The sequence below is a fragment of the Pollicipes pollicipes genome, unplaced genomic scaffold (assembly GCF_011947565.3).
Source record: "Pollicipes pollicipes isolate AB1234 unplaced genomic scaffold, Ppol_2.1 Scaffold_4881;HRSCAF=5763_pilon_pilon_pilon, whole genome shotgun sequence".
Lineage (NCBI taxonomy): Eukaryota > Metazoa > Arthropoda > Thecostraca > Pollicipedomorpha > Pollicipedidae > Pollicipes > Pollicipes pollicipes.
Genome location: NW_023596576.1, coordinates 32,255,930 through 32,328,018, shown reverse-complemented (window position 1 = coordinate 32,328,018; position 72,089 = coordinate 32,255,930). Strand labels below are relative to the sequence as shown.

The 72,089-nt window shown below is 51.3% G+C and overlaps 1 protein-coding gene across 1 annotated transcript; it reads right to left on the bottom strand.

Moving 5' to 3' along the window:
* Positions 1-13,791: 13,791 nt before the first annotated feature.
* hop (tyrosine-protein kinase hopscotch) lies at positions 13,792-41,397 on the bottom strand. The gene is made up of 20 exons (XM_037223061.1): positions 41,302-41,397; positions 36,360-37,185; positions 34,807-34,923; positions 31,460-31,596; positions 30,620-30,739; positions 28,795-28,952; positions 27,956-28,084; positions 27,192-27,319; positions 26,332-26,493; positions 25,768-25,940; positions 25,256-25,409; positions 23,946-24,093; positions 21,875-22,000; positions 20,913-21,052; positions 20,466-20,621; positions 18,558-18,698; positions 18,129-18,296; positions 17,415-17,584; positions 16,437-16,613; positions 13,792-15,392 (listed from the first exon to the last, which is right to left on the bottom strand). Exons 2-20 carry the CDS (start codon positions 37,101-37,103, stop codon positions 15,275-15,277), a joined length of 3,366 nt encoding a protein of 1,121 aa, XP_037078956.1. The 5' UTR covers positions 37,104-37,185; positions 41,302-41,397; the 3' UTR covers positions 13,792-15,274.
* Between the last annotated feature and the right edge of the window lie 30,692 nt (positions 41,398-72,089).

Here is a 72,089-nt window from a genome sequence, read left to right as displayed (position 1 = left end):
AAATAACGGGCCTCATTAGAGGGACTGTTCCACATTTGAAGATATTGAGGTAGGCATATATCATGTCATGTCAGATATCATGGGAAAAGCTTACTTGTAACTACTGGTAAGCTTTCAAGGTTCAAAAACGACGCTAAGTAGCAAAATTTCAAAGTTTGTAAAAATGCGCCCCATTACAACATTGTGTGATGGCATCATGAAATGGTTTTGTGACGACAGCAGTACCTGGCAGCATCTGACAGCCAGACGTCAAAAGTACCTCGAAACACACGGAAGCTGACGCCAACCGGCCATTTTCGTCTCGCAATTTCCGCAGAGATTTTCTGTCAAAACACCGCATCTCACCCATAGGCGTAGGAACGTTTCAAAAAGTGTGGGGGGGAGCAAGCTCAGGGTGTACTTCAGGAAATTTTTCTGGAAAGCAAGTGCGATGACCGGGGGGGGGGGGCTAGAGAGGGAGACTGTTATTGTTCTTAATTTCAAGGTTACGGCTGCTGTGCTAGATGTGCATCTAGAGCTGTTTCTCACCTGATGCACAATTTTGCCTAATCGACTCATCTTTGCTATTCGGCAAATAAGACGATCCGGCTTCCCAAGATTATTCATTCGTCTATTTCAACATTGTCTTTCCTGGGGAGGCGAAATTGTACGAGCAGGTAGACATTTCATGCCATTGAAGAGGCATCTGTCTCCTCAGGGTAGATGCCAAAATACGACCTGAACCTAGGCTGGTGAGAATTTTGAAAGTGAATCGATGGCCCGAAGTACCACAGATTTTACATGCGCCTTCATTTTGCCCGCTGCTAATTAAGAGGTAAGCCTTCTCGCAACATTTTAGGCGGAAACAAAGTCGGAAGCTTGAAACTGCCAAAAACGATGTGGCGAAAGCCATAAAGCTGGAGTTCCTTCTTAAAAAACCAAGCCACAGAATGAAGGCCCTTCTGTCATATGTTCCTTACCTGAGCCCTGCTCCCGTCCGTCGTCGGCGGCCACTGCCCTGGCCCGGCTGTCTCTCGCATGACTGACTGCGAGCTGATCGTATGGCTGCTTTGTTGCATATTTCTGGATGCAGCATTCTTCTCATTGAGATGCAAAACATATGTTGGACACCTACAGCAGTACATTTTCCGAATTATCTTCCCTTACACCACATCACCCCAGAAAAAATAGGTTCCGGAAAGCCGCCTGGTTTAGGTATGAATTGCCCAACAGACATTTAATCGCCCATCATTCAACGCAGACGATTTGATTTGCTTTTATGTGTGACAGGGGCGTGGCCAGATCCTTGCTAAGAGGAACACAGGGTCGGCAAAAGCCCTTGTATAGTGATCCCATAAAATTTCCGGATATGGCTTACTTGTTGAAAAGAGATGCGGTTCCATTGTTATTTTTACGTTGTAACCAGAATAGAAACCAGAAGCTACCGTGAGATCAATTCTGCTTGCATTTCTAAGGACAATAAACTGCGGAAATCAGGCGTGAACTGTATGGAACAAATCACCGGGGCCCTTAATTTCGCAATGGTTTAGTGGGCTCCTCCTAAACCGGCAGAACTCAGAAGCTCTTCATAATTTTGTATCTGCTTTTTACAGATATTGGGGATATCGCGCTACGGTAGCTTGTAGACCGATATGTCTGATCGAAACTTGAAGATGAAAATTCTGATTGTAGATCGAGTGGTCAACGACGTGTATTAACATCGCTAAGCCATTTTTGCCTGGAAAAGTCAGAATCGGTTAGTAACACAATTTATGTAACGTGGTTTTTAACATGCGCGCTCGCAAATTTTAGCAACAAAAACCTCGACACTAGGCGTTGTAGTCTCCATTATCCGCTGAGGGTCAGCCCAGTGGTTAACTTTTCGCCGTGGCCCACCGGCGAATGAAAATGATGACGCTTCTAAAATAGGTACCTTTGAAAAGTTAAATCGATCAGTGATAAAAGTTATGTGACATAATTTTGAGCATACACATTTGCAAATCTTAGCAACAAAAAACTCGACGCCAGGTGTTACAGTCTCCGTAGGCCGCGCGGTGTCGGACCAGCAGCTAGTACTGAGCCGCGGTCAACGGGTGGACGAAAATGATGACGCTTATGAAAAAAGTGCCTTTGAACGCTTCAGGACACCAAATCTTACATGTACATGGCAGTCTGGGTGCGCATTTCACGCGTGCAAATTTTAGACTGATAATAAGATCGGATTTGCCCTTAAAGCACCGTGAAGTGGTGCAGAAATCTGGTGATGGAATTTGAAGAGTAAAGGTAGAATATCTATTTCCCGTGTTTCTGTGAGAATTAATTTGTACAGAAGACAGATTAACATGGCGCCCGCAGTCTGGTGGCACTTGCAGTGACCGACGCCGTTCGGTTTTACGAAATCTGCAACACACGCCATCGCTCTTGCTCTCGAGGTTGCGGGCGCGTATATTGAAACCTTTTGATGCATTTTTTTTCACTAATCCATTCTGAAAAATGACCGTTCTCAGGCAAACATAGGATCGTCTTGTTCGTTTTTTAAAGTTCATTTCGACACATTATATTCAACAATGATTAGACTCCCACTCTACTCAACAATAATGAGACCTCTTATTTCTTTCCTGGCAAGGGCACCCATTGGGTAAAACACCAGGGGCACATTATCGGTTCCAATCAAGGGCTGAAGGGCCACTGCGTCCCATCGCGAAGTGTCTTCTGGCTGTCATTCTAACGACACGGGGCGGGATCTCCTGGTCGATCCGGAGGCCATTGGAAGGATATATCATATCACGTTGTCCCCCTCCCTGACACGGGAGGCGTTCTAACCTGAGCAATTGGCTCAGGATCAGCACAGGAGCCCTCACGAACGCAACAGCATCTCTGATCGCCGCAGGTGTTCCAATAATTGTCATATAGACTCCAGTTTCATGCTTTTGGGTGCTCTTCAGAGATATTGCGGACCCCTGAGCGTATATTGTAGAATAAATGGGGTCCTAAATTTGTATTAATATGGCTAATCCATGTTCGTCCTAAAATGTTCAAGATTCAGTCAGAACTCATAACTGATACAAAACTATGTACTATGGTTTGGGGCATACGCACTCGCAAGTCATAACAACAACAGCCTGTACGTCAGACGTTGCAGTCTCCATAGGCCCCGCGGCGTCGGCCCGCGGCCATAGCATTTAGCGACAGCCAGTAAGTAAATGAAAAAGATGACGCATCTTGAGGAAGCTGGCTTGTGAACTAAGTGAATCGGCATGTTTGTTTAAATATGGTGCAAAAGTAAGCTAAACATAACGTTAATCTGACGAGTGGGGGCGGGGCCAGTTAACATTGCTGCCCCCCCCTCCCACCTCGAAAAGTGGGGGGGGCATGGCCCCCCTGACCCACCACCTGTTCCTAGACCCATGACTTCACCGTGACCTCCCTTCGGAACAAGGCCCCAACGGGGTTCATGGTAATGCGGCTCAAGAGGTTGTATTTGTATAACACAATTTTGTGTTCAAGTTTTGAATTTGTCGCACAATATGTGTGAAATATTTAGTAATATATATATATATATATATATATATATATATATATATATATATATATATATATATGTGTGTGTGTGTGTGTGTGTGTGTGTGTGTTTATATATATATATATATATATATAAATTACTGTAAAGCTTCCCTAATTTCATAATGCCTTGCTAACCCACAAGCCCGTGCAAAGTTCTGTGCTCCGGCACACAAGGCGCCAACCGAGCTGTCTGCAGGAAATACCCCAATAGAAGAAGAAAAAACGTCAGCAGGGGAAAAAAGACAGATTTGCTGTCGGGTCTTCTTTTTCATAGTTTTCGGAAGAGTGTCCGTTTTTCGGGTGCTGTAATTTTTTGCAGACAGTGGCGTTCTTTTTTTTTATAACATTGACCTATGGCCTAGAAAATAGGAAAAATGCCTCGTTCACGACGAGTGCCGTACAACCCAAAAGTGCTCACGCTTACGTTCGCGACACGCATTCAGCAGCGAAATCTTGCTAACAGCCAATCACCTTCCGTGCATTGTATCATACGTACCCCATCATCGCTTTTTCGAATGTATCAGGGGCCACGCTGTTTTGACCATAAGCAGAAAACAGCCTGTAGTATGACCGCGACCGTATGACGTTTCTATGGCGTCATTAATGCCAAGGTGACTTTGAAATAGGCTCTCAAATAGACGTCTTCGCACTTTTGCGGGCGTGTAATTCAGGAACTAGAGCGTTTTGTGTCTTAAAAAGGACATGACCGTAAACTGCATCAAAAGCTCCTCAAGATTGTTATTTCAGTTAAAAACCCCATACAGATGTGGAACATTTAAATGGAGCGGGTCGAAATGAGTTGAAAACGTGCAAGGCCATCCCCGTGCTTGCCTGTTCACGTTTAATGCTTTGTAGAATCGACTAGTGAAGCAAATACCACCGAAAGGTTTGAGCCTGCATGCCGCGTGCCGCTAGTGTAGCGGTTAACGCGCCTTTGTTAACCACTGTTCGTCTGGGAAACCACAGGCACGGGGTTCGGCTCCTCCCGGTGCTCGCCCTTCACGCTAGGGCGAGAGGCTGGCGACGCCACATAGCCTCAGCAGCTGAGTGCGTCATAAAACCCCAATGACACGCTCGTAATCTCGGGGAGCAGGGATAGCGATGGCCTGGGTTGCAGACTTTGTAAAACGAACGGCGTTGGACACTGCAAGTAACGCGAGGGCGTGGTCGCTGTGCGCGCAACAATGACTATCCTAAGATAATGTTTCTGACTGTTTTCAAAATGAGTCTGTACAGTTCAAAGACTACACTGGGTGAATCTTTCTAAAAAATTTGAGGCTGTCCTTCGGACAAATTAACAGCAACAGGAACACGGAAAATGGACAGTTTATCTTTACTCTTCCAGTTCCAACGTCAGATTCCAGCACGGCCGGGTGTTACCCATAGGGACGAAGGCCGACGCAGCGCGGCCTATGGAGACTGCAACGCCTAGCGTGGAGGTTTTGTTGTTAAGATGTGCGAGGGTGCATCCTCAATATACATATATATATATATATATATATATATATATATATATATATATATATATGTGTGTGTGTGTGTGTGTGTGTGTGTGTGTGTGTGTGTGTGTGTTATCTAGGAAAAACATGCCCTCATTAAAAATGGGCCATATCTGGTGATTTTTCCCGAGCCCTTTGTCAGCCCTGTGTTCCTCCTGCCAAGGCTCTGGCTACGCTCCTCGTTTCGCGCGCAGTGGTGTTGACCGGTGGCGATGGAGTTGACCGGTGGCGATGGACACGGCGGGGCGAGCACTGGCAGGCGCCGCCTACTCAGCCGCGGTTAAGGCGCCATTGCTCTCAGCGCCACGAGGAATGATGACGAACATCTCCGGCGAGCTTGGACGGGCCGGAACAGGTTGATGACGCTCCGGCGGCAGCAGTCATCACAAGCCTCGCTGTGAGCGTCTGAGCTCCATCATGGTAGAACCATGATGGACGTAGCCGTAGCCAGGACGAGCGTAGATGGCCAGATCGACGGGAGGTGTGAGTTCGAATTGGTGTAACGCATGTGCTACACCGCTGCCATCATTGTAAAGTTCTTCCGTTCCGGTGTGTCTCCTTCGGCTGACTAATGCACATGGCACGTCCCAAGTCACTTCTGTATTTGACACTTGTCACAGGCCCTCTCCACAGTGCATCCCGCTGGCACATCCGTCCTTGCGCCGGTGGCTCTCAGAATCTTCTTGTTACCGCCTTCTCTCCCGGTCCCCGTTGCCGCGTTCCTTACGCCTGGGGCAGGATGGGGAAAGCGAGCGCCTCTAACCGGCGCTGGCTAACCAAGCAAACATTCACTGACTAGCACTTGTTAACCTGCTCGGGCTCACTGGCTTGTTTGAGGCCCCTGCGCATTGATTATTTGAATGTAGAGTCCTACGCTGCTGTCGGGGCTATCTGATGGCCTGCTCGGGTACACTCGATTATTCGGGGGCCCTGCACACTGGGTCTCAGGCAGTTCTTATTTGAATGGAGAGCCTACGCTCTTGTCTGGGCCTTTCTGATAACCTGCTCGAGTACGCTCGATCATTTGGGGTCCCTCTACACTGCGTCTTCGGAACTCCTATGTGAATGGAGGAGCTTATGCTCTTGTCGTGGGCCCATCTGTTTATCTGCTCAGGCACATAAACACTTGATCGTTCGGGGGCCTTACACGTTGTGTCCTGCGTGCTTCCCATTTGAGTGGAGGGACATGCACACTTGTCGGGGGCCCTTTCTATTCGCCTCCTTGGCCACACTGGATTGTTCGGGGCTCTGCACATTAGATGTTGATGTTTTGAACTGGGGGTCCTACGCTCCTATCGGGGGCCATCTGATAACCTGCTCGGGTACACTCCATCTTTCAGGGGCCCTCCGCACTGGGTTTTGGGTACTTCTGATTTCAATGGGGGGCCTCACGCTCTTGTCGGGGCTCCTTCTGATAAGCTGATCGATCTCATTCGATCGCTCGGGGATCACTTACATTGGGTCTTGGGTGCTTCATATTTGCATTGCCCTATGTGCTAAACTGCTCTGGTGCAATCGATCGTTCAGGGGCCCTCTACATTGCGTTGCGGGTATTTGTTACTTGAATGGAGGGCTCTCTACTGTTGTCGGGAGTCCAATCTGCTAACCTGCTCGGACATACGTAATCATTCGGGCTCTCCATGGTGTCTTGGGTACTTCCTATTTAAATGGATGACCCAATGTTCTCGGCGGGAATCCATCTATTAAGCTGCTCGGGCTGGTGGCGGATACAGAGGAATTGGAGGGGGATGCACGGGACCATGCCACCTTGTGGCGCGGGGGGACCCATAGGCTCCGAACGGGCACATAACCGGCCGAAGGAACGAGTTTATCTAACATACACAATTGGATGTCTTTTGGGCCCACAGACGACCAAGAACAGTTTCAAGCAAAAACAAAGGGTCCATGAGCAGACAAAATTAATTCTTCGCTGACTGAGAAGGTGTTGATTCGGGGGAAGTTTTAGGACTCATTGCGCTGCCCAGAGCCCTTGCGCTGTTGCGCGTGCGCTGACCACGTGCCGGGTCAGTCTGATCGCCAAGAAGCCTTCCAAGCTACCCTTGATCTCTTTGCAGTTTCTCGTAGAGCCCTACGCTACTGTTAGGACACTATCTGGTTTCATGCCTGGGTGCTGTTGATCGATCATTTGCTCGAAAGGCTCTGTACACTTTTCCGGGGCTCCATATGCCAGGGTACACTCAGTTGATCATGTGTCCTTCACATTGGTACGCTCAGTTCATCACGTGCCCTTCACATTGGTGTCGGGCTCTTTCCCCTGTTCGTAAGGCCTCGTGCTGTTTTGGGGGTTCATATGAGGCAAGGTACCGAACTACGCGATGCTCAAGAACACTCTTCTTTGATCTAGGGCTCTTTCCTTTTTTACCGCACTTGCGGAAGACCCTTTACTCCTGTCGAGGCCCTTCCTGTTAACCTGCCCGGTCACTCTTGATGGCACACAGACATTAATTCCTTACATTGGTCTTCAGTGATTTTCATTTGTGTAGAGGGCACACTGTGGCCGAGGTCCCTACTTTTCAGCCTGCCGGGGCACTCCCGATCCTTCAGCGTCCTCGACAGTGGTCTCGGGTTCCGCTCGCTTGCTCTGAAGGCCCTATGCTTGTTGACGAGAGCCTTTTGTTGGCCTCCTAAGGCACCCATGGTCGCTCAAGTTCCGTCCCTATTGGCCTTGGTGGCTTAACCTTAAAGCAGCAGTCGGATATGCGACGATGAATCTTCACGCGCAATTGTCCAGCGTATCTTTACGTGCCGCCGACGCCGTGTGTGTCATTTCCCTGGGCTGTTGAATGCGTGACAATTAACATGCTTGCGCATCATGTTCTTAATACATTTTCAATGCTGGGATATTTTGCTCCTCTTTACAACAAAGTAAAAAATTCTGCATTGGTCATTAGTCATCAGGTGATCACATAGACCACCCAGCTGGACGTAAATAAGCTAGGAGTTCAGTTCGTACTTGATTTGGGTGTATTCTGGCACCCAACTTTATTTTGCCTCTTTTTTTCCTAAAAGCCTAGCCCTGAAATGAGAAGGTTTGCCATGATCCGGACGAAATGAATAAGCTCGATGCATGCGCATACGTAGCACACCTAGCTTTTTTGGGTTGTGCGCAGAAACATGGGCTCCCGGATTTCACATATATATATATATATATATATATATATATATATATGTATATATGTGTGTGTGCATACCTTTCGGTACCGAGAAGGCAAATTAAGCATGGCCAATTGAAGTAGGATCGAATCTTATCACTATTTGATACATATGAAATACATCCATAATGGGAACACTACAAAGACAAGGACACAATCACATCAATAGCGCACATCGTCCACCGCCTAACAATTCAATGATTACACCAGAATCTGTTTGTCTGTTTAAGGTTTAGTAGGTAAGGTAAGGCAAGGTAAGGTTAAGGTAGGGTGTCTGTTAATAAATGTTCTTCCCAAATTTGAAGGCGCCTTCTGCTATTGCGCGTCTGAAGAATATCAATATTGTCTGTCAGTTGTCTCCCATGTGTTCGGAATGTGCCCCGTCACGTAAGTGCATTGCCAGGCAGGAGTCGTGCGAGTGTCGTTGTGGTCACACCAATGTGGTGTATGGAACGAAGTGTGCAGCCTTCGATATTGTTTTTAGTTAATGCATGACGTTGGTACATTTTAGTTTGTCAGGCTTCTCCGGGCTGTTCCTCATAAGGACACTAAATATCTTCCTATTGAGACAATAAATGGCAATGTTTATTTTGTGATCATTCTTGCCTTGTACATGTCGAGAGATGATTTCACGTAGGTTTTTTCGTCTAGTTTGTGGGCAGATATCGTTTCATATAATACCATTGAACGGTTGATTGTTTGTCATATCTTGGTTTGTTGTGAAAGTGTCAAAGTTTCAAAACGTCCTGTCATATTTGGTTGTATTTCGTTTCCAACGTCAGAATTTGAAGATCCGTTGTTCACCACTATCTGCCTGATTCGTACTAATTCCGTACCACTCCTGTCCAATCAGAGCAATGCTTAAATGCACGTCAAGGAATTACCTCTTCATGCTACTTTTGTGGCGTCGAGGACACTCACTGTCAGCATTTGGGCGCCGTCCGTTGTTAGTCTTCTTTCGTTATACAATCGTTCTATATCTCTGTCGTTGTCCATCACTAGTCACGTCACGTCACGTCACGTATTATGTTTTGCAAGTTGTTTTGTAAGTTTTAAACCATTGTTAAACCAGAGTTTTAAAACTTCAAAACTGTTTTTGGGACATTTCCGTTGGTTAATGCTTCTAACCTCCACAAAAGATATCGTCTACACAGCGACAGTAAATGTCCGGTCTTATGTTGTCATTTCGTAGTGTGTCGGCTTCCACATGTCCCATACAGAAATTAGTGAATAAAGGTCCAAGAGGAGAGCCCATCGCAACACCCTCAATTTGGTAATACATTTGTGCATGAGACCCGCGGAGAGGGGCTTCCAGCATACAGGCTTTTAGTAACTGTTCAAGAGTGTGCTTTGATATTTCAAAGGGGAATTTCGGAATGATTGCACACGCGGTCAAGAATAATGGATATGGTTTTTCAATGGGCACGTTTGTTAAATGATTTTCAACACACAGAGAAGTTAGGAGACCCTTAGGTTGGCGAGGTCGCAGGATATCAATAACTTATCCGTTGACGATGAAAAACCAGGGGACGAAAGACCATTTGAAATTCAGAAGACGTTTTGAAATTATATAATTTTGTGAAGAGATCTGAGAAACTATTGGACGAATGGGTTTGCCATTTTTGTGAGTCTTTACAGATCCATGGGCATAACAAGGCGCAAAGTCACTCCGTTATCTTGGGCAGCGCATGCCACCAACAGCGGCATTTGTAGCAGTGATCATTTTGTTAAGCTTAGTTTTGGGTTTTCTGGATCTTTTCTGATGCGACGGACCTTCTCGTCAGCATTCAAGATGCAGATTACCATCTCACGACATTCCTTGATATCATGGAATCGTTGATACATATATATATATATATATATATATATATATATATATATATATATATATATATATGTGTGTGTGTGTGTGAGTGATGCGTGTGTGTGTGTGTGTGTGTGTGTGTGTGTGTGTGTGTGTGTGTGTGTGTGTGTGTGCATATATATATATATATATATATATATATATATATATATACGTATGTAGCTTTATGTTGGAATATTTTGGCAGAATCCTTTCTTTGATACATGTTTGATTAAAAACAACTGCTGACTCAGCATTGACGAGCTTTTTGATGCATCGTTCTAGTTTCCGGGTCTTTGACGGTGACACAACTTAATATATACGTATGTATATATTAAGTTGTGCAACTGTCATTGATACCTTGAATACAATGATATACATACATATATATATATATATATATATATACATACATGTGTGTGTGCGTGTGTGTGTGTGTGTGTGTGTGTGTTATACTGTTCATCTTAAATTCAAATAGCCGGAACGCGAGGATTTTTTGGGAGGGTTCCGTGAATGCTGCGTACCCCCTTGATGCAATCCGGGATCCGCCCCTGGTTGACCCACCTAAAAATCATCGATCAGTGCCATTTTTGACGCTACGGCATACTGCGAGCGACGTCACCGATAAAAGATCGTATTTGTCTTTTTTACGAGTATGATGATGCAATGCCACTGACTTCCGATACTGGTTGATATATTGAGGTCTAAAGAAGTTCTACACAGTCGTCTTAAAAAATTGCTATATTCTGAAAAGCGTCGTGAAATGGAGTGTTCCACATTTATATGGGGTTTTGAACTGAAACAACCACCTTGAAGTTCTGTGGGTGGTCTTCACAATCCTGCCCTTCCTGAGACCTAAGTCCTTTTAGCGTCTGAGCTACAAGCCCGCGAAAATGGGCAAAGGTGTATCGGGGAGAGCATCTTAAGGTTACCTTTCGCATTCATGACGTCATATTGGCGTCATTGAAATCCTGCAAATTCCATAAGCCAAAGGGCGATCACGGTCAAAAAATATATAGTCGTCGAGGCGTTCATATCTGGTGTTCGTTAGCGCGATTTCCAGATACAACGGCCGTCAATTGCCTCTCAGTCAATGTTTGGCAAGGTATGATGACGTAATCAAACTATGACGCATTGAGGAGCATATTTACCGAACAGATAATTATACTGTCTAAAGCAGTCTTTTCCACTTACAAAGATACCAATAATGATGAGTAAGCTTGTTCCATCATATCTGATGCCTGCTTCAATATCCTCAAATGTGAAACATTCCCTCTCATGCAGCGTTAATTCACTTCATGTGTGCGGGCCGACTGAAGGGGCCCTTTGCACAGATGCGGCGTCAAATTCGAAATACCCCCTCGTGAAAATACCCCCAAATTCGAAATACCGTAACGACGTTATTGTGGGAGCGCTATCAGCCGGCGATCTAAATTTTGCACCAGCAGACATAAAATTTGTTACTCAAATCACCCCTGACAGCGCAGGGTTGACATCGGACTTCCTGCACATAGAGTGATGGCTATAATACGGCGGCCCGGGAAATAACTTATAAACTAAAATATTTTGGCTTGGTGCATTCGATGGCGTTGGTACCCGGCTATCAGATGCCAGCGCGACAGCTGGTGCGATTGTTGTTTCAATTTTTGCGGACGGTTCTCCGACATCGTATCACTCAACGCTGGCAGGACGGCTGGAGGGGTGATTAGCACAGGAACGGCGCCCATCGGAAATACCTCTACTTGGGTCCGGGAAGTGCAGCTTTACCATAGCGATATCATTGCCGCGGCGCTATCAGCCGTCAATGTAAGCCTTGCATCGGCAGATATGAACTTGTTTGTTCAAATCCTTCCCTGACAGATCAGAGCCAACGGGGGCCTGCCTGCAGATCATCCCCTCCAGCCAGCCCGAGAGCGTTCAGTGGTAGGCTGCCGGGGGTCATCCCCAGAAATGGGGAAAAATCGGACGGGTTTGCTCTTCTTGCAGCTGACAGTTCGACATAAGTCCTATCGAATGCACAAAGTGATGATCTTCCAATTGAATCAAAAGGATATTTCCCGGGCCGCCGCACAATAGCTTCACTCTATGAGCAAGCAGGCCGCCGTCAGCCCTGCGCCGTCTGGGGGTGATTTGAACAAGGTCACGTCTGCCTATGCAGTTTACATTGAAGGCTGATAGTGCTCCGGTAATGATATCGTTACGTTACACTTACCACGCACAAGTAAAAATATTTGAAAATGGCCACCGTTTCTGTACAAATCACCCCTCCTTTCAGCCCGCCAACATTGAGTTTGCACTGTCGGAGATTGTCCGAAAAAGTCGAAATGAAAATCAGACCTCGTTGTTGTGCTGACGGCTGATAGTTCAAAACAAGCCGTATAAAATGCACCAAGAAGCAGTCTTTCAGTTATGATGGCATTTTTCCGGGCCGACATATTCAGGCCACCACTTTGTACAGGCACGCACCGTTAGATGTGTCGTCATGGGGGTAATTTAAACAAAAAAGGTCATGTCTGCTGACGCGAGATTCACACTGTCGGTCGATAGTGCTCCCACAAGAACATCGTTACGGCAAGGCTGCACCCACCGCCTACGAGCAATGCTCTTATAAATTGGATGTCATACCTCCTAAAATCACCGCTCCACTCGTCCCAGCATTGAGTGATACGCTGTCGGGGAACAATCGTAAAAAAATCGAAACAAAAATCGCACGGCTTTGTTCTACTGGTCGCTGATTGTCCGATGTCGTTGCTACAGAATGGTCCAAATGACAATCTCCGGCTTGATTTGTAGTGTTCTTCCTTGGCCGTCACTGTAGGTGCAGACAGCCCGACGTTAGACATGCGCATTTAAGGAGTGGTTGGAACTGAAAAGTCATGTATGCCCATGCAACATTTGCATTTTTGGCTGACAGTGCCTTACATACTACCATTGCGACAAGGTTGCACGCCCCGACCATGAGCAGAAGTTGTTTTTCTTTATTTGGACGCCGTGTCCTGCCAATGACCGCTGCAGGCCGCCGTTCCATGTGCAGGCGGACGGTGGATGAAGTGGGCTGTCCTGCCAATGACCCCTGCAGGCCGCCGTTCCATGTGCAGGCGGACGGTGGATGAAGTGGGCTGTCCTGCCAATGACCCCTGCAGGCCGCCGTTCCATGTGCAGGCGGACGGTGGATGAAGTGGGCTGTCACGGCGTGATCTGAACGAAAAATGTCACGCCCGCTGGTGCACAATCTTCATTGACAGCCGAAATCGCGCCCACAAGACCGTCGCTACGGCGAAACTGTACCTTCCGCACACGATTAAAAGTTCTTCGAATTTGACGCCGTATCGCAACCAGTCGCAGCTTCATCCGGTCTGTCAACACTAAGTGATACGCTGTCGGCGATCAACCGAAACATCAGGACAAAAACCGCACGAGTGTGTGGTACTGCCAGCTGGTAGCCCAATGCCGGTACCATCCAGCACAGTCCGATACTACTTCTGTACCAGTATAATACGAGTACTATCAAGCTGCCAATCAAAAACAGAAAACACGGATGAGTGACGCCGCACGCCGACTCCAGCCGACGTAAACACAGACTCGGAATGCTTCTGAGGCGTGTCCAGACTCCAGACATCCTAAAAACACGCAGAAACATACCGAGTTTGCTTCCATTTCCTTGTATCGCAGTGACCCCTACTTAAATGATCACAGTGATTTTTATCTACATTGCATTATACTCCATGGCAAAAATAGCTGTTTATTTATTCGCACAAACTCGAAGACGCATCCCCCGACATTGCAGCCAATCGACAAGCAATTACATGCACAAAATACAAACGATGAAAACACAAAGCTTCAATATTTGACGTCAAAACCACGCGGAAGTGTCGCAACTTTCCACGCATGGCCTCCAATGTCCAAATCGCTCGTTGATTATCTGATCACGAGCAACGTGCTTCTAAAACGCCCGTTGGCAGAAATGCCCCTTAATTTCGCACATGACAAAGATATGGGAACGACTAAACCATGCCATGAGACGGCAGACTGTCCCGGCTCAGCCAAGAGCGGCTCTGAACGGCGGATCAGGTCAGCGGCGAGCGCGACGCGTCCCGCACAGACAGCACACGCCAGAGCACCAGCCCAGCATCGTGGCCAGCACGGCCAGCGCCAGCAGGCGCGTGCACGTGAGCTCGTGCACCGCGTGTGTGGCGGTCACGACGCGCCACACGGCGGCGCCCGCAAAACGGCGCGACGAGATTTCCAACGGGAACATAATCGCAATCAACGGGGTGACTATGAAGACACGAGCTACATCGACGATAAATCGCACTGTGCTCAGCGGGCAAATGAATACAATGCAATGGGCGCTGGCTTCAAACATGGCACCGTCCGCAAGAATTCGTCCTGAATGGATGGGCCTTTCGAACAACTTCAACGGCCAGAGAATACCAAAAATGAAGCGCCCCAAGCCACTCGGATCACCAAGTACGCCAAGACATCGAAGTCACAGAGACAACACGGGTGTGTCCTTGCGACGTGTCACAGGACACACCAGAGCGGGCGACGAAGCGGCACGGCCAAGGGGAGCAAGACCAAGCCGAGCCTGCCCCCGAAGCGACCAAGGTCTCTGGGCGCCCGGCGACGGCTGCCACGCCGCGTCCGAAGCAAGCGCCGGACGCTCACCGTAGCGCGCGGCGCCGGCGGGGCTCGGCCGCCGACGGTATCACAGCACGCGCCGTGTCGACCAGGTGAGGAGGGACGCCTCACGCTCACATCGGCCATACGCGACAGTGAATACACCACCGCATACTCCTTAATAGAGGCACAGCGCGTGTCACCTGCCCCCACCCACACCGCACCCGAATGTAAAGGCCGAAGGCTTTGCATAAAGCTCTCAATAAAGCTTCTAGTCACGCCGCTCGAGGTGAACGCCGTCCACAAGACAAAACGCGACGGCCTACGTCGCAAAACGCGCAACATCCCAGGTGACACATGAGCCAGGCCTGCACGCCGCGCGACAGTGACAGCCCGAGCGCAATGGACCCGGCGGCATCGCGGACGGGCGGTGCAGGCAAGTCGGCGGAAGCGGCCTCGAGTGAGAGCGCGGCAGGGCCGGCGCACCCCGACGGGGAACCGCCGCAGGCGGGCACACGTCGCCGCTGAGCGCTTCACTGCCCGGGGTGTGCTCCCGTCTCGAACCGGTTCGCAGCGGCCCCAAGTCCGGTCGGCGGCTAGTACTCCTTCATGAGCGAGCCGACCTCCTGCACCAGGTGTGTGAAGCAGGGCCGCATGTGCGACTGCTCGTCCCAGCAAGGCCACATCAGCGTTGTGTAGATCCCCACCGGGCACCTGCAACCGGGCGCAGACACACGTGCAGCGTGAGGCAACCGGCCCAGCCCAGCCCGGCCCGGCCCAGCCCAGCCCAGCCCGGCCCGGCCCAGCCCAGCCCAGCCCAGCCCAGCCCGGCCCGGCCCGGCCCGGCCCGGCCCGGCCCGGCTCGGCTCGGCTCGGCTCGGCTCGGCTCGGCTCGGCTCGGCTCGGCTCGGCTCGGCTCGGCCCGGCCCGCCCCAGCCCCAGCCCCAGCCCCAGCCCCAGCCCCAGCCCCAGCCCCAGCCCCAGCCCCAGCCCCAGCCCCAGCCCCAGCCCCAGCCCCAGCCCCAGCCCCAGCCCCAGCTCAGCTCAGCCAATCCCAGCCCAGTCGCAGCCGCAGCCGGCAGTGAGGCTGCGGCGTATCACGCCTCCCGTATCCGCCGCACGGTATTAACGCGCCACCTGACGAGTGCAATAACGACTCGCCACCAATGACCAAACGTGTGCACCGAGAGCCAGAACACTGCACTGAAAACAGGGACTGAATAGCCCACATCATGTTAAACAATGGATTAGCCAATCATCACGCCGGTTTCTGGGCCCCCCATCCCGCAGGCAGGTCTGGTGCTGGACAGAACCACGGGGTGTCTCACCGCCCGCCCTGACTGGGCTGACACGGCGGCAGCGTCCACGGCCCACGGAGAGTTCAGCTGGCGGCGGCCAGTGAGTGGCAGCCGAGAGGGGCTCAGAGCTCTCATAGGAGTATAGACCGTGGACCGCCCTGCCCCCGGGACCCACCTGAGAATATCTTCCGTTCAGATTCGTCCCTTTGTCGCCCCTTTAGTTTTTAATAAGAAATTGTGCCTGGGTCGCGAGTCACATATTTGTAATGCTTATCACCCACACATGCCATCAGTATTATCAGTTTTACACTTAAAACGGACGCCTGACACATAACGAGCCACAGGAGATGACACTGCGGTGCGTTCTCTACCAGGCGAGAGGACAGGACGTTTGATCAGCCCGATTCGTCCCCAGCCGACCGAGCGCACGGCCGGCCGGCCTTCTTCGCGCACGCCCTACCTGGGCGGACAGCAGAGCCGCACGCCACGGTCCAGCGTCTCCAGCAGCTTTTGGTCATCGCAGTTGGGGATGCGGGGATCCTCGCCGCCCGAGAACATCTCGTAGAGCGTGATGCCGTAAGACCAGACGTCCGACAGGGAGGAGAACTTGCCGTACCGGATGCTCTCCGGAGCGTACCTGGTCGACGACCAAAATATACCACCCACTAGGAAAACACAGCCGATGGCGACCGAATATCGCGGCGCAACGCGGGATCAAGCTGCCTTTAATGGCAAAGAAAACGCGTTGATGCTAAACAAAGTAACGTAGCTGTACAAAGTAAAAGTAAACAAAGATGCAAAACAAAGTAATGTAGCTGTACAAGTATCCGCTACAGAAGTGGTGGGCACTAAGGTCGAACCAGAGTAATGACCACAGCACCGGTGTTTATCGCGATCACTGGCAAAACCACGTGCGGTACCCCGCATGCCATGGCACTATCTGCGCGCAACGCATGAAAAACGGAAAAATAGAAAACCGACCCGATCAGCAGGGCAGCTGGATGATCCTCTCGGCATCGCCTCTACTCCTCTCAACTTCGTCTAGTGTGTATGGGGGGAGGGGGGGGGGGGGGGGGTAACTGGAGGTGGGGCTTCTTCCTGGAAACGATACGCGCTGAATGGACACCAGTTGTCCTCAAAGCCCGCTGAGGAGTTAATGAAGTGCCGTCGTTCGGCGGAGGTGACGCTGCTTCGCCGCTGAGAAGCAGCAATAGTGCCGGCCAGTGCTGCCTGTCGCGCTGATTACCACATACAGACCTCCACGCTCTGGGGGAATTTCTATTGCCCCCGGACATTCTCAGCCCGCAGACCGCCTAAATTACCCGCCAAGAACCTGGACACGGACACGTTGCCCTGGGGTTGTGGCCAGAAGGCCGGCACCTCTCTTGGCCAACACACGGCTGCGTGCGGCCCCCGTCCGCCGCGTCACGTCACGCACCAGCGGAACGGCAGCTCGCGGTTGGTCTTCAGATAGTAGTACGTGTTGGAGCCGGTGACCTGTGCCAGGCCGAAGTCCGATATCTTGACCTGGGTCTCGGACGCCACCAGAATGTTGCGCGCGGCCAGGTCGCGGTGCACGATCTTCTTCTCACCCAGGTACTCCATGCCCTGCGGAGTGGCGAGCGGGACTGTTCTGACTGTTCTAGACTGTTGACTGTTCGAGGAGCCACCGGCGGCCGATCGGGGTGGACTGGCGCGCAGTCCGGGTCGACGACCAGGTCACGCGGGACAGCACAGCGCCGCGCGACACACGGAAAGGGGGCGGATCGGACGCGGCTGACGGCCCGATCAACGGCAGTGGAGTTACACCGTTCACGAGGCAAGCAAAATGTGAGTCATGAGTCAACATCCCGGGTGAGTGGCATTCCTGGCTACTGCCGGCTGCCGATTGCTTTAAAATTTGCTGCCTCGAACAAGGCTTGTCACAACATCCGTAGCGACGCGCACAGCGCGGGTCCGACAGACGACCCCATTCAATCGTGTCATGGCATGTACGGCAGTGCACAGCAGGCGTTGCTGGCCGCGCCGAATATAGCGCCGGGTTGAGCAGAGTCCACACGCCGCTGGTCCGCCAACATCGCCGCTGGCGCCCAGCCACGCGGCGGACAGCAGGCCTTCTCCGTCCCTCCCAACGGGACGCCGCCAGCCCTACCTTGGCCACGTCCAGCGCGAACTTGAGCAGCCGGTGCGTGCTGAGCTTGTCGGCGTACATCTTCAGGTAGGAGAGCAGCGCGCCCAGCGGCAGGTACTCCATCACCAGCATCAGCTCCGGCTCGTCCACGATGCCACGCAGCTTCACCACATTCTCGTGGTCCAGCTCCTGGCGGCGGCACCCGGTCAGTGGCGCCGCGGTGCGTTTTCCTGAGAGCTCAGCACGAACAACTGGACCGACGAGCAGCACAGAGCAGCACGTCCGCACGGGAGACCGATGGCAAGCACACACACGCTTAATTGCCAAACGATTGACGCAGTTCATCTCGCCCTCCTCAATAAAAAATCCGTACGCCTGCACCCTTCTGTCCCACCGAGCGGGCGGCCGGCTCGCTCCACGCGGCAGCCTGGAGCCAGTCCCGCCCCGCACCTTGAGTATGGCGATCTCGCGCTGCAGGTCCTGCAGGCCGGCCGTGCTGATGGCGCGCCGCTTCAGCCGCTTGGCCGCCACAGTTTCCCACGCGCCGTCCTGGTGCGTCAGCACGGCCTTGTACACCTCACCGTAGAAACCCTGCAGCGGCCGGCGAAACGGCCAGGTTAGCTGGGGTCGGGCCGCGTTGAGGGCAACGCCAGCGCGAGCCAGACGAGGCCGCCGGCGCAGGAGCGACCGCGTGCGCGCGCGGACGAGTCCGGGCTCACGGGTGCCACGACGTCGATAGACCGTGGATTTGGAGAGCGCAGCGCGAGGGACTGGGACTGTATTACCGAACAGTCGCTTACTTGAGACCACGTGCCTACACCTCTACGCGTAATCCCTGGTTACTGTCTGCATCAGCCCAAAACTGCAGCCCGCGCCGGCCCGCAATGCCCGGCCACCGTCGGTGCCCTGCACCATTCCAGTGGCCCGGGCTCGACGCCAGACGCGTGGCGCGGGTGATCCCACATCAGACGTTGCACGGCCTCGCCCAATGGCTCCAGTCCGCGAGCCCCGCCCAATCCTGATCGGCCTCCGGACGATGGAGCAGTCCTGCTGGACACTGTACAGCGAGACCCGCCCAGTCCTGATCGCCCTCCGGGCGATGGAGCAATCCTGCTGGACACAGTACATACCCCGCCCAGTCCTGATCGGCCTCCGGGCGATGGAGCAATCCTGCTGGACACAGTACATACCCCGCCCAGTCCTGATCGGCATCCGGACGATGGAGCAATCCTGCTGGACACAATACATACCCCGCCCAGTCCTGATCGGCCTCCGGACGATGGAGCAATCCTGCTGGACACTGTACAGCGAGACCCGCCCAGTCCTGATCGGCCCCCGGACGATGGAGCAATCCTGCTGGACACAATACATACCCCGCCCAGTCCTGATCGGCCCCCGGACGATGGAGCAATCCTGCTGGACACAGTACATACGCCGCCCAGTCCTGATCGGCCCCCGGACGATGGAGCAATCCTGCTGGACACAATACATACCCCGCCCAGTCCTGATCGGCCCCCGGACGATGAAGCAATCCTGCTGGACACAGTACATACGCTCTCCCCCTACTCTTCACTACCAGGTGCATCATGGTAAGACGTGGGTCTAAATTGGACCAACTCGGAAGTGATCCCGGAATCGGAATCACTCGCGCCTCGAACTAGGTGAATCAAAGCCATTAACGAGTGAAACAAGGCCGGACTAGTTCTTATCAAATTGAAGGAGAGAGCAAAAAGTCAAGCCGAAATTGACGGTAATGAGGTTAAGACTCAAATTTATTGCAGATCTTGCGCTGTAAACAAACCAAACTGAAATGATGCCCAGCTCACACTGATGCAAAATAAAAAACAATTCAGTATGGGCCCAATATAACCTTCAACGGACTTATAACCACATCCTTGTCAATACCCACCGCCCACACATAAACTAAGGTTTGACTAGATTTTATTGTCATTCAGGCACCACAACTTTAACAAGAAAGCCCGCTCTAAAAAAGGAAACTAGAGCTAACTGACTGAGAGCGAGGTTCGTGCCAAAACTGAGATCATAGGTTCTTGGAAGCAGACTCAGTGTTATGCAGTCAAACTAAATTAATTTTAACCTAGGTCCCAGAGCTTGCGGCTTGGACTCTGGCTCATGAGATGTGGAACACATGTTCTCAGGCTCGGACTGGGGATTCCAAAACATGAGCCAGAGCTCAAAGGTACATAGGTCATCAGACTAGGACCCACGTCTTCCCACCGCGCCGTGATCCAGCAGCAGCCCCGTCGCCACCGAACTCCGTACACCCATCCAGTCATCGCCAGAGATCCACAGCCAGGCTGTCCAGCCGCCGCGGCGGCCGGCACCGGTGTCACTCACCACGCCGAGTGTGTCTCCCAGCTGCACCTGCGCCTGATTGAGCTGCAGCACGCGGGGGAAGCTGGGACACGCCTCCTCGAACATGTCCAGCGGCGAGATCGGCGTGACCGGCTCGGCCGGGTCGCCCAGGCTGGAGCTGACACCCGGGATCAGCAGCTGGCGGGGCGAGAGACGGGCGCGCCGTCAGACACGCGCAGACGCCGCCGTCACAGCCGCTCGACGGTCACGCGTCGGCCGCAGACGGCGACGACGCCGGCTGCAGTCTGATGAGCCGGCCAGCAGCGCCGCAGGCACCGGCCGTCGGTCCGCAGTGAGAGTCGCGGCGCGGCGCGCTCATCAGTGTCCACCAACGCTGAGCCGTGGCGCCGTCCACACGTGGTGGGCCGGCCGTCCCGGCGGCGGCCGAGCGAGCGGCTCGGTGCCGGCGCACCGGCGGCTCCGCCTCACCTTGTGGCGGCCGATGCTGACCAGCCGGTCTCGGGTGCGCGGCTCCGGTTCGGCCCGCTGCGGTGACATGACGCGGCCGAGCTCGGCGCCGCCCGAGAACGGCTCCGACAACAGGTCGATCATCGAGGGCGAGGCAGACTCTGCAGCAGCCGGGAAAGCCAGCGGATCAGCCTCTGCCTGACGGCGGCCCCGGTCACAACCTGACAACATTAGCAGGCCCCACCAACGACGAATATGAGCAGTCGGGGTCCGACCGTGAGCTATAGTCTACAGTCATAGGCGGGGCCAGCCTAAAAATCAGGAACGGAGACCATGAAACACGAGCCAACCGGGTCACACTACAAAACATCTGAACCCCGGTACAACTCTGGAGCAGAATGAGCTTAGGTCAGATTTTAAATCACGCGCAGCCCGGGCCCAAATGTAAAACACTGGCGGTTCACGACCCAGCATTACAGCAAACGTGGTCAGGGCTCGCCAGGTCAGGTCGCGTCAGGGGAAGAGCCGGAACAGGAGCGGACCAAGTCAGATAATAAAAACACCGGCCCTGGTCAGGTCAGGTCAGGAGAAGGGAAGAGAGAGAGAGAGAGAGAGAGGGGGGGGGGGGAGGGACAGGAGTGGCCAGGCTCAAACTCGATGCAAGCTGCCCGAATCAGACTACAAACGGGAGCGGAAGGTCACGGCCGGAATCCAGGCATCCCAGGCCCAATACGCACGATGACGGGCACGATCCAGGCCAGACTTTACAACAGGAATTGCTAGGGCCAGAACACACAACACCAACCACACAGGTCAAACAAGCAGGAACGACTCGCCATATAACCAAGGCCCACACGCTCATGACTGGCCTCCAAATACCAGTCCCTCGGACAGGCAATGCCACCCACCCGCCCGGCTCTCGGCCCGGCAGCAGCTGGCCCTCCAGTGAGCCTCAGACCGGGGGCGGCGCCCGCCCCACTGACCGGTGACCGCGACGGTGGTGTCGGTGCCGAGCGTGGTGACCGTGCTGTCCAGCTGCGCCGTGCCGCTGCCGCCCGACCCGCTGTTGGAAAGCGTGGCGTACGTGTGCACCTGGCGGGCATTAAACACTGAAACCGACAGAGGTGTTCCGTCAGCGGCAGAGGCGCTCTCAGCGCAGCCGAAAGGGAGTGTGGGTCGCACAGTCCCTCCGCCCGAGGTCGACGCAGACGGTGGCCGCACGGACAAGTCACCGAACCCACCCCAGAACCGCGTGACCTGGCAACGCCACTGCTCACGGCGCTTTCCAAGAACGGCGATCAATACGACGATTCATTTCCAGGAAACGGCATTCCAAAAGCAACCAACGAGGCAACAAGCGGCCGGTGATTCACGGCCGGGGGGGGGGAGGGGGGGGGAGGGACGGGGGGGGGGGCGTCGCCGTGCCGCCCGCGCCGCGAGGATACTTGCAGGGCGGCAGCTACGCCGCCGGAATGACTAGACCACTGCAAACACATCCGCGTCACGTACACCCGCCTACAGCCCCGACCAATGCTGCCATCTGATCACAATGCGGCTTGGGCTCCAGCATCGTGTAGTGCCTACTCGGTCTGCCGGCGTACAATGAGCAAAATATCACTGTTGCTGATATTTTGGCTACGACGTAGTTTCACACTGATCACGCTTATTGATCACATCCACTTCGGTACGCTACATTCTGGAATAAACGTAACTGGTAGGGCCATATCTGCATAAAATTTCAGTGTAAACAAATATATTGGTTTGAAAACACGGACCGAAAGACGGCAGCTCCGAGACCGTAATAAGCACTTAACATTAACATATGTGTGCATGCTGCAATGTGCTGACGGAGCCGGCTTAAATACTTAAGCTTAGCATGTGACCTTAACAAGATATTCCGGAGGCAAAATTAAACCGCAAATTAACACCACCTGTTCCTTTCACTTTTTTAGAAAAACTACGTTCCCTGCGCATTTAAAATTGTAACATTTTGTATCCAATACACGCAAAACAATCGCAAAGAAGGCCAAGGTCATTAGCAGTTTGTTGCTACAATAACCAAGACCACGTTACCTCCACTGTACCGAATCCCCTCTCTGAGGTTTCTCAATGTTTAATGCCTGCTCGCGAATACGTGAGACTTACAGCCTGGAACCACGTGATCTTCTTTATCTCGACTGCAAGCTCATTAACGCGCATAATTTTCCCTCCGTACACCCCAAATCCACATCTGTCTGGAGTCCTTGGTGACTGCACCGGTCCTGAATGGAAGATCTGTTAAAACCGGGGCAATAAATGTTACAAATAGACGGAAACACGGGAGGAAAACACCCCTTTCTGTATTTGAAACCAAACCGCCGAAACTAGGGATACAAATGTTCGGCGGTCCTATCAGTACTCCCATCGAATCAGGCTTCGCACACTGTGCTGCAAGGTTTCGCATTTCCCACGTTGGGAGCAACCACTGGACAACCAATGGGTGTTATGGGCGCAGCTTGTTAGGTCCTGTCAGTGCACGTGATAGCTTTAAATGCTTGCTACTCTACCAGGTCAAGGCCGCGTACCTAGAGCAATTATTAAAAGGCACCTCTCATGGAATGAACTGAGTTTATCGTTATACCAATCGCTGTGGTAAGAACTGCACACTAGTACGAAAAGAGGTGCACGCAAAATTATGAAGTTGCCGAACACAGGTGATGCAGGTACATGGCCTTTATTATAATGTCCCGTTACAATAAATACAAGGAGATGCTGACAGCTCGCTGCGTTTCCAAATCAATGGGCTATCAATCCGGTTTCTGACGAGCCTGATGAGTTGAAGCCATCACGCAAAAGTACACACCGCATCCTCGGGGGAGAACACAACTTATATGGACGACCGGCCCGCCAGCCACCGATAGTGACGTGGTGGTGAGGGCAGCGAGAGCGCGGCGGCGTCCGCCGGCCACCGACAGTGAGGAGAGGGCGGCGAGAGCGAGGCGGCGTCCGCCGGCCACCGACAGTGAGGAGAGGGCGGCCACAGCGCGGCGGCGTCCGCCGGCTCGCGCTCCTCACCTTCGTACAGGATCTGGTTGATGTCACGCATGATGGCCTGTGGCGTCTTACAGTTGTGCGGCTGCTGCTGCCAGCAGTCGCACATCAGCCGGTAGATGTCGCGGTGGCAGCCGGCCGGCGGCGGCAGACGGCCGCCCCGCTGGTACAGCTGCAGCCGGCGGCAGACAGGCCCGGTCACCGTACCGCCTTACACGCGCCACCTGGCCAGCCCGCACACCACCGTCGGCAAGCCAAGGCGGGCAAAACGGCGGCGTGAAGAGACGTCCGAGCTGCGCACCAGCGACTCAGAAGCTCACGTCAACACCTCGAGCACTACCACCACATGACGTTGTGCGTCCGTGAGTGGTCAAGGGAGTGCTCCACATTTGCAAGGGGTTCGAACTGAGACATCCTTTCTGACGATCACTCAGTGCAGTTCACGGTCCTACCCTTTCTGAGACTGAAAGTCCTCTGGTTCTGAGCGAGACTCTGTGCTGGTACAGACTATTTCGAGGTCACCCAGGCATATTTGACACAATATAAACGTCACGTGAATGCTGGCATCTCATGGGCGATGCAATGCTCAAGGCAAACGCAAACATGATAATCGAGCTTTTCGTGTATGGCGTACAACAGCATGATTTCATGCATTAATGGACTTATTACAAGTTAGCTCTCAACCGACGTACGGCGTTTAGGGAAAGTTTCGAACACTAACCACGTTTTGTGCTGTTTCAAACCGGCATTTGGCAGTGGTGCGAGTCGTGACGAAAATAAAACTGGGAATCAACTAAAATAAAAAAATGCCACAACCCAGAACGTGAATGCATATAAACGTCATAGTCACGACAAAATACACAAGAAGACGTGAGTCAGCCCGTCCGCTACGGTGGTGATACAGCACGGCCAGTCTGGCAGCCACTCAGACGTCATACCAATGTTCCAGAACGCAATCAAACGATGACGTGTTGAGAACATATTTACCAAGCGATGACATTGTGTTATCCAGAGCAGTCTTTAACACTTGAAAGCGAAGCAACAGTTACAAGTGAGCTTACCTCATCATACCTGGTGCTTGCTTCAATATCTTAAAAGTGGGACCTTTCCTTTAACGCGAATTAGTGCTACGAAAGCATGTACGGGCGCGCAGGGATAAATGTGAGCGCGAGCGCATGTGGGAACAGGGCCTCGTGCGCTGCTGCGCGCTCCACCAGACACACGAGACTCAATATACAAATGGGACCAAGCGAAGATGGCATTAAAAGCAGAGAGCAGAATGACACCCTAAAGTAAAACCTCGCGCTGCGGGCCCCGTCCAGTGGGCGAAATACCTGCTTGGCCATCTCCAGATCCTCGCCGTCCAGCGGCTTCTGGCCGTACGAGAATATCTCCCAGAGGGTGGTGCCGTACGCCCAGACGTCGGCCGCGCCCGAGTACGCCGCCGACTGCAGCTGGTCGAAAAACTCCGCCGGGATCCAGTGGATGCTGCCGGGCAGGGGGCGGTCACACTGGGGAGCAGCGGCAGGCTGCGACGGTGGACAGGTCAAACGGGAGCGCGGTCGTGCCACGCACCGGCGGCCCGCAGCCGGCGGCGCGGCCGTGCCACGCACCGGAGACCGCAGGGCAGGTACTCCTGACAGTCGTGCCGCAGATCAGCCACGGACGACTGATCGCCCCCGCGCCACTGACCGCCACTGCTGACACGGACGTCACTGACGCCGGCTGAGACTGCGAGACCGGGATCTACGCTTCCCGCCCCCGCTCCGTCACAGGCGCCGGGCCACGAGCTGCTGACGTCTATCAGCCAGAGCACTGACGCCGCAGCTCCAGTCCCGGCGCTCACTCGTTCTGCGAGTAGACACGCAGGCCGGGGTCCGCCAGCCGCACGTGGAACTTGTTCTCGGCGCGCGACGAGACGAGCACGTTGCGACAGCGCAAGTTGCCGTGGGTCACCCCCTGCTCGTCCAGGTACCAGAGAGCCTTGGCCAGATACGTGCCAGCCTCCACAAGATCCACCTGTGAAGCGGACCAACAAGTCACGCTCGAACAGAGCTAAGTCCAGCGCGCCGCGCCGCCTCCCCTGCAAGCAAGACGAGGTGCAACCACGCCAATGCCTCTCCATTCTCTCCAGACGGGATTCCCAGGTAAAAACCCGAAGAACGTGGGAGGGACGGAAGAGCATCACCGCTTAAATGCGACGCATCCGCGTGCGATTAGAGAACCCGGCGGGGATGGCACATGGGTTGGGGGGTCTTGACATGGCGCACAGGTCAGAGGTCACTACGAGGCGCGTAGGTCGGATCCCTGCAGCGCGGGTCGCTCCAGTGGCCGAGTGAAGAGCGACCGGACCGTTCGTCGGCGACGCTCCTCTGGCCCGGCCACCGCCGCCTCTGCGGCGAGCACGCACCTCCATCATGAGCTGCCTGTTCTCGGCCAGGTAGAGGTCGAGCGGACCGAGCGGGTACCAGTCCATGACGAGAGACACGGCCTGCGTCAGGCACACGCCGCGGAACTGCACCACCGCGTCGCACGTCCACTGCAGCGCCACGCTCACGGAGTCGATGAACTCCTGCCGGCCGGCCGCGGGCACGGTCAGTGGGCTCGGCCCGGGCCAGCTGGCGAGCGCCCCAGCCACTTCCGGACGGGGCGACTGGGGCGATCCCCAGCCAAGTGCCGGGACTGCCAGCAATGGAGGCTGAGTTGTGTGAACTCGAAAAAGGCACAACGAAGGGCAGGAAAGGGGAGGGGAGGGGAGGGGAGAAGAGGAGAGGGGAAGGGAAAAGGAGGGGGCGAGGGCAAAGAGTGGAAACGAAAGTGGACTTGAACTCAGAGTTCTACAGCCATGACATGGAACATTCAGAAGCAGCTTCGAAGGGAGTCAGGGATAAAGACATGCAACATTAGGTTTGCAATGTGCCAGTGAACACATTATACAACAGCTTCATTTTTCCCTACAGCAACGAATTTGGACCTAAGCCTTCGAACTAAGAGCACTGCAATTTTCGATCCGATCTTCGGGTTAGTGACGGTTAGTTCGCGACCCTTGAACCAATGACGCATGAAACCGCCATTAGGACATGCGTGGCGCCAAAATCCGACGGGATCCAGTAAATGCCATGAAAAGTAGCTACCTTTCCAAATTTAAGCTGAAATGTTTTCACCTGCCCCAGAACTGTAAAGTCACCACTGGCCAGCCAGATTCGTCACTGAAGAAGTTGTGACACAAAGTTACGATGCAGCCAGTTAAGCGGTGCCGCCGGGTCTTACCTGCAGCCGCTCCTTGGTCAGGTGCTGTTTGAGTCGCTTGACGGCCACCTGGCGGCTGGTGCCCGCGCTCGTGTGCCACTGAGCGCGCTGCACCACCGTGTACCGGCCGTACACCTCGGCCGCGCGACCTGCCGGCACGAGCACGTCCGCGGTCAGACTCCAGCACAGACCGGCTGACGGCGAGGACAAGACCACGTCCGCGGTCAGACTCCAGTACAGACCGGCTGACGGCGAGGACAAGACCACATCCGCGGTCAGACTCCAGCACAGACCAGCTGACGGCGGGGACAAGACCACTTCCGCGGTCAGACTCCAGCACAGACCAGCTGACGGCGGGGACAAGACCACGTCCGCGGTCAGACTCCAGCACAGACCGGCTGACGGCGAGGACAAGACCACGTCCGCGGTCAGACTCCAGCACAGACCGGCTGACGGCGGGGACAAGATCACGTCCGCGGTCAGACTCCAGCACAGACCAGCTGATGGCGGGGACAGGACCACGTCCGCGGTCAGACTCCAGCACAGACCAGCCGACGGCGGGGACAAGACCGCGTCCGCGGTCAGACTCCAGCACAGACAAATCGTCTGACAACGAAGCCCAGATGGCAAGTCGACCAGTCTGGCCCAGAGGCCGGACAGGTCTGCTGGCCAGCCGAGCGTGACTGAGCACGGCCAGCCGCGCGGCACCGCGGCCGTCTCGCGCCGCGGTGCGGACGGCACTCGAGGGTTGGCGCCCGGCGTCGACCCCGGCGGTCAGCACTGACCGGTGTACAGCTTGAGCGCGTGTGCGGGGATGCAGAGCGGCTGGTCGTTGACCATCATCTGCTTGCTCTTCAGCTTGGCAGACTCCATGTCGGTGGCCGGGTCCCGACAAAGCCGCAGAGGGCTCTCATCTGCCGAAAGACGACACCGGGCCGTGAACGCGCATCCCGTCCACAGGTACGCTGGTAAGAGCATGTTTCACAAACTAAAAATACCACATGCAACCTTCCAGGTCACCCAAGAACAGAGGGAAATGGTCAGCACGTTCCTTGGGTACCTTACTGGGCCTTTATCATTATCGTTACAAGAACCACAAAAATCAGAAATACTACAAAAACCTCCTCCACCAGTCTTCCGAACCAGTCGTAAGGGATCAGCGGTGATAAATTACAGATGGCGTACGGTACCCACGACACAAAAGCAAAAAAAAAACAACAACAACAACAACAAACAAATGCAGACACCCCTGCAATGTTGCCTTCGTGCATCCGCCCCCTGCAGGCCCGAGCGACAACTTTCTACATCACTCGATACCAAAAATTCGGTGGATGCTTTTGGTAGACTGCTTTGGAGGCAGGACCTTTTGCTGATAGTCAATGCCAAACACTGCTGTTAGAGTGTCACAGCCATGCGCCTGGAGCCTCAAGTGGACCAAAGCATTGTGATGGATGTAGCCGAATGATGTATCTCTGTACAGCCGCACCGCATCGGCGCAGTCCCGGCATCACACCCTTGCCACAGTCTGCACCCCTCCCCTGCATCGCTACCGCGCGCCGTCCCAGGCCCCGAGCTCCGGAGGCAAGCTCTCAGCGTCCGCGTCCCGCTGAGCCGCCGCGCCTACCGTGCTCCGAAGGCGGCAGACACTCCTTGAATTGGAGCAAGTGGTCCACTGAGAACTGGGCGAGCAGGTTCTGCACCGAGTCGTGCTGCTCCTCCTCGCCCCGGCAGCGGAACGTGCCAGTGCTCGTCTCTTCGATGGCCAGAGTCAGCGGCACCACACTGCCGACACAGACCAGCGGTCACCGACACACCCGGAGGGAGCGGGACAGACAGGCAGCAGCGGCACCACACTGCCGACACAGACCAGCGGTCACCGACACATCCGGAGGGAGCGGGGCAGACAGGCAGCAGCGGCACCACACTGCCGATACAGACCAGCGGTCACCGACACATCCGGAGGGTGCGGGGCAGACAGGCAGCAGCGGCACCACACCGCCGATACAGACCAGCGGTCACCGACACATCCGGAGGGAGCGGGACAGACAGGCAGCAGCGGCACCACACTGCCGACACAGACCAACGGTCACCGACACATCAGGAGGGTGCGGGACAGACAGGCAGCAGCGGCACCACACTACCGACACAGACCAGCGGTCACCGACACATCCGGAGGGAGCGGGACAGACAGGCGGCGGCGGCACCACACTGCCGACACAGACCAACGGTCACCGACACATCAGGAGGGTGCGGGACAGACAGGCGGCGGCGGCACCACACCGCCGACACAGACCAACGGCTACCGACACATCCGGAGGGTGCGGGACAGACAGGCAGGCGGCGGCACCACACCGCCGACACAGACCAACGGCTACCGACACATCCGGAGGGTGCGGGACAGGCAATAAAAAGCCACACTCGCGACACAACACGCTCGTCAACTGCCTCGACACGGAACGAAAACAAGACAGTAATATTGATTCGCGAATCCATTGCAGGTGCATTTGTTTTCCCGGTCTTTGCCAAACGCTTGGGGTCGAAACACTGCCACAGTGCATCCGTCGTAAAAGCCGAACAACTGGTGTTAGTGAGTAAATATGCAAAGGACTGCACCCCATCACACACAACAGCGCGTCAACTAAACCAATTTATGGACCAATGTTGGAGAGCAGCGCAGCGTAGCAGCACACAGACCTTCTCCACACCGCAGTACACGGCACATAGCCTGTGAAGATGGGATCGTGGTACTACTCCTCCCCTTCCTTCCCAAATAAAGTCAGTGAGTGTTCCAGCTGCGGAAGCCATACCCAGCATCACGAATGCAAAGTTGAGAAGTTGGTGGCGTCGGACGCTAAATATTGCCTGTACACGCATCTTGCTACATGTTGCCGTGCATGTATTCGGCTGCTTCGAACGGAGCAAAAGCTCTTGATTTCCACAGTTCTGGCATATCTCCAGAAGGACCTCGGTTACAGCACACTCGTGGGGTACAGGATATGTTGAACAGTAGCGGCGTGTACAAGATAGATCTGACAAAGTAACGGCGGGTAGGGTAAGACTTTAGCGGCATAACATTTCTGTAAGAGCACCACCGACGCAGTACACAGGGTTTCGCGTAAACGCACTACATTCAAAGAGCACCATCATTTTGGACATACAGATCATTCCATGCATGTAAAGGACGTCTGCCAAAATGAACGATCCTCTGCCGTCGAATTGTGGTGGACTACTCTCTAACGAAATACCCAGCAGGCTCACGTCATCCGATTGCGGTAAAAAGCCGGCGGCGCATCGGCACGTCACCTACAACCCTGGCCGGCGGTGATGGGCGAGTCATCAGATCGTTGACCGGCCCGGCCCGCCGTCCCTGTCATTCGCACGTGATGTCACACGGGCCGCGTGGCCCGCCTGTTCGGGGGCCGGCCGCCGCGGCCGCCTGCCCGACTGACCAGTGCGGCTGACAGACGTCCACCAGGATGACGTCGTATAGCTGGTCGTCCTGGCGCAACAGGTACGTGCCCGGCTCGTTGTCCCGCTTCTCGCGCAGCTTGCGGTGCGCGAACTCCGGCCTGCGGACCAGCGGACGGACAGGCGTCAGCGAACGGGACAGAGCGGCACATGGTCAGACCCGGGCGCCGATGCGGACCAGCGGACGGACAGGCGTCAGCGAGCGGGACAGAGCGGCAGCGGACGGACAGGCGTCAGCGAACGGGGACAGAGCGGCACATGGTCAGACCCGGGCGCCGATGCGGACCAGCGGACGGACAGGCGTCAGCGAACGGGACAGAGCGGCACATGGTCAGACCCGGGCGCCGATGTGGATCAGCGGAAGGACAGGCGTCAGCGAACGGGACAGAGCGGCACATGGTCAGACCCGGGCGCCGATGCGGACCAGCGGACGGACAGGCGTCAGCGAACAGGACAGAGCGGCACATGGTTAGACCCGGACGCCGGACAGATGGGCGTCAGCGAACGGGACGGAGCAGCACACGGTCAAACCCGGGCTACGAGGTCGCCGCCTGATGGGCGCCGCAGGCGAAAACAGACTGTGACGAACACGCCAGCGGCTTGTGAAAAGGCGAGAAGCCTGTCAAAGCAGGCGTCACCCCGGCAGTCCCAACACCGTTGCGCTGTGTGCGCGTTGCGAATGTCTACCCCATCCCGCCAAGACACACACATTCACGTACGCAAGCACACGTGCAAACGCACAAGCGAGCACACACGTAAGTGCGCACGCGATCCAAATCGTGACAGAACCCGCAGGCCGAGTCCGACAGTGACAGACGCACCCGACTGGTCCGTGACAGCGCATCTGCTTGAGGCGCAGCTGTGACGGCAGCTGCAGGTCCTTGCTGAGGCAGAATGTCCACTTCTCCATCAGCCGGTAGTAGGACTCGAGCAGGCTGACGAATGAAGTGGTTTCATCCTGGAAGTCGGACAGATGCGCAGAGTGACGTCACCCACCAGGCCTTCTTTCTGTGCGGCTGTCTGCTCGTAGCATCCATAAAACACGACGCTGCGAGAATGCACTGCCTGTATCGCGATATGCCGTTTAAGGAGAGTCCATGGGCGCTGAGTGGAACCGAAACAATTATACCTGGCCTACGAAGCGTATCTTCCGCCATTTCTTCAAGCCGGCGCTGAATGTAAGATCTTAATTTGCAAAACTACAATAGGGTCACAATAGGGTCATGAACGCACTTCAAGTTCGCTGTTAAATCCAGATGACTGGCTAAATCTCGTTCTCGTTAATTTTCAAAAGCTTGGCGTTGGCTGATAAAAAAATTAAGTACACATTAAGTACGCATACCCGCAATGAAGACGTCAAATTGGAATATACTTTTACACTAACGGATCAATGCGTGTGTCCGCCACCATTTCTTTGGGATCATGCGCAGGCCAAACGGCCAGGAATTTTCAAGTGAGATTTTCACACAACTAACGGCTGCTGAGTGCGTCTGCGTCAAAATTATTCTGCATTTCGCAAAAATGAACGTGTGGTGACCGCAAAAGGTCACACAATCCCCATAGGTTAACATGGGCGACGCAAATCTCACGACCACCGGCCGACGGGCCGACACGCGTGCACTCCTGGAGCCAAATCTTGATAACAAAGGGTCGAAACGGCACGCAAGTTGCATAGCTAGATAGACAATAATGAGCGAACAACAGCGAAATAAAGTATCAGCGAAATTGTCAGCACCTGCCCTGCTCACATTAACTTATTTTTACATTTCACCCCATGAAGGTACTGCGGTGCGACGATAAATGGACAATTATTGCCCATTTATAACTTGGATGTTAACATTACACATGATATTCATTCATTTACAAATACACATTTCAGAAAAGGGCATCACATGTAAACATTCAGGCTCGTTGACTACGTCGAATAGGGCGCGGGTACGGATCCTAGAAAACGTGGTTTAGTAGGACCTACTTTTGGCAGTAGATCGTAGCACTGAGTTGTCTTTAGCAGGCTGTACATGAAAAATGTGCGGGTACTAAACCTAGAAAACGTAGTTTAGTAGGATCCATTTTTGGAAGTAGATCGTAGTACTGCGTTGCCTTTAGCAGGTTGTGAATGCAAAATGTACAATATATGTTCACATAATATTGAAATAAAGATGTAGAGCAGGATCGTTACCCAGTTCATTGGTGAAATCTCTGTTCGTCATCATGTTACCAGCATCTACCAACCTTTGCGTAGTATCAACCAAAAACAAAACTACCATACTACGGTAGTTTGGCTGCCAAACTTTATACTTATATATATATATATATATATATATATGTGTATATACATATATATATATATAGATATATACATATATATATATATGTATATATATATGTATATATATATATATATATATATATATATATATTATCCTATGTACAAAACTTCAGTTCCATGGAGGCGTCACATCTGCGCAGACTTTTCTTGTATTCGTGTCACATAGCATGTGTCACGCGCACACGAGTTGAAAAGACGAAATTTGCGGGATTTTGTTGACTGTTCAAACATTTTGCGTCACATCTTGGCACCCAGAGCAGGTAGATGAGTGAATTCAGCTTCCCAACGCTCACAAATGAACCAACAGCAATTTCAGGGTGCAACGCAACTTAATGCGACGCACAGTTGCGCTGCAAATTGCGGGACAAAATTGCAATTCGTAACATTCCAAAGACCTGCACCGATGTAAGCCGTTACCGTCGAACTGTGTAGGTTTTGAGCTAAAAAATTATGCCAGCGTGTTCGCATATTCATTCTCTCTCTTAACCACCCTTTTGTTGATCTTTTTGGAACGGCTTGCTCGCAAATTCACATAGGACAATGGGATGAATTACGGTTTTTTACGTCGCGACGAAAAGGTACCGTACGGTCTCTCGGCTCCAACCAACGGGCTTTTACGCAAAATGGCTGACGACGCACGCGCATCTGTGGCAGGCTGCCGACGCCAGTTCGCTTCACGGCGCGCGGGCCGCGGCGGCGACCGATTACGCTACGCGGCCTGTAATCGCCACTCAGCGCCAACATCACGGTAACCACGGGTCGCAGCGACTCCAGCGTAGCATGCTTCGATAGTGAATGGCACGGAATCGCGTGGCACTAGGTCTCCTGTCGCACGTGACACGTGTCACGCGTCCACTAGCTGGCAAGATCAAGTTGGCCGCATTCGCTTATTTGTCACGTGTCGTGCCCATGTTGACAACCAGCGCAGGTAGAGGCGTGAATCCAAGCTGAAAGCATCCACCAATGTGCCATTTAAAATTTTAGTGCACAACACAACCTTGTACGCCGCCTTGTGCTGCAAGTCGCCGGAAAAGCAGGGAAGGTCCGCATTTCGGGCAGCGCCATCGGCCACACATGTCACAGGCGACGGAAATTTGGAAACCGATCGGCAGCTAACCGGCAAGGACATGGAGCTACTCGGGGGTGGCATACATCGATAGGAAATCAAACGAGCAATCACGTGGCGCAAAGTGTAAGGTCACAAGTGTTATATGCTCCGTGTGTAGGAGTCAGCATGATGCACTTTGCCATTCCCGCCGTTGTTCACGTATTGTGCCGTATCTGGGCGCCCAGAGCAGCTAGAGACGAGAGTCTAGCTGTTAAGCATAAATAAATCAAATGCCTACGTTTTAGGAATAACGCAACGAAACAAGCGTGCGGACGCTTGTTCGTGACATTTTTGACCTATATATGAGTCGCAGGGAAGAGACCATCATACAACATCCGAAACCGGTGAACGTAAGCAAAAAGTCACACGAAGGCATGAGACGAACACATCTGCACTACATTAAGCGGCCCTTCCTCTGCATACTTCAGCAGTTCTCACCAGGCAGACAGGTACGTGGAGCTAGTCGACGCAACAGCCCCGAGGAGGTAATGTCAAACAACGATGAAGAGCCGCGCAAATTCGGACAGCTACAATTGGGCAAACAAAAGACGTTGGGACACGCATAGCACAGCCTGACGATCGTCTTGACCAACGTGCTAGATTGCTAACCCCAGTGACAGGCCGAACATCGTCCCAGTACAGAATCCACAGAACAACTCTCCCCTAGGTCAGCCACTTCTCCCGACATCGACTGGTAGAGGTCAAACGCAGCGAACAGAGTGCAGACCCACCTCAGAACAGAAGCGGAAGTACTGCGGCACGCCGTTCTTTCTGGCCAGCTCTACCCTGTTGTCGTTCCGCAGAGATATGTAGCAGATGTCACTGATCGTGCATATATGAATACAATTCTGAAACGCCGACACAACATTGTCAGCACTTGCCAGCCACCGCTTAACGCTGGTTGCCGGGATGTGCGCTATTGGGAAGCGCTGTACATTCGCAACGAAAATGGTCACAAAAAATATATTCTACGGCTGGCAGTTTCACTGCCTATCCAGACCAAAACAGCTCAAATCACACATGCATCGGTGCATCCTGACGGGTCACATAAATAGAAAACAAACACATTCTAGGCAACACATTGAACGGATCTAGATTATGTACTGGCACTCAACGTTTCATATGCCAGACGCACCTATATTCTCCAGTTTGTTTCAGGCGTGGACGTTTTGTGACGTGCTTATTGATTGAACAGATGAGGACGTGGTGCAGCGCTATGACTGGGGAGCCCCAACGTCCGTGTGTCAGATGTGTTACTTAGCGGCGCCCGAATCTTGTGTGATTTTCAAACTGTGCGGGACGCGAGCATGTTGTGTCGTGTCTGAGTCGGCATTTGACAGCCGCATGCGACCTCCGCGCCAGCCACTCCACCACCCGACTAGCGCGCGTTCGGCTGCCTCAAGCTAACGTGGTGTACGAATGACCACAAATGACGCGAATTCCAAACCCGCTGTCAAAACAGATTGCTGTGACCAAAAGACGACAAATTTTGGTCCTTACATTATCTCTCCGTATATGCCGTCTCAATGGTATTACGATCAACAATTCGTGTCGGGGGCATCGTTGGCTGGGATTTCATTGCGCGTTAACTCTGGACATCAAACACATATTTGGTCAGAAAACTTCCAGAAATTCACAAGTATCCAATATCGCGCCCATAAAGTGCAATGAACGATGAATGCGATGAACGAGAACTGCTGCTTGAAGACGTGCAGTTCAAAAGCACCTGTCATTGCTGACATATTCCTGGTAAGCGTGTGCACGAGTGAAAACACATTTTCCGTAAACTTGATTAACTAGCGCCCTGCCCCGTAATAATTTTAATTTACGATAATTGCTTGGCGTACTGCGAAGCTTCAAGAAGTCCCAGTTTTTTACGCTGCGTGGAAAATAATGAATATTTCTCTCAAATTGCAGCAGGCTACCGTCGCCTGCTGTGGCGCCAAAACTGATGAGACAAGTCTCGCAAGTGGGACAAACTGAAAGTAGACAATATGTCACTCCCTATCCGCAGCCACTTACTCCGATAAACAAACGAGTGACACCAAAACATAGACGGCTCTCACCTGCGAGATCCGAGTCAGGATCATTAACACTGCAACCCTCCGCGCCAGCTGTCAGGCTTGACTGACGTGCGTCCGCGATAAGCTGAAAGGCCGAAAGTGCCGGGTTCTAATCCCGTGAACCACCAATTTCCACTGATGTTGCAGCTGGAGCGAGTATGGAAAGTACCGGGGGCCACCAGGACAGCAGACCTGCGCCGGGTGACTGGCGCGCGACTCACCTCGCTGCCGTCCACCTTCATGCGGAGCCCAGGCTGCGTGGGGTGATACGGGTCCACGATCAGCCGCCAGTTACACACCACGCCCGCCTCGTCGCGTTGCACCGTGTAGATCTCGTCGCCGTACGTTGGGCACATCTCCAGCGCCTTCTGCACGTACTTCTCCTTGATGAACATCACGTCGTCGATCTCCAGCTTCTCCAGCTTAATCAGGTGCTTGCGAATGGGCGACTTGAGAAAGAACGAGTGCATCTTCACCAGGTCCTTGGGGATGAATGACTTGTAGTCCTTCTCCACGTCCTCACGGCGCGCGCTCATCTCCAGCATCTTGCGGTACATGTCCGTCACGGCCAGGCCCAGGGCGTCCTCTTTCTGCTTGAGGATGTTGGCGAACGTGCCGAGCACAAACGCTTCACGCACCTGGTGGAAGAAGTAGTCGAAAGCGCGCTCGTCCATCGCCCGCAGTCGGCTGGCGCTCGGCACCTTGTACCGCAGCAGAAGCGTGTAGCGCTTGACGGCGCCGCCGACGCGTCGGTTCCCGGCCACGAAGAGGCGGGTCTCGTCGTCGCAGAGGCTGAAGAGATGCCGCGCCACCGGCCCCACCTGGCAGCGGCGCACGGCTCGCACGCACAGCTGCTCGGCCGTCTCGTCGGCCGCCACGCTCAGCACCAGCGGCTCGCGGCTGGTGCACAGACGCACGTGCACTTCGCACGCGCCCGAGCCGGGCTCGCCGCTCGGCGTATCCATGGCGACGGGGCACTGGTGCGCCCGCCGGCGGGCCGCGGCCGCTCGCCACCCGCTTCGCCTGGGTTCAGTCAGCGACGGAGATCTGCAACCGAAACAGCCGCGTCGGTGCTCTCACGGTGGAACTATCCACACCCGCACGCTCGAGCAGCGTAATATAAAACGTGATTCTCACAAATGGCATTTACATGGGCAACCCACCATGGAATATTATGCTATCAGCCCGACACTGTATTATTATCCTTACTTACGCAACAACACAAAATACGACAATTCCACAACCCGCTCCGCGAGTGACTAGTACTTAACAGAGCGGTGTTCTGTTCCTATAGTTGATACTGGCTCAAACGTTCCAACTCCGTGGATGTGTTAGGAACCGATGGACTGCCCCTACCCCTTCACCGTCCACGGTCTAAAATGGCTTGCGCGTATTGGATAATTCATGTTTCTCAAGATAACTGGCTACAGCCGCGAATTACTCTTTATTCGAGATGTGCCCTTTTGAACTTTACAAATGCACAGCAGCGATACCGTTATTTTCTACCTTCTCGCTTCGGACCAGGGCGTCGCGACCGCACAGCTTACGCACCAGCCGTGTTAGTTACGGCACGTATGACGTTAGAGCTAAAGTTTCACAGAAATATTGCGACGTTAAAATAGACCAGGCAAAACGCCACAACTTTCCACGTGGCAGCTAAAGCACTTTTCGGTGAGCTTAATAGCACCTTAACACGGCGCACTCCTTAAATGGTGACCTGCAGCGGCCTGTGTCGAGTATGTCCATCTGTCCTGTATCTGTCTGTCCTGTGTCCGCCACCGGCATCTCCGTGGGCGCAGGTTTTCGCGGGTGTGCACTCAGATGCACTAACGACTGCGCAAGCCTGACCGAGGGTAGTATCACGTGAGGCGGCCCGGCCGCGCCCCAGGCCAAGCCAGGTCACTTGACACGCCCAGCACATCTCTATCCAGGCCGAGCACAGGTCACGTGCGATGCAAGTGGTAACTGCGGAAGACCACCGCCTCACGGTGTACTGACAGGACAGCCCAGTTTGAACAATTCCCTTAGCCATTTTGCGTGCTCACTTCAAATCCCATTGCAGATATTCAAGGCAGTCTGACAACAATTTGGGGATAGTTCAATGAAATATAAACTGTGTACGAAAAACTGGTTTAATTCAAGATAAGTCACTGTAGAATACATATGTATAGACAGACCTTGACAACATCACGACTGTTCCATGTATGCGTGGTTCGTTTGAAGCATTTGGAACACACACTGGACTGGAGTATGCCATTATAATGTAGGATAACCAGTGATTTGAGATATTATTTCATTCTTATATTTTTCTGGGTGTGCAGAATATGTTTCAATATATATATATATATATATATATATATATATATATATATATATATATATATATATATATATATATACATGACTACACACATTCATGGCAACAAACCTGTAGCACTTCTTCTAAAGCATTCCTCTTAATCCTCAAGATTAATAAATCCTTGAAATCCTTGAGTTGAAATCCTTAAGTTCACAGGCAATCTTCTTCTGCTGAAGTTGGTGATTCACTAGCCATTCTCTATACCTTTGGTCTCCGGGCCTCGGACTTCACATTGTCACTTAGATTGAAGATGATTGGTGCAAAAGCATTCATATATTCATCAATCTTTACATTCTTACATTTTGAAACCTTATCATATATATTTATATGTATTTACATACATGTATATATATACATATACATATAAATATATATATATATGATTGGTAGTTATGATATGCATAATATACACACATATATAATTATCAGTTCAAAAGCCTGTGTTTTGTCCATTGCTAACACATAGCTTACCTACCCCTAACCCTCTAGCAATGGCCCACCAATCCAACATGCTGCATGAGGTGACTGCTTCAGTTCTTCAATATCATGACGTATCTCATCCATCGGATCACTTTCCTGCCACTTCAGCCTGTCTGATCAGCCTGCACTTGTTGGAGGTTAGTGCCACCTCAGGCACGTCACAACAGTCCATTTACATGCACAGGGGACAGCAGAGAGAAGGCAGACCATGACAACAACTCCAGACTTTGATGTGAGGCCCACAGCAACATAGGGAATCAATGGACAACAGCATCCTACATTGCTTTTAGAAACAAATGTCTGGAAACTGGCAACCTTCACCAGCCCCACCCCCAAACCCAAAAGACTAGTGAGGATGGTTCAATAGGGTGGCTGTCTATGGGACTGAGTGACTAAATGCTGATACTTTTGGGCTCAAGTCATATGGTGATAAAATCTGAAATGCCTTTTAATAGGCATGGTCAATAAAACCCAGAAAGTCTCCCTGAAACTGTTTCCCTAGAATCAGTCATGTAACTGATGATGTCATAGGGCATGCAACACACCTGACAAATTACCGAAATGTTGGAATGCCTTTGGGGTGCTTTCACCCACCGCCCCTCACCAATGCAATGGCGGGCACATGGTCACACAAAAAGCACCAAACAAGTGTTGTGCTTTAAAACTATGCCTCCACATCACCAAAGTTGAGGGTGAGGTAAGGGCATTTTGAGGTCATGTCAAGTCAAGGCTGTGTAAGGTCATGCCGGGTCCAGATAATGCCAGATCAGCAATGTCAGATCAAGATCAAGGTCACCTTATTAGATCATTTCCTGCTCCCCTGGTTTACATGTCACACAATTCATGGATCTTGGCACACAATTGGTAAAGCAGTTATCACATTGACAGCTATAATAATTAATCACAAATGAATGCCAAATTGTTTTGATTTTGACTTAAAACCCGAGCTTACACGGCCTCTGGGGTCTGATGGTGGCCTGGTGACCTTGTATAATGTGAATGATGCTAGGTGGCAGGCAGCCATATCAGCAGATAAATGGCATTATAATGGTCAAAAACACACAGAGGAAACACCAGCTTACTGCACATTGGGGCCAACTCATCATGCAAGTTTTCGCTGACATCATAATTCAGCAGCTATCAAATGAAATTTTATTCCGAGTGTGTAATTCATCATCTGGCAGAGACTGAAAATTTGGTAGCCTGCCTTTAGCATTGTACAATTCATAACAAACTTCTAAAGAACTCAGGGCAAAAGAACTCCAAACAAAAGTAACCTTTACTTTTGATTTCTTCTCACAGAGCTACACAAGAATTGAATTGTATGCTCATAATGGGTTCTTCCACATATGACATACAACAACCAGATAGGTTTTTAATGCTGACAAGTGCCCAAAAAACTAATGCATCTGGTACTTTCATGATACATTCACAGATCAGAATCAATTAAGGTGTGAAGAAGCTCCACACCTGGGGGACTGCTCCCATGGACATTGTCAATAATGTGATGTCATTGCAAAAGAATGGAGCCACAACAATTCACCTGCAATTCTTCTTTGGAAATTGAGGCTCCCTAGAAACTTGCAAACCCCCATAGATAGAACCTGGAAACTCTATTGACAGGAAAAATATAACCTGTGTAACAAAGGAACACTGACATGACCCAAAAAAATACTGATCAGCACCACTCGCCTCAGTTATAAGCAGCTCAGCAGAGTTGGAGGCCTGGGAAAGAGCCATGAACCATCTGGTGGCACACAATCCACTAGCAGGCTTCAGCACAGCTTGGTACTTGGTTATGCCCCACTGAAACTGGGAAACCGACATAAACTGGAAAATTACTGACTCCTAGTCCTTCTAGTCTAAGTTGTCTGCACATTATAAAAGTCTGGCACAATTAACTGCCTGGCCACCTACCAGTGTTTCATAATTTGGCCACTTGGATGATGGAGATGTCAGTATGTGTTTATCCTAATATGCACCAGGCTTCGGGTTCACTGCCTGATGTCCCTTCCCTTGCTCAAAATGGGCCAATCCGCATTAAACTGAGTGGCAGTCAACCCAGAATCTAAGCCTCCAAGACCAGGGTCAAAGGGCAATCAATTACCACTATCAAACTGCATTAAGAGGCCACCAGCAATGCAAGACTGTGATGACATGAGCAGTGTCAAATCTTTTTAAAGCATACTCATAGATGAATGCCACCTGGCTGCTAAGCATGGATACCCGAGTGCCCTTCCTTTCACCTATTTTTGGCCGTGTTCCATGCATGTCACATTATGACCATTGATCAGTTAGCTGTCTGTGAACGAAGCCAGATTTACCTTTTTCACCCACAATGTCTTCCCGAAATTCCCTCATCGAATCAACGCTGCAACGCAAACACTCATTTCGTGCAACGCAAACCCCTTTACCCATGACAGGAGAGCACACAGACATGGGCTATCAAGGCTTCATAAACGTGTAATATTGCGGGGGAATAAAGTACAGACACATCAAGCAGACATACCCGTTCACGAAAGTTGCGTGTTAAATCGCTTAGAAACCCTGACTGATCAATTAAATACAACAATGTTTGCATAAAGGTGGTAATAGCGTTACTTCAACTAGGTTCAAATGCCTCAAAAATGCATCGAGAAAATGTCATCCGAAAGCAGACAACTCAGATTTAATAACCCTTCGCGTCGACCAGCGTGATGCCTCTAGACAGTGTTATGAGCCCCGGAGTTTCCCCCAAACAACACTCCCTCAATCAGCGAAGAATGAACTTGGTCTCCTTATGAACTTTTAATTTTGCTAACAACTGTTATTGGTCGCCTGTAGGCCCAAAGACATCCAATTTTGTTGCGTTTTCGTTGTAAGAAAAGTGCGTCCGTCCCGCTGCTTATGGGCCTCTTCGGAGCATTTAGGTCCCCTCGGCATGGTCCATGAGGCATGGTTCCGTGCTTCCCTCTCCCCCCCCCCTCCGTCCTCTGTATCCACCACCGGCCCGGGCAGCATAATAGTTGGGCCCCGCCAAGAACATAGGCCATCCATTTAAATAAGAGATGCTCCCGGCATTATGTGTAGGGCTCTGAACGATCGAATGTGCCCGAGCAGGTTAATAAATAGGGCTCCCAACAATACTGTAGAGCCCTCCATTCAAATAAGGAGTACCCAAAACCCAGTACGGAGACCCCCGAAACATGGAGCATACCCGAGCAGATTATCAGGCGGTCCAGACAGGAGTGCAGGGCCCGAAATTCAAACACCAAAAGCCAATATATAGGGCCCGCGAACAATCCACTGCGCCGAAGTGGCGAACAGATGGGGTTCCCCACAAGTGTGTAGGGCCGTCCATTTAGATAGGAAGCACTCAAAACACAAGGTGGAGGGGCTCCGGATATTCGAGTGTGCCCAAGCAGGTTAACAGATGGGGCCCCAGCAAGAGCGTAGGGCCTTCCGTCCAAATATGAAATACCCACGACACGATGTAGAGGACCCCGAGTAATCGAGTGCCTGAGAGCAGGTTAGGGCAGATAGGGCCCCCGAAAAGAGCGGTGGGCCCTCCATTCAAAAAGGAAGTACCCAGAACCAGACATAGGGTTCTCCCCACGATCGACTGAACCCGATCACCTTATCAGATGGGGCCCCGACAGGAGCTTAAGGCCCTCCATTCAAATAAGAAGTACCCAAAACCCGGTGCGGAGGGTCCCCGAAAGATGGGGTGTACACGAACAGGTTATCAGATGACCCCGATAGGAGCAGAGGCCCCTAAATTCAAACACCAATGTGCAGCCCCCCCCCCCCCTCCCCCGAGTAATCTAAAGTGGCGGAGGAGGCGAACAGTGGAGCCCCCGACAAGTGTGTAGGGCCCCATTTTAATAGCACGTGCCCAAGGCCCAACGTAGAGGGCCCCCGAACGATCGAATGTGCCCGAGTAGGTTATCAAATAGACCCCCAAAGGAGCGTAGGACCTCCATTCAGAAAAAAAGTACCCAAGGCCCAGTGTGGAGGCTCCCCGAACGACTGAATGTGTCCGAGCAGGCCATCAGACGGGCCTCCGACAAGAGTGTAGGCTCATAGGCAAGTGACAAAATTGGAAGCGCCCTAGACCAATGTAGAGGGCCCGTGAGTGTATCGCAAGTGTGTCGGTAGGTTAACCGAGACCCACGCAAAGGGCCCCTGAGCAGCCAAGAATACCCCGTCAGGTTCAGATATGGGACCCCGGCTGTAGCCCACAGAGCCTTTCTAGCGAATGGAAAGAATCCGTCGTAGGGCCTTGATTGACAAGGGTGCCCAGGCACGCTAGCAGGAGGGGCCCCAACAACACCACAGGGCCCTCCGAGCAAAGGCGAAAAAATGAAGGGCAACGTGGAATGCTCCTTAGCGATCGAAATGATCCTGCAAGTGGGCATGTAGGTCCCCCCGGAAGCAGCGTGGGCCCCTAGACAATGTAATGAGGCTTAAAATTTATAGTTCACAACTTTTCCAATCATGGAATTGTGATATCCGCTCGCTCTCACCGGTATCAGTCGACAGACGTTCCGATGATCGCTGACTGCGGCGGCTGGTCGGTCGGTGATATCGGCGGCCGGCCGGTCGGTGATATGGGGTTCTTCTTGGCCTAACTGCAACAGGTGGCGACCCGCCGGTGTCGATGCCGAAATGGGCACGATGTGTTCGACCCAGCTCAGCATGAGAATTTGCGAACACGTCCCGATATCCGTCAAATATACTCCTTCAGTTTCCTGCGACTCCCCTCACTGACTTCCGCTTCAGCCAAATCAACGTTTGTCGGTTCGATCCGTTTAGGCTTGAGCCCCCACTGGAGACAGCGTCACGTCTTCAACCTTGCGAAGAATGGAACGGATATAAAGACGGACAGAATCTGGTCCGGGTTTTTCCACAAGGATTGGAATGCGGTTATCCACCCCAGATCGAGCCAGGCAAGGACTAACAGAAATTCCATAACATTCCATTTGTCGAGGATCTGGATCAAACATAACATCGCGAGAAATGGACCGGAAGTCCTCAGCTTGTGCGTAAATGATCCTTTCAGAAAATGGTAGCACTGTGAAATCAGATGCAAGGTGCACGGAAACTGGCTGTATCGAAGTGCCATCTAACCGCTCCTCCAGCGGTACGCGAAAATCCCCTAGATACAGCACTCGCTCGTGTAGTTCACTGGAAGGACTTAAACGACGCCTGAACATCATATCCAAGGATGGCCGGAGCGGCCAAATCTTCCACCACCAATACCTGAACGTCATTCATCGCTGCCGGACTGAGCAAAACGTTTGCCGAAACCATTCCAATATATTTCAATGTCGTGCGATTGGCTGCGATCGGGTGTACAGCCGCTGGATTGAGTGGTAACGATCTGACCCCCGGAAGAGATGCCGACACACAGGTAGCCATTGCTCCCGTATCAACCAACCACGTGCAATGTAGTTTCGCAATGCGACCACGCACATGAAGCGAACGGGCCTGCGAATTGTGAGGACCTTTGACCTTGGGTCCGGCTACCACCGGTCCCGCGGCAGTAACCTTCCTCAGTTTAAAGCCTGATGACAATCATGCTGAGTGTGCCCAAACTCACGACAACGCCAGCAGACAACGGGGGCCGGTCGCCCCCGGCCGCGACCCAATGGAGCCTGAGTACACTCCACCTGCCGGTGGCCAGAAAAACCACATGTCCAGCATCGCATTTGTCTGCCCCGGAAGCCAGTCCGGCCCGACCCGGACGCCGGCCAGCCCGGCCCTGCCGCACCGCTGCCCTCCCCTTGTGCACGCTCCTGTCGGCCGCCCGCCCAGCTGACCTTGGCCGGGTCACGTGGCAGGCTACCTCGTCCCGGAGATGATTAACCGCTCTCTTCTCTACCGCAGATCCCTCCACAATTTGACTGACTTTAGCCGGCGAGCGATGGACAGCCTTCTCAATTTGTGTTGCATGTATCGGCATCTTATCAACGTCAATGCTGGGATACAACAGACGGAACTGTGCCGCAACATCTGACGAGATGCCATCCAAGAACCGACTCCTCAAGAGAGCGGCTCCACCAGACGTGTCAGGCTTCGAGCCAGGGAAACGCACCACGGAACAGAGAGAGTAAATCGGAAAGAAACATACCTTATGTCTCGGAGGGCTGCTTACGTCGCTGGCTGAGCCTTTCCTTATACCAGCTCTGGGACGGGCAGAAATGACGACGCAGCGCCGACTTCAGGCTCCGAACATCCCTTGTGTCCTCTTCTGGCAGCGCACCCATCACCGCAATCCGCGAACCGAGGCCGAGAAGCACCTTCCCCGCCGCCTTCTTTTCGTCTCTCACCGCCAGCCGACAGGCATCCAACCGTCGCAAGAAGTCTTTCAGCTCTTCCCCATCACCCACGCCAATTTCTCCCTCAACTCCATTTGGCATGCCCCCACTCGCTGCCACCAGCGTGATGTACGCGCGCTCTCACCGTTATCAGTCGGCAGACGTCCCGGTGACCGCTGACCGCAGCGGTCGGCCGCAGAGGCGCGCCCAGGCGCGCGCACTAGTAACGCAATACACGACAGAACAATTTTGTACCTTTCATAGGCCCTTCACTTCCACTTACGACTGTTCCTGGCTGCCTAGAAGTCCAGAGATATCTAGTTGTATTGCGTTTTGTGTAAAAAAACAACGGCACCTGTTCGGCCGGCGATGGGCTCCCTCAGAGCCAATGGGCACCTTCGGGGCCCAAGGGGAGACCATGGCCCTGTGGCCCTCCTCTGGATCCACCCCTGCTTCTAGGTAACCGTGATATCCAAGAAACGTGAGATCTTATATACATACGCACATACCTACATATATATATATGCAGAGAGGGAGAGAGAGAGAGAGAGGGAGGGAGAGAGAGAGAGAGTTCACTTGCCGTCTGTACGTGAAAGTCGCCGCCATCTTGGAGAAGTCGTTGTTGTTGTTGATTGGAGTTTTAGGGCGCGCCGACTACTGTGGTTATTTTGCGCCTATAACAGCTAAATGACTAACTACGGCAGTTAATGGCTAAAAATGTATATTAGAAATGAAAACGGTTGAGTTGTGACAGGAACGCGTCACCAATGGTGCCCGAATACGTGAACCCATAATAACACATTGATACCAAAATTTTCGGCAACCTAAAAACTTCCTACACGCGGTATGAACTATTCAGGCAGGTGTATATAAAGTGCAGAACTTAACATGTGATACGAACCTGAGGGTATGCTCGATATATGGTGAGCTGTCACATAATAAATCGGAGAGCGTCAGGGACGGCGCCGCCGGGCCAAAGTGCCTCAGACGCTCGACGCGTAGTATGGGACAGCATACCAGCACATGTTCCACTGTAAGCGCGGTGTTGCAGTGGCGACATCGTGGTAGTTCATCGTGACATAGTAAGCATCGATGTGTAGCATAAGTATGGCCATTTCGCAAGCGACACAGGATTACTTCCTCCCGTCTGGACTTTCGATAGGATGACTGCCACTCCTGAACAGTCGGCTTAATGCTTTTTAGTTTACTGGTGTCCATCGCATCCCATGTGCTCTGCCATTCCCCACGCAAAAAGGCAGAGATGGCCGAGTATAGATCTGTAGCGGGTGTCGGAAACGCTCTGCGACAGGGACGAGTAGCACGCTTTGCAGCAGAGTCAGCCAGCTCTTTTCCCGCAATGCCAACGTGGCTCGGAATCTAGCAAAATACTATGGTCTTGCCAGCCCGGTACAGAGAGTCGAGACGCAGTAAAATATCCCGTATAAGGGGATTTACCGGATTAAAACGCCTCAATGCCCAAAGGGCACTTAGGGAATCCGACAAAATCACATGCAGACTGTCTTCGCCCACCTTTATAAAGCAAAGCGCCTTAATGATGGCCACAAGCTCTGCAGTGTACACGCATGGGCTGGCAATGTAAATGATCGCGCATCGGGACCACGCACAAAAGCGGAACCAACACCCGTTTTCGTTTTCGAGCCGTCTGTATACGTAATTGTGAACCCCCGACACGCTTTGATATGCTTCAGAGCTGTTGATCTGGCAACATACGGAATCACATTTTGCTTCCGAACCTCCGACAATGAGACGTCGACAGTTGGCGGTACCATCACCCAAGGAGCGATCGGGAGGTTGCGTGGGCGTGCCACACCCCGAAAACTCAAGCCACTCTCATGAAGAACAGTGCGAACACGCACACAGAACGGCGCCACACGTGTTGCATGTTCGGACTGAAAAACATTAGATGTGTGGCGTGAGAACACAGCGTCATGTGTTGGATGGTTCGGGAACTGCGCAAGCTTACAAGCGTGCCGCATCCCCAACAACTGCCTTCGGACAACCAGCGAAGGTTCGTTGGCTTCCACAAGCAAGCTGGGTGTCGGAGACGTACGAAATGCACCAGTAATGATTCTCAACGCAGCAAGATGGACCTCTTGAATGTACGTTTTGCGGACTCCGAGGCGTCATCATATACAAAACACGCATAGTCCAGCTTGGAGTGTATCAGTGAACGGTATAACAATAAAGGTGTTTTCCGATCTGGTCCGTAGGATGTTAGTGCCACGCATTTTAATATGTTCAGTGTCTTAAAACACTTGTCACGCAGAATGATAAGATGCTCCTTGTGGGTCAAGCGCTTATCAAAATGTAATCCCAAAAACTGTGCCGCCGTGTTGCAGGGGATCGACTGTCCACAAAAAGCTTAAACACCATGTCGGGACACTGACGCCGGCGTCGACAAAAGTGGACGGAAACTGTCTTCGAGGTCGAAAACCGTAACCCGTTGAGCATGCTCCATCTTTTTAAGCGAGCCACAGCCAACTGGAACTGGCGCGACAAGGACGCTGCTGTGGCAGAGCTGCACCAGATGGCGAGGTCATCAACAAAAAGCGAGCGATTGATCGCCTGGGGAAGACTGTCCCCAATATCATGTATCGTGACGGCAAACAACGCAACACTTAGAACACTGCCCGGGGGTATGCCGTTCTCTTGGGTGTATCTTTTCGAGCATGTGGAACTAACACGGACGCGGAAGAAACGGTCAGCAAGGAAGTTCGCAAGAAAGGTACCCATAGCTCCGCGTATGCCATACTGGAACAGCTTCCGCAAGATACCATACCGCCAGGTGGTGTCGTAAGCCCTTTCGATATCGAAGAACACAGCCCCTACGTGTCGCCTTTTCCTAAAAGATATGCGCACAGTTGAGTCCAAGGCTAAAAGATGATCAATGGTGCTATGGTTTTTCCTGAAACCACACTGCACGTTCGAGAAGATATTGTTGCTTTCTAAAAACCAAGATCAAGATCAAAAACCAAAGCCAAGACAATCGTGTCTGAACCATTCGCTCCAGGAGTTTGCACAGAGAGGAGGTCAGCGCAATCGGACGGCAGTCCGATGGATCCTTCCCATTCTTACCAGACTTCAGCAGTGGAACTATTAGCGACTTCCGCCAAGATGTGGGGAGCTCTCCTGTCTCCCACAACTGGTTGAATGCCATCAGCACAGCTTATGTTGCTGTTGGTGGAAGTCGCCGGAGCATATAATTATGAATGAGATCTGGGCCTTCCGCCACGCTGCGCAGAGAGTTAATGGCAGACATCAGCTCAAGCATTGTGAAAGGTTTGTTGTATGAAAACTCTTCGGATGTGTGAAAGTTTATCTGGGCTGCTTCGCAACGAGTACGATGGCTTATGAAATCAGCAGCGGCAGTTGTTCGCTCACAACGCTCCGCGAACGCACGAGCCATTTTATTCGCCACCTTACAAGGGTCCAGTATGTCCTGGCCATTCATACAGAGCACAGGGTGCGGCACTGAGGAGTCTTGGCCTGCTATACGCTTCACCCGCGCCCAAACTACCGAAGCCGGCGTTTGGCAATTAAGCTGGCCCACATATAAACGCCGAGACGTGCGCTTGGTCTCCAAGATAGTACGTCGAGCTGCCGCCCGAACTCGTCGAAAAGCGATTAAGTTGTCCATAGTGTCGTGTCGATCAAAGTCTCGCAGGTTTTTCTACGCGCACGTATAGCGTCGTGGCACTGGTCCGTCCAACACGGAACAGGGGGACGACGCGGGACACCAGATGTACGTGGTATGCTTTCTTCTGCCGATTGTAAGATTGTAGAGGTGAGTTCCTCTATCGATGCAGGCATATCTCCCGGAACGGAAGCCAACCTGGTTTCCAACCGTACCTGGAATTCATCTCAGTCAGCCTTTCTAAGATTCCACCGTTGTGGCCTGGAACCGAGAGCTGCCCCGTTCTGGTAACGCAACCAGGTGGGGTAATGATCACTACCAGAGGAGTCGTTGTCATCCGACCATGTCAGGTGTACTGCCAGTTGGGGGCTTGCAAAGCTCAAGTCCAGCGCCGATGTCTGACCTGACGACAGCGTCATGTGAGTTCGGACCCCGGTGTTTAAAAGACAGAGAGATTAATCGTGAAAAAAGTTTCGCAATGCCTGCCGCGAGTATTGGTTTGGGCGCAACCCCAAGATGTGTGGTGAGCATTGAAGTCACCTCGCAAAAGAAGAGGCGGGGGAAGCTCCGCCACCAGAAATATCATTTCTGCCGTCGGAAATGGAGTACCAGGAGGTAAGTAAAGCGAGCAGACGGTTATTGTACGACCCCCGAAAAGTACCTTAGCTGCAACAGCTTGCAGGTCAGAGTGTAAGACGACGCGTTGGACGGAGACACTGTGGTGCACAGCCAAAAGAACTCCGCCATGTGCAATTGGATCAACTGGCGTATCCCGACGCATTACGGTATACCTCGGGATACTAAGATGAGAGCCAGGTGCCAGTTTGGTCTCCTGCAGGCAGGCAATGGCCGGTCAGCGCTGATTCAGAATGACTGAGATCGTGTGGACTAGTTCTCACGCCCCTATAGTTCCACTGTAGGATACTTGTCATAAAGCTAAAAAGTGAGGGTAGCCATAACACGCTTAGCTCACCGGCACAGCGCGCAGAATATCACAGTCAATACGCCTGCATGGGGCGTACTAGAAAAGTGGTTAAATTCACACTTTAAGACGCGACACGGTTTAAAAGACCTGGGCTGCGCCTGTTGCAGGACCGGACACCTCGGTCTCGGACTATCACTCCGCGGCATCGACGCCTACCGGAGGGGGCGGGGGCATGTGTTTGGGTTGTAAGTGTAAAACAGACATACTTTTAAGAGTGCCTAGCTGCGCCACAGCAGACCCAGACGGTCCAGCTACAGGATGCAAGGACCCATCGGGGCCTGATCCCACCGACGCCGGCCGAGTTCTTGGCCGAATACGTGGGCTGCCGTCCGTGAGCGAGATGGGCCAGGGAGGGTCACCTTTTTCCGGGCGCCCCACTCTAGACGGGGACGGCGCCGGCGAAGCCGTGACCCCAGATGGCGGCGGAGGAGGAGGGCATATCGGTTGCCGTCGAAACTCGGATGATCCACCAGGGGCCTCTACGCGTCGTCTGGGAGGTGGACCGGCTTCCCCCACGGGAGCACGTCCCTGGTCCGCCCCCGGCAGCCGGTTACTCGCCTTCGTCCTCTCTTGCTCAACTAGACGCGCTCGCCTGGCTTCGCGGGCGCGCCTGTCAGCTTCTTGACGCTCCATCGTCTTTGCTACACGTTCACAGGCACTGGCTGAGGGGTGTCTGTAATGAGGAGACCGGTGGCGTCTCAGACGAAGGAATACCCGACGGCGCGCGAGGGCTGCAGCCACGCTGAAGCGTCGTCCAGCCGTCATTTGTTGGCGATCCAACTGGTGCCGAGGAGGCCGGCAGCACGGCGACCACCGACTGCTCGGTTGTTGGGGAGGAAGCTTCGGGTGCTGGCTGTGAGTCCAGCGCGCGTGCTGAGGGTACAACTGACAGACCAAATGACCTCAGAAGTTCCAGAAGTTGAACACCCGTCATTTCCTCGATCACATTAGTGTGTGGCAACAGGGCTTTCACTTTCGATGCGTACGATATTTTTGAGTGGGTCTCGTTATAAAGTTCTCGGGCCTCACGGAAGGATACGTTTTTAGAAGTTTTGATTGATATGACTTCCTTCTCTTTGGCGTAGGCTGGACATGCACGGTCGTACGACATGTGCGGAACCTGGTCCGTGCCGCATTTGACACAGTGGGGTTTCTCAGAAGTACAGTCTTTGCTCACGTGTTCGAGAGACGCACATTTGCCACACGCTGCGCGGTTCCGACAGTTGGGTTTCGTGTGACCAAATCTCTGGCAGTAATAGCACCGCATGGGGTTGGGCACAAAGTGACGAACTTTCACGCGGACGTATCCCACACGTATCTCGGATGGTAAGTCAAGGCGACTGAACGTGAGTGTAAGGTTGTTCGTGGGCACCAACTCTCCTCCCCTTCTGACAAGGATCCGTCGAGCGGCGGTCACTCCAAACTCCGAGAGCTCCTCCACGATCTCTTCCTCGTCAACGTCGCGCAGGTCAAAACAGTTCACCACCCCCTAGACGAATTTTTCGTGTTGTGTGGTGTCGCTGACATTGACACTGTTTTTCCCGTCTACCAGTCCCATCTCGAACACCACGAAAATTCAATTGCTTCCATAGCCCGACTCGCCTCCAAGTCACTAGCAAATTCAACTTCCATTTTTCCATCCCGGAGCTTGTCACATCTTATAATTTTTCCAAATTTGTCGCAGCCATTTCCTCTCTGAAACGGTGACAGGGACGCCAACCTAATCTCGTCACTTTCGAAGACGAGGATCCGTGGTCCGGGGATAGCAGAGTCTTTCGTGCACCCTTGGTTTATCGTGGTCCGACCCCCCTTCGGAGGACGGGTGTTTTTAGAGTTAGAGGATGCCATGCAAAAATGGGTTTTCTTTCGGCACCGGGGCTCCCCACCCACCACGGAGCCCAACTGGGGGACGGCCCAAGACTCCCTCGGGAGGTGGTCACCGCCAGGACTACCCCGGTACTATACGGAGTGAACGACGCCTTCCACACGGCTAGCTGTAACCTGGGAGACCCCTCCCCATCCTGACCGTGGTTCAGCGCCGCCGCCCCTTGACCCCTTAAGCCGCTGCGCGTGGCCAGGCTCCCCAAGTGGAGACCCACACAGAGCACCCAGCCACAACGCGAGCGACAAGCCGCTAGACCCGTGTGAGGCCCCACGGGCCCCCCACGCCCCCGGATATCCTGGCCAAAAAGGAGTGTTGGGACGCGCCGTGATTGACCCGCACGACGCGCCCCTCAGCCACCAGGATCCGATCAACCCGGGGACGTGGGCGACGGGCACGGCGACCCCGATAAAACGAGGATGAGGAGTGGTGATAGGGCCGGATGCGGGAGTGCGGGCAATGTTGAGGGAGTGGGCGGGATAAGGACCAGGGGCTCACGTGCCGGCAAGGTCGCTGGGCCCTGAAATGAACAGCTTGCGCTGTCCACCCGTTACCAGAGCTGGGATCCGAGGGGGCGCTAGTCCCATACACCGGCTGAATCCGGTGCCCCTGCGGGATCTTGGAGTAGTCATCGAACTGTCTATTTAAAACAAATTCGTACTTTCGGGAAACTTTTGTTATCGTTTCCATAAAGGTACGTTGCTGAGATCAACTCATCTATACCTTCATTTTCCTGGTTTTTCTCCAAGGAATGAGGCTAATACTGCTGCCTTATCTATGTAAATAATGTTCCTCGCAAATGCACCTAACAACTTACATGATTTGGTAACGGTGTTTAGTAGCAATCCGTACTCAGCTCCGCGCGGTTTCATGTGCATGGACACTAAGCAGCGCGTGTCAGTTACTCACGGCCAGCATTTCCTCGGGTATCATTGAGATGATTTACTTGGCCTGGGAACGATGCTATCGTCAGCTGATTTACCAATTCTCATTTCGGATCTAATCCCATATTTTGGGATGCGGCTAGTCTTTCAATTTGCCCTGGACCCAAGACCATTTTTAATGACATGGGAAAACAGCAAAACATGTGATATTTTGACGTTTGTCAAGTTGGCACCACATTAACATTCATGTTCAGGTCCATATTTGGGAATCAGCGGGCTTTACAAATCGGCCTGCAACTTTGTACACAGCTGCAGTTAAATCTCTTGAGTACAATGAGCACAAAATCTTGGACCGATGCGCCCTATTACCTGAGATACATCAATATGAAAGACCACAATAAAAAAGGCGGACTCTCTCAATTCTTTGGAAACTCCTTGCGCTGATACATATTGACCTCCTGATCACGAATAACACAAAATTTGGGATCGGTACGCTGTATCAGAAAAGTTACAGCTTTTAAAATGCCAAGGCCGCTTGTTAGTATTGTTTCTTGTACCGCTTCGTTATGCGCTAAGCCTTCTCCTTGGTCCTTAAGTCATACGCTCTGGGTGGTTCAACACCCAGCCGGTTTTCGGTTACGGTGTTGATACACGACTTATCATGTTAACACCTTACCGTGGCTCTGGCGGTAGAAAAATACAGAGACTGACTGTCCATCGACAGCCGCATTTCATCTCGGCTATTGCAGGATGAAAGGAATAAGCCCTTACATCTCAAGAAGGAGCGCAGAGGCTCAGCAGCACAGGTAGTACTGGCCCTCGCCAGACCTAACGAAAGAGTTTTCCCCTCGAATCCTTTAACTGAGCCCTTTTTACCGCCGAAAGGTGGTCGGTAATGGTTGGGTATGGTCAGCCGGCCCGACACTGACGGGTAATTGTTCGCCAGGCGTGAGTGACGCGGTTGCCATGCCGGGCCGTCGGTCTGTGGTGACGCCCGGCTCCCGTGACTGTGGTCGCGCCGCCTCGGACGCCGCGCCATCTGGTGCGTGGCGCGACACGATGGCTGTGTCGAGCTGCAGGGGCGCCGTAAAATCCGGCAGTGTTGACGCAGTGGCCGTGCCGAGCTGCAGGTTTCGTGAGTCGTGTAGCACATAACGCAATCCCACCCTTCCCCAGGCAGACTCCCACCCCTCCCTCCCCCCCCGCCCCCTCCCACCCCGAGTGGGCAGTCGTTGGCCGTAAGTGCCGACCCGCGGGACGGGCCGGTCCGGCGGCAATTTCAATGGCGGCCGGGCGTAGCTCTTGAGCTCCGGCTTTCTGGACGGGCCGGTCCGGCCGCCTACCTGGTCCGGCGGCTAGGCGAAGATGTGCCGATCGCTGAGCCGGGCCGTGGCACCGCTCTTATTTCTCATACGCTAAGGTATTAAATATATAAGGCGTGGATCGCATTTTCTACATCCTTTACTCAATTTCATATTTGACATTCAGCGGGCTCTTGAGACTTCACTGAAAGTCTATGAATGCATGCAGCGTATTTTTCTGAGCACAATAAGCGTAAAATCTTCAACCGGTACGCTCCATTACCGGAGAAAGATCAATATGAAAATCCCAGTGAAAAGGCGGTCGGCTTGCATTCCTTCGAAACTCCGTACGCTGATAGATATCGACCTTCTGATTAGGATCAATGCAAATTCTAGGACAGGTACGCTGTATCAGAGAAGTTACAGCTCTTCCGTCAAGATCGCCAGGACATGATCTGCCATATTTTCTTCAACGTTGAACGTTGTTTCAGGGCCGCATCCATTCGGTTCGGCATACCCTTTAGGTTGGCATCGCTGGTACTGTCACGGCCATTCTGGGCAGGAGGTTGTTGGATATCTCTCACTGTGGGAAACACGTATATAGTGACATTTACCCTATATTCTGTGTTCCCTGACATGCTTGACCTTTATCTTAACTGGTTATTGTGTGCTGCTGTATCATGTTGCTTTGCTTTCCAGAGGTCAGGGATCCAGACATGCAGTCGTACAGAGGTTTCTAAAGCTCCCGTCGTTTTTGGCCGGTTAATCATCTGTTACCGGCCTAGTTACTATGACGTCCATATGACTTTTGCTGGCTCCAGAGGCCTCGTTATAAGCAAGAAAGCCCTCTTCTGGGTTGGGATGCACTCTCTATGTTCAGAAGGTCCATTTTGTGAACGGAAGGTCTCTTTCATGCATCATATAAGATGCCTTGTTCAGGGGTGGGTCTGGCCTAGAGTTGTTTTTTTTTGGGGGGGGGGGGGGCAACCGTTCGTCGCCAGCTGGCTGGTGTGGGATAAGAGGTCCAGTGCACTTATCAAACACGATTTTTACGCCGAGTATGACTAAGCCGCGTCAACACGCGTTTTGTTTTGATATTCAAATCGCTACCAACTTTTCTTCATGAAGTTTTTCCGAATCGGAAAGAGATGTTTGATACCGCACCATCAAAGTTAAAACAGACGGTAAGTAGACGAAACTTTTATGAAGTTCTGGGAGTGTTTTTTTTTGGGGGGGGGGGGTAGAACATACTCTCATATTTTTGGGGGCTGGGAGGCATCCGTCCCGTGCCCCCCCCCCCAGGATCAGCCTATCGCCTTGTTTTCCAAATTAGGCTGCTTTGTTTTCCGAATCAGGATATCTTGTCTTCTGAATCAACGTGCCCTGTTTTGCTATAAAGAGGCCACTTGAGTAAACTTGGAGATCTCTTTTTTAATAAAAAAAAACATCCTGTTCTGGATAAGTAGGCCCCTTTAGGCACCAGGGGGGCCCTATTTGATGCTGGCAAAATCCTTTGCTGAATAGTAAAGGATTTTACCACGCCCATTCAGGAGGCCCCCTGGAAAATCCTGCGCCCCAACTCAAAATCGATTGTGCCACCCCCGCCCAGACTTCCATCAGTCCTCTACAGATATCCTATTTACACTGAGACTTGTGGTATAGCGAGGTATGACTTTCCACTGCTGTTTACAGATAAACCCTGATACCTTGTTTAGAGTTTCAACTCCCTTCCACTAGTTATCTGATCGGGTGACATGTAACTGCGGTGTCTGGAGCTCCAACTGTCTTCCGGTGTTGTCCTGGACCACGAGGCTCATCCTGCAACAGCAACGATACAGCAACAGCAGATGCGATGTCGGAGCTCCAGATATCCACAAGTGGCCGGACGACAGTACCTGTCTTATCGTAGTGGTAGCTGGAGCTCTAGCTGCCCTCCACCAGTCGCTTGACCGCACTGCCCGTCCTGTTGCAACAAAGACCGGAGTTCTACTTACCCTCCAGAGCTCCACTACTGGCTTTGTCCTGTGGGCTGCTATCACTGGGGTCTGGAGCTCGAGCCATCTGGTAACAGTGATCTGACCCCTGGCCTACCCCGTTGAGACCGGATGAATAACGCCGCCGTGCGGTGGGCCTGGGCCCGCCAATGTGCGGAGACCTCGAGATCTTGATCTCGGGAGTACGTGCGATCTCGCAGCTGCGATCCGCGGCGCTCGGGTGACCCGTGCGGGGCCACATGCCGGCGGGCACGGTTTTGAATGCGCATCTGCTTGGTGCGCCCTTGACCGTTGTCTTTCACTCTCATTACTTCTCTGATCACGTGACCTGTAACTGCGGTGTCTGGTGTTCCATCTGCCCTTCACCAGTGGCGTGATGAAGTACCCGGTCCTGTCACATTGGTGTCCGGACCTTCACCTGTCTTCCACTGTTGACCTGACCACGCGACCCAGCCTGTGACAGCGGCACTCGGTGCCCGATCTGCCTAACCTGGCCGCATGTCTCTCCCCCCTCCGCTGCAGGGATATTGGGAGCTCCAGGTGTCCACGAGTGGCTGAACGACATGACCTATGTTGTCGGAGTGGTGACCGGAGGTTTAGCTACCGCACGCCAGTCACCCGACCGTGCGGCCCGTCTTATTGCAAGAATGACCAAAGCCCCACCCGTCCTCCAGGCCTCCATTAACAGTTTCCTCTCGTAGCCTGCTGTCACTGACGTCCGCAGCTCGAGCTGTTTGCTGGCAATGGTCTGCTAACCCTAACCTGCCCCAGCACACTTTTTCCGAAATTCCCGCTGTCCTCCACCGCTGGCTGTGTGTGGCCTGCAACAATGACTTAAGTTTCATGTGTCCTCCATTCCTCCACTGCTGACCCTGCCCCATAGCCTCTTATCACTGACGTCGGGAGCTCGAGCTGTCTGATGGCAGAGCCTGCTTGGCCACTGTTGAGCTGAGCGCGTGATCTGTCCTGTCGCTGCGGTCTCTGTAGCTGAAATTGCCCTCCGTTGGTAACCTTACGCTGCGATATGTCCTTTTACGGTGGTGCCCAGAGTCCCAGCTGCTCTCCACTGATTACCGTACCCCATGCCCTGTACCGTTATAGTGCTGTCCTGGGCTCCAGATGTCCTTCATCTGCAGCCCTCATGGTGACCTTCAACCTCCCCCATGACCTGCAACCTGTTCCCGTGTACGGCAACCGGCCCCGTGACCTGCAACCTGCACCCGTGACCTGCAACCTGCCCCCGTGACCTGAAACCTGTTCACGTGACATGAAACCTGTTCCCATGACCTGAAACCTGCCCCTCATGACCTGCAACTGGCTTCCGTGACTTTCGACCTGCCCCGTGACTTGCATCCTGCATCTCGAAATACTGCAACCTGTCTTTATGTCTTGCAATATGATCTAGTGGCACGTAACCTGACGCACTGACCTGCAACATGACCCAGTAACCTGTAACACGATTCTATGACAACCTAACCCATTGACCTTCAATCAACACATTGACTCTCACCTGGCCCAGCAGCCTGCATCTTAACTCTGTGATCTGCGCCCGTGTCGTGGTCCGTGAACTGCAACCTGGCCCTGTAACCTGACATGTTGCAGCCGCGTTTGAAATTTCATCTGTCATGGCCGGGTGCCTGCTTTTTTTTACCTTGGCCAGTGCCTGCCCGCCAGTGTCGTGTCAGGAGATCCAGTTGTCGTCCGCTGATGACCACAACTCAGCTGACCAACTGGCGCGAGATATTATTGTACGTGTTTTGTTCTGTTTTTACTGACGAAAACAGCTCCGACAGTGAAACCATCCGTGGATATAGTTGTGCTTACTGATATCTTTAAATTCCGTTGATATCATTGTGCACATTGTCTGCCTTTGTCTACAGTATGTTGTACTAATAAATAGTTTCGTCAGGTTTGTATGTTAACATTTGTTGCCGCATGCCATTAATGATACTTATAAGGCAACGTACGGGACGCCAAAGAAGCTTTGCCTCGTGACATTTATCTGGCGTTGTCAACGTGAAGCAGTCATGCTCGTGGAAGGCAGAGCACTATCACGTCAAGTGTCGTTATCCCAATGTCCCAGCCCTTAAAGCGGCGATAAAAGCAAGAGGATCACCGCCGCGGTGCTTTTTTTTTCGGTAGCGCTGCAACGATAATTTTATTTGAGCGCTATGTACTGGTCCGGTTCACGGTCCAAACGAAATACCGGCACGGTGTGAACTGCAGACCTTATATCTTTGGAAGTGGCAGTGACTTATTTACGTCATCGGAGTCCTTGGCGCGACATGTGACAACTTGCATTGCCGAATGAAAAAGTTACTCCAATCCCGCTACATACTGCTGTTTTTTTAACCACAAATTCGCAACATGTTGGCATTGCATGTTCCTTGAACATGGTTATACGGTACCGACTGCGTTCGTAATCGATACCATATTTACTTCGGCTCTGAATGTTACGTTCAGTGATAGACGAAGCCTGATGTTGAAAATAAACCTGCTTCAGTGTCTAACTTTGTTTGACATTCTCATTCAAGCGTCAGCGACTTAACACTACTGATCTATGCACAAAAGGGGATCGAGGTGAGGTCCCATCATGTACGTCCGCAGTCTCTCAGTACAGGCCATGACAGATATCCCAGAGCTGCAGCTGCAGGCTGAGGACCGCAGATTCAGAGTACATGAAGATCGCGTGTCACACATGAAAATAAATTAGCCTTCAAGAAGAAGGCCTACAACGCCGAACAACAGAACAGAACAACTGGACACGTGCTGTGCCCAGGTCCGTCGCAAAACACCGCAAGACGCTTGGTTATAGTTCCATGGTCGCGTACCTTCTGGTTACGAGATAGTGCAAGCCGTGCACATAAAACAACCGAGGTCATTCAAACAAGTCACGCGTATTAGCGTACGCTGTCACACGCTGCCGCTGCCTGCGAGGCACCATTTTTGTAGTGTTAGTCAGCTCCCGCATGCACCAGCAGCTCGCAGACTATTACCCACTCTTGCCATGTCCTTCTAAACCAGTGGTTGAGAGCGCGGTCCCTAGCGCAGCAGTGGGCCCATCTTGGTTCAGATTGACAGAACGGTTTACGCAGGCAGTGACCAGGCCTGAGTGGGGTAGCGAGCGAGCTGGCTGCCAAGCTGTCCGGTTTGTCGCGTCCTCGTCGTGCAGTCTGCTCAGGAAGACGTCAGGGAGTTGCAGGCCACCACCAGGGTCGATAAAGCGGGTAAGACCTCAGACGCGGCTGGAACAGGTCACATGATTTGGTAACGGTATATTTGTCAGTTTGCAGATCATGGGGTCAGGCTGCAAGTCATTGGTTGGGTTGCAGATCACGGACCACGTTTCTGATTCCGCGATCAGGTAATGGGTCATCGATACAGGCTGCAGGCCTTGTGAAAAGGTTGAAGGTCACGGAGGTAGGCTGCAGGTAGCATCCAGGACGCCACTTTAACACTCCAGGTGATGGCGTTCAGAAATCGGTGGAGACCAGCTAGAACTCAAGACACCGCGGTACATTAAAAATGTCCGTGAAGTTAGCAATTTATTCAGCGGCGAGTTCCGAAGATTTGGACAATTTATCTGAAAACAGGTCGCAAGGTGAAAAATGGCACGAGAACATCGAAAGTGACCTTTATTTCGAAACATCATGCCGCCTTCGATGTCAAACCTGGGTCAAAGGCCGGGAAGTCGATATCACCCCAATGCTACCGGCCGATTTGAAAACTGCAAGCCTCAAAATAACCACAAGCGCAAGAGCTAGCGTCCGTCAAAGTGTCTGGAACTTTCAAGGTCACCATTCGAGGTCAAATGCGGGTTCAAAGGGAAGCGTAATATCGTCCAGAATTTACCGGCCCAATTTTAGAATCGAAAGCATGAAAGTATTTTTAACTCCAAAAGCTAGTCTCCGTCAAAACTTTCTGACCTCTCAAGATTACCCTTTAATGTCAAGCGTGGATTCAAAGGACGGAAAAGTGAATATCACTCAAAAAATACCGGCCGACTTTAAACTTGCAAACGTCAAAATATTCACTACAAAAAAGCTAACGTGCGTCAAAAAGCTGTGGCCTCTCAACGTCACCCTTCAAGGTCAAGCGCGGGCTCAAAGACGGGGAACTAAAAACTACACAGAAATAACCGGCCGAATTTAGACTTACCAGAACTAGAATATTCACTACAGAAAAGACTAGTGTCCGTCAAAAAGTTATAACCTCTCAAGGACACCCTTCATGGTCAACCGCGTGTTCGAAGGGCGGGAACTAGTTTGATGGACGCTATTCTCTCTGTGGTGAATACTCTGATGTTTGCAAATTTAAAATCGGCTGGCAAATTTTAGGTGCTATTGAGTTCCACGCCTCTTGGGCTCACCTTTGGCCCTGAAGTGTCACCTTGAAAGGTCAAGACCCTTTGACGGACGCTAGCTCCTTCTGTGGGAATATTCTGATGTTTGGAGGTTTGAATCAACGGGTAATTTTTTGGTGATATTGAGCTCCCCGCCCTTTGAGCCCATCCTTAACCTTGAAGGGTGACCTTGAGTGATTAGGACTTCTTCATGGACACTAGCTCTTGAGCTTGTAAATATTCTGATGCTTGCAGTTTTCAAATCGGCCCGAATTTTTTTGGGTGTATCGAACTCCCTATCCTTTGACCCAACTATTGACCTCAAAGGTCCCAGATGGTATTGCAAATTAAAAACAATTTTCCATGTTTTCGTGTCATAGCTCACCTTGAAACCTGTTTTCAGAGAAATCGGAGCTCATCGCTGAATAAATCGCTGAATAAATCTCTTACTTCACGCACAATGCATACGTGATGGATATTCGACCTTGACAGAAGAGCAGCTATAAATTTTCTTTGATATTGATATATCTCCGGTAATAGGGCGTACCGGTCCAAGATTTTGTGCTCATCGTGCTCAGGAGATTAAACTGCGGCAGTATTCAAAGTTCCTGGCGAATTTGAGGAGTCCGTCGTACCCCGAATTCGGACCTGAATCTGAATGTGAATGTGAATATGGTGCCAACTTGGCGAACGAACCCCAGTGTTCTTTACCTTCCAGCCGACAATGTTTGCGGAGGGAAGAGCGTCGGCTTAGGTCTGTAATGAGGGCCGGCTAATCAGCTGACGAAACGTCGCCAGGCTGGGTAAATCATCTCAATGACAAGTATTGTGCTACTCATGACGTCACTGGTAGAAATGTAAAAAACGAACTTCTTTTACTTCTCACAATATCACAAGGATTCACAAGCCACTTATGATGGTAACATTGAAAACCAAGCGGGTATTCGTAATAACACGTGTCCTTCATCCCGCTGATGACGTCACTGGTACGAATGAATCGGTCATCAGTTGAAAACTATCAGTGGGACACGTTTTTCGGGCTGTATTTTCCCGCTGCTCACGACGTTCCGGGAGATTGTTATGGTGTACGTGCATCTACCTATGTACTCGTGGTTTACATTATTGTGCCATTTGAAACTAAATGAAGAAAAAATAGGCTGCGTTTTACCTTCTGCTCATGACGTCACGTGACACGAGTTATGGTCTTCGTTTCGTATCACTGTGGAACCTGATAATGGCAGAAAACCACCTTTCCCAGCAGGCTTCCTCAAGAAACTACTGCAAGAAGGTCCAAGTAATCCATGAACAAACCGCATTCAGGCATGTCCACACTGAGCTGCCAATGGGGCCGGAAAAAGACATGAACTGGCTCAACGTTTTCGGTTACCGGCATTATCGGTCTTTAACAAACATTTCCAAAATAGTGTCCATCGGTGCAACCAGTGGTGGACATCATTTTGACATGGTTTAGACGGCAATGGTTCCTCCTAGACTTGAAACGCGGGTTCCGTGAGTGTTCTGGCACCCTCACCATTAGACACTCTGAGCATGTATGTAGAGCATTAACGTTGACTACAATATGACTATGAGCTCCCTTACTTTCTGAGACGTTCCTCCGTCTATGTTTCGGGTGGCGCCAGATTTTGTATTACATTTGCAGCCGAACTCTTTAATTTACCTTCCGGCCGTCTGCTATGAACTCTCCAATTGCAATGCGTGGCGTTGCTTTGCTGCGTTTGGAAACGACTGCAAAGTGTTCGAAATTATTCCTGAACAAAATGTCTTTTAGGTGAGTCCACTTCGAGTCAACAGTATGGCCGTTGATGCGCATAATCGTAATTTTTACCTTTCTGCCGTCAGCGTTATACACCCATTTCAAACGTGCCAATTTACTTTCAATCGATGCAACTATCAGCGACACCATTTTAAGAAAGCGTTTGATATGGACAAAAAAGTGTTTGATATGGACAGACTATGCTGTCGGCCGATACGTAAAGAGCTGTGTTTTAAGCCTATCACCGGCCCTATTGGTAACTCTTGCTGCATCGTGTGCTGGTTGGGATAAGTACGCTTTTCCACGTGTCATGTGTGACCATTGGACTTGATTCTTCAGGTAAAGGTACCTTTCATGGCATACACATTTAGCCGCATGCACACCGTGTTTCTCGCTCGCAGGCGTGTGGGTATTGTTCAGGCCTGAACGCAAGCCCTGGCTATGTGCCCAGTAGGCCGTGGTGCTGCCCGTGAAAAGCTAACCGAGGCTAGAATATTTGAGATGCCCTTTTTAAACAGCTTTAGAATGATGTCAGCTAGTCGTTGCACCGATGGAAGCTATATTGACACGTTTGAAATGGACAAATGATACTGGCGGCCGAAACGTAAAGAGTTCGCTTCACGCCTAGCATCGGCCCTGTTGGTAACTCCGAGTGGGTACGCCCGAATGACATTTTGTTCATGAAGGATGGGTCCACCGTCTCCATGATGATAGCGGAACTGTATGCATGGTTTTCAAATGATGTTGCTAGTGATATCATCGATTTAAACTATGCTGGCACGTTTGAAATGGCCAGACAATGGTAGCGGCCGAAGCGTAGAGTCCGCTTATGTTTATCAACGGTCACTATTGGTAACATCGAGTGGACAGATTTCAATGCAAGTTTTTCACGAATCATTTGGATTTCCAGTACTTTCTAAATGTAGCAAAGTTAGGTCATGGAGTCAAATTGGACATTTCATGACAGGCGGTCGTAATGGAAATGAGTATTGGTTCAAAATGGTGATTTGGCGACGGGCGCTACCAGTCGGAAGTGGACTTCCTTATTCATTTTCCTGTACTGACGTAGCATTTTCTCCGTTTTGTAATGTGTGACCAACGCGTTTTATGGTATATACACATAACCGCATGCAAGCCTTGTATCAGGCTTGCAGGCGGTTAGGTACTGCGTTGGCCTTAACGCACGCTGTGGCTTTGTGCCCAACAGGTCATGGTGGGCCCCGAGGAATAATCCATCGCGGCTACAATGCTTTCAGGGTCCTGACCATGATGCATGAATGTTCAGATGAACACACGTTCTATGGTACATTGTATAGCGAAAACAAGCGAGTTTCGGCTGGCACGCTGTTAGGTGTTTCGTCGGACGACTGGGCACATGGCACGCTGCTCCTATTTGCTCAGTTAGCAGCAGCGCTGGTCCCCGGGAATAACCCGCCAATAAGAATATATGAATTGCCATTCAGACAGCTTTGAAATAGTGTCGGCAAGTGATTTCATTAATGGAAGCTAAACTGACACGCTTGAAATCGGCAGATAATGCTGACAGCCGAATCGTAGAGTCAGCTCATACCTATCACCGGCCACATTGTTGACTCTGCTTCTCTTGTGCGCTCGTTGGGATGTGTGCTTCGTTTCAACGTGTCAGATGTGACCGTTGCACTTAATTTTTCAGGTAAACATACCTTTCATGGTAAATACAGTTAGCCGCTGACACACCGTGTTTCACGCTCGAAGGCTCGTGTTGGTATTGCGTAGACCCTAACGCAGGCTCTGGTTATTTGACCTGGAGGCCGTGGTACCGCCCGTGGAAAGCTTCCCGGGGCTAGAATATTTCAGATGCCATTTTTAACAGACTCTTTACAGCTTTATAATAATGTCCACGAGTCGTTGCACCGATCGAAACTACACTGACACGTTTGAAATGGGTACATGGTGCTGGCGGCCGAAACGTAAAGAGCCCGTTCATGGCTATCACCTATATGGCTATATTGGTAACTCGGAGTGGACTTAGCTCAATGACGTTGTGTCCAGGAATCATCTGGAGCACCTTGCAGTAGTTTATAAATGCGGAACAGCTATGCCATGCAGTGAAATTCGAGATTTCACATCAGACGGCCGGAAGATAAATGGAAGTGCTTGGCTGGAAAGGTACTATGTGGACTGGCGCTGCGTGCCGAGACCTAGGCAGAGGAACGGCTCAAAAAAGGTGTCACCCATACTCATTTTGCATTTGATTTTTCATTGGTCGCCATGGGGTAAATGTCAAAAATTTTGGAAGGGGGGGGGGCGGAGTGCCATGAAACGCAGAGATCCCACGTTTGTACGTTAACAGCCCAAACGGCACAACGTGATTGATTTCCCCGTCCCAAATGTGATGGCTTCTTTCTCATGTCATGTGTGACTATAATGCTAGATTTTTAAAACAAAGACACGTTTCATGACATTCACATGTAGCTGCATGCGAACCTTGTGTCATGCTCACAGCGGGTAGGTGTTGCGTCAGCCTGAACGTACGCTGTGGATTTGTGCCTAATAACCAGCATTTGTTTTCTGAACATTTTTAAAATGATTTCATCATCATTCAACATCTTTCAGAATTACGTGTTGTTAAGAGCATTAGCGAGGAACATTACTCACATAGATAAGACAGAGGATTGGCCTTATTCCTCGGAGAAAAACCTGGACAATGGGGATATAGTTCGGTTGATATTTCGGCAAGGTACTTTATCGAAGCGATAGCAGAAGCAACCTTCAAATAGTAAGAGCAATAGCAATTAAAAAACAAGAGCGGTAGCAAACTTCTGCTATTGTTTCAATAGAGACATGGTGCCGAAATTTCAACCGAACTATATCTCCATTGTCCTGGTTTTTCTGCGAGGAATAAGGTACTATTGTCTTATCAACATCATTCAACTCTACGGGTTAATGGCTTTTTATATCTGTATATGTTTGCGGTTCCTCACTGAATAATGAAAAGCGCATGAATGTAATCTATCATTAAAGCATGCAGTAATATATATACATACATACATACATATATATATATATATATATATATATATATATATATATATATATATATATATATATATTACTTCAGCTTCACATCGACGCAATACTTAACCGCCTGCAAGTCTGCAACAACGCTTGAGAGCAGTTATGTGTGTACCATAAAGGGAGTGTTTCCCTAAAAAAATCAAATATGGTTGTTGTACTTGACGTAGCAGAGAAAACAACAGACTTGGGACGTGGGAATCAATAAAAATGTGTTTTGTCCCAAAGGTTAGGGAACGGCGGTTACATGGGTGTTGTCCCTCCCCCCCCCCCCGTTCCGAGAATGTTCAGCACGAATCGTTCGAGTACAAAATAAGTTTGGGCCACCCTCACCTTTCTGACACGTTTCTCCGGTCATGTGTCCGCTGCTAGAACAAGTCGATAAATCACTTTTCCAACCAAACGTCTTTGTAACCTTACCAAGCCTTACTCCGCCTGCAATGAAGTTCAAATTTCACTGCATGACCAAACTTTGCTGCACTTAAAAACTTTTGCAAATGGTTCCGAATGATTGAGGAACAGTTAAGTTCACTCCGAAATATCATGACCGATGATAAGCATAGACTAACTTTTTGTGATTCGACCGTCAGCATTATCTGCCCGTTTCACACGGGTCAGTATGGTTTCCTCCGATGCAATCATTCGAGGACACCATTTTAAAACTGCTTCGAGCTAAATTGAGTATATATATATATATATATATATATATATATATATATATATATATATATGCATGTAAATGCATTTCGCTACTCATTGAACATGTGGCTACGTCATGCATCAGACTTAGCGTCAAGGAGTGGTCTAGTGCCGACCTAAAAGGTCATGGTAGCTCAAGTGAATTACATTCCGGATAGAAGCGTCCCCGTAAGCGAAAGGTGCCAGCATTGTGCTCTTGTGAAGCTTCTCGAAAGTATCCCTTCTTGCTGCGTCATGCACTTTATGTTATTGCTGCATTGGGTATAAGCAATGATGCTTCGTGACAAGCTAATTGTTATGTTGTTATAATTACAGTCATGGCAGGCGATATATTCGCTTTCCTCCATATTTGCTTGCTCCTTGCTTGACCTCACCTAGATCCCGCCTCCAAAGACCAACCCAATGCGCCAGGTCTCGATCTGTCCGCAGTCCGGTCCGGTGATTGACTTTAACGCTTTTGAAACTTCTCCCGCCCGACCAATTAGAACATCCTCATACCCGCGCCAAAGTGCACGCACTTGACAGACGATTTGGCGAGGACGAAAATGGCGCGAACGATCAGCTGATCGGCCAAGGCCATCGATCGCCGTAACAGCATAGGCCAGATTGCGGTGAGCCCAGCATCGAATAAGATCGAGGAATGTATAACAATAATACAGGAATGTATAATGTGGATGAGATAGCAAAAGTTTTGCAAAAGTACAGTTCGCTCCACTGTTTTACGAAGTCTTTAGTAATGGAGGTGTGCTCAGGGCAAGGGCGGCAGAGAACAGTTTTGCGGTGCTTATTGCGAACCCTCTTGAAGTATGATGCGCGATAGAGTAGGCGTTAGGCGTCTAGCAGCGGGCCGCATGTAGCAACACCCCGTCAAATGCCAGAGTATTTTGATACTGTCGGCATTAAACATGATGCGCCACGAGAGAGGGAGCGAATGGTGCGTGTCCGTTAATTTTGAGGAGGCGTGCGCTTAGAGACAGGGTTGGGAGAGGGCAGAGACACCATAGGCCAGTGCACGCATGTCTCGTGCCAGAGGCGCCAGTTATATAAAACGTAGAAGTAACACTGCGGAATATGTAAAGGGGATTTCCAGCCATAGACCCAGATTGTACACAATCAGATCCACACGGAAAAACTAGCGTACAGGGACTTAGTACACGCGTGGAGGCAAATGACGAATGACGAAAAATGACTAGTTACGCATTGAGGCGGTGAAGCGTGCATTGTTAACCAGGCTTGAATAAAGTTCTTAACCTTGATTTGATTTGTGGTAAGTAATTGCGAGTTCAGATGGCCCATCATGTGTCTAATAGCCTATGCACAACCGAGCATCGGAATGACGAGAATGGCTGTACGGCTGGGGTCTGACGAATCGCCAAGTATGTGGTATTGCTCGTTGTGTACTGTTAATACGCTTTTATGGTGTTGATAGCTCATGTTGACGGTTGAACTGCCATTATGAAGTATTTGACTTTTTAGCGCCCCTTGACTTCCCATGCAACGGCAGCAGAGATCAGGTTAGTCGATTGACAACATTGTGAAGATCATTAGCGTGATGTGTGATGGGGCATACAGAGGCGTATAATCCGTGTTAGGTCCAGAGCAATACGAGAACACCATTTCTACTGATCACCTACAACACTCCAACCCATATCGCACCAACGCACAGCAAAGCAAGCGTGCAAGTTCTGCGAGATTCGTCTGTCTGTCGTCAAAAATAACACTACCCAGATATGTACATATATATGTATATATATATATATATATATATATATATATATATATATATATATATATATATCACTACATGTTTCTACTATACTAACAGGTACATCAACATCCATGTACACCTCATTATTTAATGGGTGGCCGTAAGCATATATGAATGTCAGAAATCATTGATTGACAGAGTTGAATGATGCTGAAATATTGAACAATGTTGAAATTATTTCCAAAATGCTCAGAGGATAAATGCAATATGTATCGCTCGGCCGATTACTGCCGCGGGCAAACACTGGTTATTAGGCACAAACCCACAGCGTACGTTCAGGCTGACGCAGTACCTACCCACCTGTGAGCATGACACAAGGTTCGCCTGCAGCTATATGTGAATGTCATGAAACGTGTGTTTGTTTGAAAAATCTAGTGTAATAGTCACGCATGACGAGAGAGAAGCCATCACATTTGGGACGGGGAAATCAATCACGTTGCGCCTTTTGGGCTGCAAGCGTAGAAAGGTGGAATCTCTACGTTTCATGGCACCCCGCCCCCACCCCCCTTCCAAAATTTTTGAAATTTACCCCATGGCAACCGATAAAAAATTAAATGCAAAATGAGTATGGGTGACACCTTTTTTGAGCCGTTCCTCTGCCTAGGTCTCGGCACGCAGCGCCAGTCCACATAGTACCTTTCCAGCCAAGCACTTCCATTCACCTTCCGGCCGTCTGATATCAAATCTCTAATTTCACTGCTTGGCATAGCTGTTCCGCATTTTTAAACTATTGCAAGGTGCTCGAAATGATTCCTGGACACAACGTCATTGAGCTAAGTCCACTCCCAGTTACCAATAGGGACCGGTGATAGCCATGAGCGGACTCTTTACGTTTCGGCCGCCAGCACCATGTACCCATTTCAAACGTGTCAGTATAGTTTCGATCGGTGCAGCGACTAGTGGACATTATTATAAAGCTGTTTAAATGACATCTGAAATATTCTAGCTCCGGTTAGCTTTTCACAAACAGTACCACAGCCTCCAGGTCAAATAACCAGAGCCTGCGTTAAGGTCTACGCAATACCCACACGAGCCTTCGAGCGTGAAACACGGTGTGTCTGCGGCTAACTGTATTTACCATGAAAGGTATGTTTACCTGAAAAACCAAGTCCAACGGTCACATATGACACGTTGAAAAGAAGCACACATCCCAACGAGCACACAAGAGAAGCAGAGTTGACAACAGAGTTGGCCGGTGAGAGGTATAAGCAGAGTATACCATTCGGCCGTCAGCATTATCTGCCGATTTCAAGCATGTCAGTTCAGTTTCCATCAGTGAAATCGGTAGCCGACACTTTCCCAAAACTACCTAAATGACAATTCATATATTCTTGCTGGCGGGCTATTCCCGGGGACCAGCGCTGCTAACTGGGCAGATAGGAGCAGCGTGCCATGTGCCCAGTTATTCGACGCAATACCTAACAGCCTGGGTATTTCGTCGGATATCATGGTCAGGACCCTGAAAGCATTGTAGCCGCGATGGATTATTCCTCGGGGCCCACCATGACCTGTTGGGCACAAAGCCACAGCGTGCGTTAAGGCCAACGCAATACCTAACCGCCTGCAAGCCTGATACAAGGCTTGTATGCGGTTTGTGTATATACCATAAAACGCGTTGGCCACACATTGCAAAACGGAGAAAATGCTACGTCAGTACAGGAAAATAAATAAGGAAGTCCACTTCCGGCTGGAGCGCCCGTCGCCAAATCACCATTTTGAACCAATACTCATTTCCATTGCGACCGCCTGCCATGAAATGTCCAATTTGACTCCATGAACGAACTGTGCTACATTTAGAAAGTACTGGAGATCCCAATGATTCGTGAGTAAACCTGCATTGAAATCTGTCCACTCGATGTTACCAATAGTGACCGTTGATAGACATAAGCGGACTCTACGCTTCGGCCGCTACCATTGTCTGGCCATTTCAAACGTGCAAGCATAGTTTAAATCGATGATATCACTAGCAACATCATTTGAAAACCATGCATACAATTCCGCTATCATCATGTAGACAGTGGACCCATCCTTCCTGAACAAAATGTCATTCGGGCGTACCCACTCGGAGTTACCAACAGGGCCGATGCTAGGCGTAAAGCGAACTCTACGTTTCGGCCGCCAGTATCATTTGTCCATTTCAAACGTGTCAATATAGCTTCCATCGGTGCAACGACTAGCTGACATCATTCTAAAGCTGTTTAAAAAGGGCATCTCAAATATTCTAGCCTCGGTTAGCTTTTCACGGACAGCACCACGGCCTACTGGGCACATAGCCAGGGCTTGCGTTCGGGCCTAAACAATACCCACACGCCTGCGAGCGAGAAACACGATATGCATGCGGCTAAATGTGTATACCATAAAAGGTACGTTTACCTGAAGAATCAAGTCCAACGTTCACGTATGACACGCGGAAAAGCAGCATACATCCCAACGAGCGCACCAGAGACGCAGAGTTAACAATAGGGCCGGTGATGGGTATGGGCGGACTCTTTACGTTTCGGCCGCCAGTATCATTTGTCCATTTCAAAGGTGCCAACATAGTTTCCATCGGTGCAACGACAAGTGGACATCATTATAAAGCTGTTCAAACAGCATCTGAAATATTTTAGATCCGGGAAGCTTTTCACGGGCGGTACCACGGCCTCCAGGGCACATAACCAGAGCGCGCTTTAAGGCCTACGCATTACCTACACGAGCCTTCGAACGTGAAACACGGTGTGCATGCGGCTAAATGTATATACAATGAAAACTATTTTTACCTGAAAAATCAAGTCCAACGATCGCACATGACACGTAGAAAAGCGTACTTATCCCAACCAGCACACGATGCAACAAGAGTTACCAATAGGGCCGGTGATAGGCTTAAAACACAGCTCTTTACGTATCGGCCGACAGCATGGTCTGTCCATATCAAACACTTTCTTAAAATGGTGTTGCTGATAGTTGCATCGATTGAAAGTAAATTGGCACGTTTGAAATGGGTGTATAACGCTGACGGCCCAAAAGGTAAAAATTACGATTATGCACATCAACGGCCATACTATTGACTCGAAGTGGACTCACCTAAAAGACATTTTGTTCAGGAATAATTTCAAACACTTTGCAGTCGTTTCCAAACGCAGCAAAGCAACGCCACGCATTGCAATTGGAGAGTTCATAGCAGACGGCCGGAAGGTAAATTTAAGAGTTGGGCTGCAAATGTAATACAAAATCTGGCGTTGGCACCCGAAACATAGGCGGAGGAACGTCTCAGAAAGTAAGGGAGCTCATAGTCATATTGTAGTCGATTCTTCCCATCCATTGTCATAACGTTAATGCTCTACATACATTCTCAGAGTGTCTAATGGTGAGGGTGCCATAACACTCACGGAACCCGCGTTTCAAGTCTAGGAGGAACCATTGCCGTCTAAACCATGTCAAAATGATGTCCACCACTGGTTGCACCGATGGACACTATTTTGGAATGTTTGTTAAAGACCGATAATGCCGGTAACCGAAAACGTTGAGCCAGTTCATGTCTTTTTCCGGCCCCATTGGCAGCTCAGTGTGGACATGCCTGAATGCGGTTTGTTCATGGATTACTTGGACCTTCTTGCAGTAGTTTCTTGAGGAAGCCTGCTGGGAAAGGTGGTTTTCTGCCATTATCAGGTTCCACAGTGATACGAAACGAAGACCATAACTCGTGTCACGTGACGTCATGAGCAGAAGGTAAAACGCAGCTTATTTTCTTCATTTATTTTTCAAATGGCACAAGAATGTAAACCACGAGTACGTAGGTAGATGCACGTACACCATAACAGTCTCCCGGAACGACGTGAGCATCGGGAAAATACATCCCGAAAAACGTGTCCCACTGATAGTTTTCAACTGATGACCGATTCATTTGTACCAGTGAGGCCATCAGTCGGATGAAGGACACGTGTTATTACGAATACCTGCTTGGTTTTCAATGTTGCCATCATAAGTGGCTGATAAATCCTTGTGATATTGTGAGAAGTAAAAGAAGTTCGTTTTTTACATTTCTACCAGTGACGTTTCGACCAGCAACAAACTTGTCATTGAGATGATTTACCCAGCCTGGCAGCGACGTGTCGTCAGCTGATTAGCCGGCCCTCATTACAGACCTAAGCCGACGCTCTTCCCTCCGCAAACATAGTCGGCCGGAAGGTAAAAACCAGGGGGGTGTCATCCGTATCGGTTAACACTATCAAAAAGTGGCAACATCGAGCTTGCGTGAGAATACAGGTAGTTTGGCAGCAAAGCCTGCATGACGTCAAGTATACCATATTTGATGACGTCAGTGGCACGGAAGCCTCCCAATTAGCCAGCTGACTGTTACACAGCCCACTAGTTTGAATGGTGAGTATGTTTTGGGGGCGTGCGGCTGGCGCTTCCCGGTTGGACTCTGAATGAGTGGTCCACGGTTTTTTCATGCAGTTCGACCTCATCACAATTTTATATTCTTCCGTGGGTTG

Coding starts and splice junctions, on each gene's coding strand:
- hop (XM_037223061.1), bottom strand. CDS start 37,103: ATGGATACGCCGAGCGGCGAGCCCGGCTCGGGCGCGTGCGAAGTGCAC. Junction 34,924..36,359: donor TGAAGGTGGACGGCAGCGAG/GTGAGTCGCGCG, acceptor TCGGCGTTTCAG/AATTGTATTCATATATGCAC. Junction 31,597..34,806: donor ACTTCCGCTTCTGTTCTGAG/GTGGGTCTGCAC, acceptor TCCGACTTCCAG/GATGAAACCACTTCATTCGT.